This window comes from Dysidea avara, chromosome 5 (assembly GCF_963678975.1).
Source record: "Dysidea avara chromosome 5, odDysAvar1.4, whole genome shotgun sequence".
Taxonomy (NCBI): Eukaryota; Metazoa; Porifera; class Demospongiae; order Dictyoceratida; family Dysideidae; genus Dysidea; species Dysidea avara.
In genome coordinates this window covers 7,582,547-7,641,785 of record NC_089276.1, presented here as the reverse complement: position 1 = coordinate 7,641,785, position 59,239 = coordinate 7,582,547, and the positions used below count along the sequence as shown (strand labels likewise).

Below are 59,239 nucleotides of genomic sequence, written 5' to 3'. Positions count from 1 at the left end.
GATACTCTACAGTACAGAGATATGAAAGTTAGCTATATTAGCTTTTGCAATGTTTTGTTACAACAGTTAGTAGCAATGCAGAGGTGAGATACAGTATAGTTGTTAACTAGAGCATTAGTTGCACACCTGCTATGAACGTTTTTACATTAATTAGTAAGTTATACATGTAATTATTAAAATGTAATCCAGATGTATTGCTATAAAAGCAAACGCTGCAATCAGGTAACTGTGGTAGCTGAAACATACTCCTTCCATGCATAATCACATCCACTCTTGACTGAATTCTACATGAAGAACTGTTATAGGCATACTGTACAACATTTACATGGTGTATGACCACACTAAATGTATGAGGTACGTACTGCATTGTATCATTTACTATACAATAGGTTCATTGGATGATTATTTTTTCTGTGATACATTTTCATATTATTAGCTACAACTGTCATTAATGTTTCACCTACTGTATATACACATTGAAATGATATTCACAGAAAGTGATTGAAGAAAATACAATGTGGGACATTTGAAATGGCCCAGAAATGCTTGGAGTGATACCCAATATGAAGAGCAGCTAACATGGATATTGTGAAGACCAAAAGAGAACAATTACTTGAATATAACACATCATTGGCTTTTAAAATTCACTTAACGAACCATGGATATCTTGGTGACAACACAATTATGTGATACACTCAAAAGAGCATTCTTTACATTGCTATTGTTCTATTTACACCCCCTATACCTAGCATATACAAAAAAAGACATGTGTCTATATAATAAGCTTTGGCTATACTAAATCTGGTTTGAAGTTTGAAAGAATTTCCATGAGAAAATGAAAGTCCTACTGAAGAAAATTTCCCATAGATTAAGATAGTCAGATCAACAGTATAATTATGCAAAGTTGTTCTTGGCATTGACATCACAGTGAACCACCTATCATGCATACTTACTGTCAAGACATTGAGAATATGTGTGGACTTGTAATCTAGACCCAGCTAGAATAGGTGATTACATGACCAATTAATGTCCTATACTGGATTATGACTTAGTAGTACCTGATACTGAAATCAGACAACTGGTGAGAATAATGTACTAACTTACGCCAAGCGTTTATTTGAAACAAATGCTATACAGTACTACTCATTTCACACTAACATACATTGGTATTATGGCATGTGGAGAAAAGAGGATGGGTCTATTGGTGGAAAGATTAAATTCTTGCTGCCATCACTAGGATACTTACTTCAAAGCTACAACAATTATTTAGTTAGTGCTGCTAACTTCTAGACTGCAGCACAGTAGAGCTCCTACTTGTTATTGGTTCCTATAAATGAACTTACCATTGTTTTTTGTTATTCCTTGCTCTAGTAAATACCTCCTGTTCAGTTAATTATTTTACACCTATTTATTATGTCGTGCCTGAATACAGGCATCCCAGCAACCTTAAAATCAGCAAAATTTATGTCCCTGAACAATGTGTATATACGTATTCAGTATTACTTTTATAAGCTTCACATAACAACGTTGTATGTGCATTACGTACGTCTTTACAGAGAATTAACAATTTTCAGTCAAGCAATGGGATCCACATATGTTACATCAACATTCCACTTCATACAAGAATCAGACACACAGCAGCATTATCATATGCATGACAATCCAATTCTTCACCACACTGAAAATATTGTCCCATTTCTCAGCCAATGCAACCCCAATAATCATTCTTTTGATCCTGATACTGATTTAAAGACACCGTTGGTCCGGGTAGTTATATGGGTTTTACTGTGTGGACCAAAACTAAGCACTTTATCTTCACTTTTATTGTGATTTGGGTTAGTTTATACTCTATGATAGCCCACACCAACCTTTTTTAAACTTCAATTTAATTGTGATACAATAAATGACATTTTCAAGTAAATGAATTGTCTACCCTGGTTCACTGTTTGTTTACCGATTATGACATACTAAAAGGTTGCCTTGGTGACCAGCTACAATCATCTTACTACTCAACACAACAATTATGATTGCTTTTAAACATGGCAAACAATAATGTGATGTGTGCATGTATAATGTTTACTGTGCGCATTGTATTTCTCATTACTCATATGTCTCACACTTCATCACTTGGTCCATCCTCCTGCAATAGTACATATATATATAAATACATACTTGCCATATCATTAAAAGTAATAAAATGTCATCACACCAAACCCAGCTCTTGTTTGTTTACATAACAGATCTACAGTACAGAGCATTGACAGCTGTACATGTTATCTTGTTTAATCAATGATGGAATTTGATGCCTAAGAGAACAGAAATGATACTCCACCACTTCCTTTAGTACAGTACTAAAGAATGAGTAGTTACTATGTGCTGCAAGATAAATTTTAAACAGAGCAAATTTGTAATCTGTTTTAATTTTTTAAAATGTCCAAATGTTATAAGCCTTATTGGGTGCTCATTGTCATCAATACAACATTGTCATTCACCAAATTATTGGGTGTAAATCTACTAAATTTGATCATAGTTAAACTGTCAATGGTCTTCAACAAAAATTTTGTCTTATGTATATCTAGTGTGATTGATGCCTCCAAACAAATACTAACTAATTCTGATTTGCTTCAAAAATTGTATGTTGGTATTCCCTATTCCCCAATCACCACAAATACAGCTTAGAACTGAAACAATCATGGATTTGTAGTATTCAAGTATTCTCCATGTGATCTTACTATTGCAGCTTCTTATGAGAAAACGGTAGTTATACCCACCCAGATTACTGCATTACACAATATCTATCACCTTTTCCCCTGGTGGAGGGGATTCAGCATTATCATTGTAGCTCTTTGATGTAACAGGATTCATCATCACATTATCAGTTCCTCTGTGACTAACTCCTCCTGGACTGTACTTCTGACTATGTGTACTATGTATACAGAAATAATGGATAACATGCTTTCAACTAAGGTTAAGTCTACTGTGCTTTTTCATTACCCATTATTCTGGTTGACACTGTCAGAACAATTAGTGTTTTCTAATTCCTACAACTTTTAGTTAAAACACTGTACACAAGTTGGAAATGTTTAATTAAATGTCAGTAATAATTTGTAGCTGACATTGTAAACTACTCAAACTTAACACACAATTTCTTACTATTTTGAATCCCCCACATGATTTAGAATATTCAATATTTAAATACGTTCATTTTGCATGTTATATAGTGAAGAGTCTGCTTATCATGTATGAAATACTGCTGACAATGTTGCTAGCATTATACTAAATAATATATACTTCTGCAGATGGTATCCCTGTTGTCAGCTGGAATAATAGACTCAAGCCCATTTTTCTGTATAGTAGGGATCTGTCATATCATGGTCACCCACCAAAATACTGCTGCTGAAACTGTAGAAACATTCTCCATGATGAAAAGTACTTTTACAGAAGAGTGTTTGTGCATATATCTAACATCAAAATTTAATCTAGTATTTAAAAAAGAAAAGTCTTTTGAAAGGATGAATGTTGAATTGTTAATAAGCTTTTCCATAACCAGATTTTTAGTTTGTCTTACTGTCTACCAGTTTGACCACGGTTGCAAGGTTAGAGTTCAAGTGTTGTGTTACTATCTACTTTACCAGTCGAAGGTGAACACAGAAGGCAGAGCCTGTATGAGGTATTAGAGACTGAACTATGTAGCATTATGTGACTACCATTTCACACACAAGAACAATAAACTTACCTGTGGCATGTGTCTCTTTGCATTCAGATGAGTGTACACTTTACCTTTATGTCCTTTTCTACACTGTACCAGTTGCCATCTTCTTCATGCAAGGTAACCATAATTATTGAGGCATTAATTTTCTGTATTGACACTTTTCTTAGAGGAGAGCTGCAGGAATGTATTTAGGCTGCACATATTTATTTGAAGCTCTTACACATAGTAAATTATAATGATCGGTCCTAAAGGAAAACAGAGTACGGTGACCATGCCTTTTAATTATCTACGTAATTGCACTTATAGTGATTTGTTAAGGTGATCAAACCCATTAATGATCCAGCTGCACTTATTACCATTAGTTTTGCTACATAAAACAAGGCACTATAACCATTGGATGGCTTTCAAGCTATCACAGCTCACCCAAGATTAGCAACGATATCAGCAGGGGCATATCCAGGATTTTTACAAGGTAGTTTACAGATTTGGTATTGAGTTACAGGTACAGGGGGTGCAGCCCCAGCCGCTGCAAAGATTTGAACACTGAAATGCCTTAAAATCTACTTTTTACTGGATTCATAATTTCATTCATAAGTAACCTAATACATGCTTGGTTCCCTTAAAGTTTGCTATAAGTCCTAAATGTCACTTATGGTTTAGCTATATATGGCTGGTCAGATATTGTAGTGATCCAAACTACCCAATTAAAATTAATAAATTTAAATTTAAATCTTCAAGATAATCTTAGCTACCCTGTACACAGTTTAAATACCCATTTTAAAATAGTTTCATTATGAAGAGTGGTTTTGACTGCTCTATTTAAAATACATCTGACTGCTCTATTAGAGAATCTCAATTTTAATACATACGTGTCTCCGTTTATCCACTTTTGAGGAATCAACGTGAGTTTCCCATTACAATGAATTGCTATACTTCCCAGCTCATTTAATATATCTATTCAAACTGGTGTTCCTGCTGCAAGCCTAGAAGTCAAAAGTTCAGAGAGGGCTCCTGGAACCCCAGGAAACCACCCTAAATATGCTCCTGATCAAGATACTCTAACAATCAGTCAACAGCCATGTACAATATTGGAATAGAATAGAGCAGTTAGTCACACATGCATATGATAACTATGCTATAGCAAAAAGTGAACAAACAATTGTATACAGTGAAACAAGATGGTATTACAACATACAAATCCCTGCTTGACATTGAAGTAAATTGAAACAACATGCCAAAGTAGAGATTTTCCAACATAATACCACCATTTATATATAAATAGTTATTATCTTATTTCACTGCTTTTTATTGATCCCAACATTATTATTTTTAAAATTCATAATAACAATTGTAGTTTATTATAATTCAGCGACACTTACCGGAGGTACCATATTAATGCGACTACTCCAACTATTATTACTACTATCACTACAATGACAGCAATAGTGACTCCAACTGCTACACCAGTATCATCATCATCATCCTCTGAAGATGATGTCCTCGCCCTTGCAATGTACTCACTATCCACTATCAGTGGACCATCCTCCTGTAATATGTACACACATTACTGTAGTATCCAGGTGCTAATATAGTTATACAAATCAATTTAAAAATCATTTGACATGTACATATTAATTTGATGTGTAGTCACAGGACACCGTGGATTATATTTATGATTGATACAGAGTAGGTACATATATATTACATTCTTATTGTGGGTTCAAAGTATTGAGTGAACACACATTATAGCTGTAGTTGCTCTTACCACACGTCCAGTATCAGACTGCAGTCTGGCATAATAAAACACTCCATATCTGGTACTCTCAGATAATCTTCTGTTGACATAATCTGTACCATCAGGTCCTGCAGTAGACTCTCCACCACCAACAACAAATGTTAATGGTACATCTTCTATATTGCTCCACGCTGCTGCAGTATAGACACCATTATTCCCAGGATAAGGAGGTGGTAGCTGATCACTATTTCCACTAATAATTTCCCTTGGAGTGTTGTTGATCTCATCTCCAGAAACTACAATAACTCCATACACACTGGAAATATGGAAATATACACTGTTACTATTATTACAGTATGTAGCTAGCTAATTTGACTAGTACGTTAACAAGTTAAATTTACAGCATCTACATATAAACATATGTAAATACTGAAGCTCAGAGTATGCAAAAAACACTAATGAAAACGGCAATCATTTGCTAGAGATTTTCTAGTCCACTTGTATAAGAACAATACAGTTGTAAAACAGACTGAGTTTAAAAGTTCTGTACATAATTTCTAGAACTCAAACGATATAGAATTTTCAGTATTCTTTCTAGTCAGCACTCACTACTTGTAGCAATACCTATCAGGGTTGTAAGTGGGGTAGTACTGCTGACCTGGTTGACACACTGACCCAAATGTAATCTGGATTTGACCCAGATGTGAATCTGTTTAATAATTATAATGCATCAAGATCTAGATTTATAAGTCCACAAATTCACTGTGTAACCCTACATTTATAGCATACATTATGACATTATAGGAAGGATCATCTGCAAAATGTGAAGAATATTTGTGACTGGGTTTTGGAAAAACGATCCAAATCGCACATTAGGAAGTTTCGAGATAAACGGTTTTAAAGAATTCAAGCCAGCATAACTCTCCAAGGATAGCAAGCATGCGTATGAAATTTACACTAAAGATGCATCAATCTGTTACCTTTCAGACCACTTCCAGTACTTGCAGCTGCTTGTAGAGTTTCCTGCCAAATAAGATAGAAAATCTGAGCTGTTGGACGAGCGAAGTAGTATCACGAGTGCTCACAAAGGGGTGGAGGGTGGGGGGTGGTGGGGTGGGAAAAGGTTAGACCTCAAAATGGAGGCAGACCACAATTGGAGTCCTGAGACGAGATTACAGGGCTGTGCTGGCTCCTTAGTGGCTGATATGTAGCAAAATCCACAGAAAAGACGTCTGGCCAACATTGTCAGGCTGTCCACCAGTAAATCACTGATTCTTGCCAAGCCAGGTCCTTCAAAAGGCCTAAAACCGCCATTTGAGCTCTACACACCCCTCAGAAAAGACGTCTGTTGAAACCAGCCTCGAGTAGTTTGAGTGGTACTGAGTGTCAAAACTACTAGTACGATAGTGTAGCTATCCACTGGTGGTGTTAGTTTGATTTTTCCTGATGTGCGATTTGGATTGGTTTTGTAAAATCTGGTCACATTTTAATACATAAAATCAATGATTGATAAGTGAGTGTGGCTCCAGATAAGCCTACAGGCAGCTACAGCACTATAAGTGGGTTTGCTTGATGCTAGACTAGTTACCTACAAGCAAAAACTCACAATCATGATATATGGGTGTGGCTCCACATATCCATAAGAACAACCAACACATTTCCAAATGATGGGTGTGGTTCCACTCAAGTTTCTTGAGTATGTACAACTGCATTTCCATCAGTGTAATCAAGCTTGTTAATTTATGTTCTCATGCAGGTCAAGCTCGGATAAAAGTGGATTAGACCCTGCGATCCAAATGACCCAGAAAATCAAGATGATGTAATATCTATGTGATGTGTTATAATGGTTACCATAAGCAGTTCTCAAGTATAGTACATTGTAGCAATGACACAATGATAAACAAAGCCCTTTCAATTCTGCTATTCTAACTTCACAGTTTTCATGTTCTTGATGATAAATGCATCACTTGAGCTGATAAATAATGGGTCTCATGGTCTTAATACATAGTCAAGTATTAATTTTATACTATATGAATACCAAAATCCTTATCCACAAGTATTGCAGTATTTATTTCTATCCTTCAATTTCACATAAATATGGTCTAATAGCTACTGTATACGGTAATTTTGTGCACTTTACTCTAATAGCTACCTTGTTCACCTAGATAACAGGTTCGTTTTGCTGTTTCAATTAATGTTAGACACCTGGTGTAATGTCATGTACAGTATAGTGTATAACATGGCACTTAACACATTTGACTCACTACAACTCTCCAGTTTGAATTTGATGAGGTGGTGGTAGTACTACAGTGATAGTGGTAGCGGTAGGTGCACGAGGTGGAGACAATGTAGGAGGAGGTGTTAGAGTAACTGGAGGCACTACAAGAGAAAAAAATACACAGTAACACATGAAATAAGATTGGCTGCCATTTATTGCAATGGGCAATGTAAAAGCTACAGACATACACCATACACACTGCATGTATACTACAAACACACTAGATGTAGACAAATACCACCAAGTACAATATATATGTATATTCAAGTACAGTAGAAGTAAAATTAAGAATTTAAAGTTGGATTAGTGATCAAAAAGGAGCGAAACAAGGGATTAGCTACTGTATAAAAATAGTGAAACAAGAGTGGTTGCCTATACCTGCAGATATACTAGTGGACATTATGTCCTCTCTTGTTTCACTACTTTTTATAGCTATTCTCTTGTTTCACTTTGATCCTTAATCTAACTTCATATTTCCTTCTACTTGTTTGTTTTCCTTATAATAACACAGTTATGGCTGGTAAACCTGCACATACCACATCAAAAAGGAGAATGATACCTGACATACCATACAATTAATTTTGCATCTGAATTTTGCCTCAACCATCTATTATTATCAAAAAGTGAAGTGCCATTATGATTTGTTGTCAGCCATGTTCAGCCCGTTATGCAGTGTTACAGATGAAAAAGAGTACGAGAAGCACCTCTATGGAAAACACAGATGGCTTTCGTTACAAACACAATAGTCTTAGGGGTAGGTAAAGAGCCAAAATTGTCTACAGTATGAAATTTCAAAGATGAATGCCCATATTTCATCTTTCAGAAATATGACTGCCCATATTTCATTTTTCAAAACAAATTTCAGTTCAAAAATCTACATAATATTTAGTAATTGTAAAATTAGTAAATCTGTAAATTTTAGACTTCGTAAAATTCCGTAAATTTTCATTACATCTTTTTGATTGTCAAATTTCATCTTTCAAACTGCACAAATTTCCGGCAATGTTTCATCTTTCAGAATTAATTTCAAAGGTGATCTACGTAATTTCAAGTTGTTACCTACCCCTGGCAATAGTCAGCAGTGAGGAAGCCATATGTGACCGGATCTGCAAAAACCCGACACAATAGCACAATTTTTCGAATTCCTGTTTATTAAATATTTATAATCTACTTAGCCAAGTGTATTCTCTAGCAAAGTTTCAGCCTCATATGCCAATAACTTTCGGAGTTACAGCCCTACAAAGTAGCAACAACAGAAAAATCGATTTGTACAGCAAGTATTGGGAAAATAAATTACAGGCGCTTATTAAAATGGTTGTAACTCACGAAAGGATGGACATACTGGGCTGCAATTTTCATCATCATGTCCACCATGGATAGGGGAATCATTTGTTGGGTAAGATTGTCCTTTTATTGCCTTTCTTCACTGGATACAAAGGCAAAGTTTGTGAAGAAAAATCGACTGCATATGACCGCTTCGATCTGATGTAAACAAACACTCATAACTTGCGTATCCTTGGTCTACTGCAATGAAACAAAGAGTTTCCTCCTTCTGTTGAGTAGGCGAATAAGATGATATCTAGGTTTTTATTGTTAGTCCCTTCTTTCACTGCGAAAAAGGCATTCAAAAAAATTTACAGAATTTTTTTCAATAATATGCAAATATTTCACCAATGCTTAATACTGGAAATTTAGGCTTGCGCTATTGTGTCGGGTTTTCGCAGATCTGGTCACAATTATGTGTTACCACAAATCAACACCTTGCACTGTCAGTGAAAAGAAATAGGGGAAAAAGGGGGACAAAGCTAGGTCCATGATCCATGCATTGTACATACCGCGGTACCTCAAAAGGCACCAGTCAGGCTGAAGCAATATCTAACAATAAAGAAATCAAGCCTGTAGCCTTAATAGTTGTCAAGTTATGCTTGTCTGTCTGTCTGTCTGTCAGTTAGTCAGTCAGTAGAAAATTCTGTTAAAATAAAAAAAATCCGATAGCAACTTATCTGCAGTAATTTTGGCCATTCTGAAGATACTTTTGGGCTTGCTTATACAGGGGTGTACCTCACCAATACTGCCAAGACATGGCATTGTGAGGCTGGTTTTGGGGCGATTATTTTTGCCAGAAAAGCTCAAACCTCCATGATCCCTAATATACAGTTACTATGATACGTATATATGTGACCAAATTTTGGAAAATCACCCATATGGGTTTGTTGCTGTTTGCCATAATTATATGATGTGACTTCACTAATTCCGTGAAATCCTTACACAAGCAGTAAAGAAGTCTCTAATAACAAGCACCTTAATCAAACAAACAATTATTTATATTCCAGTCATATCCCTCGTATGCATGTTATAACTACTGTATTTACTTGGTTAAACACTGCACCTTCAATATTAGCAGCACTCAAGTGGTGCAATGATCGGTTTTGAAAAAAAGGGCTTCAACATTGTTTTTGAGCATCAAGTGGTGGTCAAATTCGAATAGTCACTGCATCAATTTTTGAAATAAAGTAATAAACAGTGTGGCAAGTAAATGTGGTATATAATATAAGTATGATTGGAATAAAAAGTAATGAAACAAGGGAAGTCACCCATACCTGCAGAGGCTTACTAAAGTTTTGTTATAAACAATATCATAATTCATATCTTGGTAACACATTCTTGAAAATTGCATTTATAAGGCAACTAACCACCATTAGTTCTGGAGGATATTTCTATTTCTATAGGAGCATCATTGACATTTTCTCCTCTCACTGACATGTGAATGGCATAATTGGTAAAGGTGTCCAATCCAGACAGATTTAGGCTGAGCATGTTCACAGGCACTTCAACAACCGTAAAACCATCATTTAAAATGTTAGGTGACATTTGGATTATGGGTGGGTTTCTTCTATGATAGACAATATACCGTGTTAATTGACTGTTGGGATACTCGGGATGATTCCAGCTGATGTAAATTGATTCTGTGGAAGATGCCATGGCTTGAAGGTCACGAACAGCTGTAGGTGCTGTGGAATAAATAATGCTGTAGTCATAAGACACTATTTTACATACTGTATACATATGTATGTACATCAAACTCTGCATAGTTAGCAACTACAGTATATAACTGAAACTCCACAAGTATGTACACTACAGTTGCAGTGTGGGAAATTCTGATGGGAATTTCTTCAACATTGGATACATTGAAAGGTAAGCAATATTTGCATATTTGATGGCTATAGCTATAGCTTAAAGCCGATCAAATATATCATATGTATCGTGGGTTTACTAACTGTAACAAGTGCATGGACTTTTATGCCACATACTGTCACGTATAAAAAGAGCACTGGTGCATTTAATAATACTATACTGTTAATTGATAAAGTAATAGTAACTACTATTGTTACCAACAGCATGGTTGATATCAAGGCAGGAACCAAAAGTGGATAACTATAGTAGGATGCAATTCTACATCATAGAAATGTATGTTATCTTAGCATAACTGTATAAGTGTAAATTAATTGCTGCTTTAAGTCTCAAAATATTGTTTGTCATTTCTTGGAGCTAAGTACTATTGAACTTAATGACAAGTATTAAATAACAAACACATACATAACAATACAGTACGTACCTGCACAAGCAGTTTGCTCCATATATTCAACAGGTCCATTACTGATATTGTACTTCATATTAACAGTTGTGATAGTAATGGCATAATCAGTACAATAAAGAGCATTAGGAACATTGTAACTTCCTTGTCCTTGGTCCAGCCTGATACTAGATGAGCCATTATATAATGGTCCTATAGTATACGCTGAAGAGAATGAGTAATACAAAATTTGGTAATATGATCCATTATCTGATGATGGAGGTGTCCAAGTGATAGCATAAGTCCCACTAGTGTTATTGAATGGAGTGAACTCTGTCTGCAAATCTACAACAGGACTAGGGGCTGAAAAGGAACACAAATTTAGTTGTGCAGGTATGTAAATATACAATAAAATAACAATTTACAACATTACCCACTTGCAGTGGTTGCCTTTTCCAAATACTAAAAGCATGTTATTGCATATCTACTCCACCCCTGTCCCCAACCCTTGCCCAGCTTTAGGCATTGTACTAAACAAACCAATAGCACTGTTATAACTGTCTTGTGAAATACATGAGCAGATCAAAGGCATCCATTTGTAGGAGTTATATAATTGTATATTAGAAAGAGAACTCTTGTAGCTATGACATTACAGCTCACATGAAGTATTTGCTAGAGGGGGTCAACAACAGGCATGAAATCTTGGAAGCTGTTTTACTGAAATCTACAGTGATGCTTCAGGTAATCTATGGAAAACAATACTGAGATCTCGAAATATTTGTGAGATCTTAAATTTCTTGGGGGTGGTTTTGTTCTGTTGTGGACCCCTTGTATTTACTTGCCCAATAATTATTGTATCTGATGTGAGTAAGTGTGTTTTGTGTATGTTGTGTGTGTGTGTGTGTGTGTGTGTGTGTGTGTTGTGTATGTTGTGTGTGTGTGTGTGTGTGTTGTGTGTGTTGTGTGTGTGTGTGTGCGTGCGTGCATTGATACCAATCTGGTCATGATAGTTTGGTAAAATGTTACACGGATTTACATCTACAGATTAAGATTCCTGAAGTGATGCCCATAGATGTGAAATGAGTGTCTTTATATACTATAGCAATTTTATTTTAGATGAAAATACTAAGCCACAACCATTTGTAAAATGTTTCAGTGAATACATTGGTACCTAGCTTTGCATGTACAACCACATAATAACACTGAGTTTATGCCAGTTATTTTTCTGTTTCCCATTCAGACAAGTACAGCAGTTTGCTGAGTAGTATAGTCTTCTGTATGATGGCAATTTTACTAGCTGGTGCTATACTGTGTTACAGCCAGTTGATCTGCCCATTCACCACACTACAAACTTGTTGGTAGCATGGACATACCCTTAAATCTTCCCATACTATACAGAAATGCAATAACATCCATAATAATTCTGTTGAGTTCTTACGTATTTACAGTGAATTAACTAAATTTACCATCTTCATCTGTAGCTCTTATACCAGTTACAGGATCTCCTAGACCTGCTCCAGTCCTTCCTCTCACCTCAACAGTGTAGTTAGTATTAATATATAAGTCAGTAATAGTGTACCACAGTGTATCAGGACCAGCGATGTTCACTCTCATTCCATTACTAACACAATCACCCACTGAGGTTGGGACATAACACAGTTCGTAACCAGAGAGGACACCTCGATTACATAATGATCTATCCCAAGTGACCACCAGGGTAGTTGAGTTACGAGGCATCCCAGGATAGTTTACTGTGAGGTTATTGGGTGCCAGTGGAGCTGGGGAATACAGGTAGTAAAAGTCACTGTACAAACATAGTTATGTATATATCATACACTTTAAACAATTTATGACCATGGGCTCACACATAGTATAATATGGTTATAACTGCAATGTACTAGTCATTCAAACAATAGCATACAATGTATATACTCACTGTCTTCTCTTGTGAGGAAAGTGCCATTCACTAGTGGGCCTTCACCAATTGAATTGGCAGCAAACACTGAATATGTGTATTCTCGGTAGCCAACTGCAATAAAAACACCAGTATTGAGTGCAACCACATCATTTTCTCTTCAATACAATTATTATTATTATTATTATTAAAATATATTAACTGTTATATACCAGTACTCTGTTATACTTTACAGGTATCACAGGCCAGGAATCAATTATTATATTCTCAATGAAAAAAACATGTTTGCCTACTGATATATGGAATTTTGTATACAGTGGACCCTTGGTTATCCGAATACCGATTAATGTGTCTCAAGAATTGGTAAAGGTGTTCAGATAAGTAAATTGTCGAATAACCGAAGCCCATACATTTTATACCGAGCATTGAAATACTCTAATAGAACATACATTGTACTCAAAATACTCTAATAGAACAGTCATTTCCAATTTTGGATAAACAAAGGTACAGAAAAATGAGGGTCTACTGGTACTATCTACAACTTTGTCTTGAGCATTTCAACAGGTAGATGTGAGCCTTACAGACATTTGCATAAGTATATAAACATGTACCTACAAAGCCATGTATACATTATGTATAAATATGTGGTACTATTCAAAGGTCTGGCACTATTTTACATATCCAACAAATCTACAAACAATATTTAATAGGATCATTATGTCTTGGAGTTGCAGTGCAAAAAATACAGATAATTCCTGTTTTATGAAGACAGCATAAGGAGCCATTGACATGCAACCTGAATACCAACACCTTTGTGCTATATATAACCAAAAAGGAATGGAACACAAAGTAGGAAAACCTAAATTCACAATGCGTGCATTCTACCTACTGCAATATGCCAAAAGGCTTGTGATGGGGTGAAGCAACATCTATCAGTGAACATGTTAAGCCCATCGCACTTGCCAATATTGAGTGGCGTTTGTCTTAAACCATCAGTGAGTGAGTGAGTGAGTGGGTGGATGGGTGAATGGGTGAGTGAGTGAGTGAGTGAGTGAGTGAGTGAGTGAGTGAGTGAGTAAATAAGTCAGGTCATTCAGCTAGCCAGTAAATGCACTAAATAAAAGAACTTAGTACAGTATTATTTAGAATAAACCGACAAGGTTTCTACACTATTTAGATACCCAAGGACAATGTGGGTATCTAAGCCCACATCATCTGAGGGGCTCTAAATAGCATAAAAACCAATGCTACCTAAGTATGTACTTTCTTAGATGAGTTAAGCAAAAAATATTGAAAGAAAGTGGCAAATTGTGACTATAATTCACCTGGCCCTTTGAGTTGATGGTGTTTGCATGCACCACACCATGACATTGGTGTATCAAGCAACCATGCCTAGATAAATTCCAAACTATCTTGTCTAGAACGTAAGCTAACAAATGGCAAACTATGGGTTCTAGCATTGAGTGTTACCCTTCAAGTTTATTGTGTCAGCACCACACTGTGACATTGGTGTATCAAGGTCTACATCAACACTAATAACGCCTGTCTAGTCCAGAAAGTAAGCTGATGGTAAGGGCATTTCATTTTGGCTATGCTGATTTTTGTTTGATGAACGTAGTAAACAACCACAGGCTAGACAATAGGTTAGTAACTATTTAGTAACTCCATCACAAGTTTCTATTGGATTTAGTAACCTCAGACATCTAAGGAAATATTTCTAAAATATCACAGTAACTTGTCAGGGGTGTTTTGTGTAGTACTGAAGGTAGGTTTGGGCTTGACTACAGTTACTCTGTATTGCCAAGTCATTGTGAAGGGAAAGTAATGCTAGTTGTCAGTAATTCTTTTTGAAGGGAAAATGCCAATCCATATATATATATATATGATCCCTGCTATAAATGACTACAATACTAACTACATCTATTTGATAGTGCAAACAAAATCTTTTGTACCTAATTACAGGTTTTTGCAATTGAATTCGGCGACTTTGCAATTGAATTCGTCCCGTTTGCAATTGAGTTCGTCACTTTTGCAATTGAATTCGTCCCGTTTGCAATTGAATTCGTTGGTTTTGCAACTGAATTTGTCCCATTTGAATTTGTCGGTTTTGCAATAGAATTCATCGCTTTTGCAGTTAAATTCGTCCATAACAAGAATGGCACCTGGAGAAAACACGAAAACATGATGTAGCAGCTGCTACAAGAACTTGTTCAAGTACAACAGTAGTAAACAACTCTTTATAAGGCAATAATTCTTCCTCTACAGCCTATCAGCAATATTCCAAAACTCTACTACGCCATTCGCGATGGGTGTGGTCACTCGTGAGCAAGCTAATTAACTTGTCAGATAGCTATCAGCTTTGCGTACTACCAGCTTCAATTACCTTCTAGTGTCTCAAGTGTAACTCTCCATGGCGTAAATAATTCGTCTCTTAATGAACGGTTGGTTTCTTGGAGCCATTTTGTTTATGATGAATTGTAATGCAAACGCGATGAATTCTATTTCAAAACTGACGAATCCAACTGCAAAACCAACGAATTCAATTGCAAAACCGACGAATTCAATTGCAAACGGGACGAATTCAATTGCAAAACCAACAAATTCAATTACAAATGGGACGAATTCAATCGCAAAGGCGACGAATTCAATTGCAAAAACCTGTAAACAGTACCACACTGTGAAGGTGACAATGGAGTAAGTATGTATCTACTCACCCAGTCCAGTTAATGTAACCATAGTAGAGGCTTCACTGATTCCACTAAAATTAGCAAAGTTATACATCACTTCAGAATCTGATAGATCATCCCCACAACCACCATCAAGTATCAGTTGAAACTCAACACGATAGTAACGAATAAATCCATTAGGATCCGATGGAGGGTCCCAGGATATCATCACAGCAACAGTATCATCAGTGACATTTGTGACTACTACATTCTGTACTGGATCACTGGGAACTGTAACAATATTAATAATAGGGGTAAACAATTGAATTTATAAATCACTATAATACGGTACTTCCCAAGCACAACGTCGTACTTGCTCACACACGCAACTTTGCTCGAGATTTTAAAAATTGTTAATTAAGGGGCGTGGCAACTGTTTGCTTGCGATTCTCGTGAACGAAACAGCTGCCACGTTGTCTTGCAAGTGAAACAGTTGCCATGCCCCTTAATTTATGATTTTGAAAATCTCGAGCAAAGTTGCTTGTGCGAACGAGTGCGAAGTTGCGCTTGGGCAGTACCATAGTGTACATTCATTTGATTAAAGAAGCTGGTCAATTAGAGCACATACTTTGTCAATTCTATGTCTATTAGGGCTGTGCAATAATAAAATTTCTGGTATCTTGATAATGGTATATACTCATTATCTCGATTATCATGATAGTTGCATAAACCACAAATGTCAGCCAGTCTGGGAAAACTGGTCTTATCACCTATTTAAAAAGTATCAAGAAATGTCAGTTTCAAGTATTCAGTGTGTTGTAGCTCACCAATGGTTGAAGCAACATGTACCAAATTTTCAGACGTTTTACACCAATTCCTTACCTTCCAGAGCATCCACTGTACAAGTAGCCAAAAGCTAAGTTTACTGCCATTTTAGATAGCTTTTAAACCAAGGTTAACTGTATCAGGCGAGCTCCAAAGGGGTGGGAGGGGGGCCCAGATGAGGGTCAGAGGCTGTTTAAAATCTTAAAGAAAAAGGAATAGGGATGAATTAGGCCACGTTATGGGCCATTCAGGTGTCAAAACTGGCTAAAATAAAAGGAATTTACAGCACAGGTCTTTATTCAACACCACAGCACTGTACAGCCACATACAGGCATCCCCAGACTGGCCAGAGCTCCATTAGGGCCCCAGACCACTCATACGGATTGTCATTGTGCTTGGAAAAGCAGGAAGCAAAAGCAGACCACTCAAATCTAGCTAATTTTGATCATGAAATTTGATAGTTTATTCATGTAGCTTCGTGGTCTTGGTGAAAAATCAAATCTGTTGTCATGGGCAATAAGACTGGTTTTCTCAGACCCAGTCACAAATAGCATTACAAATGCTTTACTCTTTAAAAATATAAAAAATTACAGGTCCAGGACTAATGACAATGACAAAAGCTGCATCAGGAAAATTGTTACAAGAAAAGAGTGATAAATGATTGCTGTTTATACATTGTAGATTGATTTACTGTAGTATGCAGAAGTTTACTATTATCACAATAATGAAAACTTCCATGATAATGATAATTGTACTCTGCAGAGGTGGATCTAGGATTTCAGAAGGGGGGGTGCTAACATGAATGGTTGGTTGGTTGGCTAAGAAAAGCGACAACTGGTTAATAGAAATAGCTATAGTATGCAAAGCACACTCAACATGTGGAGCATGTTCTATCTAGGGGGTCTGGCCAGGGGGCATACCCCCACAGAAGCAAATTTAGCCTATTCAGTATTAAATTTGGTAACATTTTTGACTGAAAAATGATGCTACTTTGTTTAAGTGATTCACAATGCTTGTAAAGCATTGTGAATCACCTAAATGTAATAATGATGAAATGACACCATTATTCCAGAATAGTTGTAATAATAGCTGTCATATAAGGGCACAACCAGTAACTAAAAATCTATTCTTCACATAAAGAACAGGAAGGGGAAGGATATGAATATCGACCAGCTATACATGATCCATTAATTTTGTGTTTGAAATACTTTAATTTAGTGGTACACTAAATTTAGCAATTTAATGGTTTTTTGCTAATTGATAACATCAATTCACGAATTAATAAAATTTTTATTGTAAATTCATCAAAATACAAGATCACCAAATTTAGTGTATTGCTTGGCTTAAGGTATAGCTAGTGTGCTTTACAGTCTCATGGTTCAAACTATAACGTCCAAACAGTAACAATGAAGAGAGGGCTTGAGAAGGAAAGTACTGTACACACTCACCATCAGAGTACACATATGTAGAAATTTCCAACTAGGGGCCAGGGTCTGGAGTGATGCTTCCTCTGGAAATTTTTGGAACATAGCTATCACAAGATTGAATCTGGAAGCTATTTTTAACCTAATACTCTATTGTACTGAAAGATTGTTGGTACAAGATCGATGAGTGCAGTTGCAAGCAATTTTAGAAAAACAGAACAAGCTAGCTACACTTTTAAATGCTACTGGATTATAAGGCAATACATAATAGTAGATTGTCAAAGACAGTATAAACAGGTTGATTGGATCTAAAGGTCATTGTAGAGATTTAAAATGCACACAAAAATAACTTCAACTTTGTAATATAGCCACAGACCATTCTGTTGCTATTTCTTTCTGACTTTTTACAACTACGGCCCCATGCATCACCATATTAATTTTTTACAACATGAGTCCAAAGTCACTTACATATACAACTAGTTTTTGGCCACAACTACCCCCTTATAGCGTAACAGCGTAAATGAGCGCAAATGCTGCAGTATCATTTGAGCTTATAAAGTTGAGCTTCAAGAGGTTTGGGAGTGCAAACCATGTATGACATTAAATTTTATATTAGCTTCAATTGATGCTAGATTCAGATAAATGCAGCATGGAACTTTGGTACTGATAAAGCAAAAACAAACAGTTCTCAGATACTACAGCCTTGTAACTGTATACATGCTAAGAAATTAACTGCTTTACTTAAGCATGTCAACCCAAGAATCAAGTTTGTAGCAACATCTGAAAATACCCACTATAATATTAAACCATTTGACAGAAGTTGTTCTCAGAAAGTGATTAGTAAATGGCAGGATTTTGGAGCAATGGTAAGATAGCAGTGCACAGGTCATGAAAACACACTGGCAACTTCTTGAAAAAAAACATTATTATGGATGTTCTTTTAGAGTAGTTGACTGTTCTATTAGAGTATTTCGATTTTTAGCAGCTTTTAGGTTGTCTCACACCAAAAGTATAATTTGAACCCCTCTTAGAAAGATTATCCATTCTCCCTTCTTTTTCCATCTTTTCATTTCCCATGCATACGTATAAGATGCAATTGCATCTGTATTGCAACTTCTAGAAGCTTCCTAGTTTGGCACATAGTAAAATTTTGGAGGGGGGGTGCTTCAGCACCCCAAGCATCCCCCCTAAATCCGCCCTTGCTCTGATAACTATCTTGATAGTGTTATTATCTTTATGTCTATATATTTGAATGGATTATGATTTATATTATTAGATAGCCAACTGGTTTGTGAAAACAAAGGCACACAACCGCAGAGCCTAAATGGTCTGAGGATATAAACAAGTTGATAGTAGAGTCCAATCCTATAGTAAAAGGCTATAAAAGGCAATTTATCTACAAAATACCATCCAAACATTTCATCTTGGATATAGGAACATGTACTTAGGAAGTCCCTGTTATTACTACCAGCTAGCTTACAGGTTTACACACAAAAACAAAGACATTAAGTTACTCTTACGTGATTCATTGGTCATAATCATGGTAGTAGCATTGACATCACTTTCTCCAACTTGGTTATTTGTTGTTACTGTAAATATGTACAGCTCAAACTCATCCAGATCAGTGATGTTACGTTGCTGTATACAAAGAGAACAACACTGCAATGTGTGGTGTGTAGACCATCAGCATACAATTAATTGTAAAACCGTATAGTTACATTTCAATCAAATAAATTTACAAAGTGTAGCACTGCATAGACATTGTATGTGCATACATACTTACCATCTCTGTCACATTAACAATCATTGTGTAGTCACTAGACATGCTATCATTCTGTTGATAGTAGATGTTGTATGATAATATGATCCCATTTTGTTCTCTAGCCATGACTGGACCCCAACTGAGTTCCACTGTAGTAGGATTGATGTGCCTTGCATTTAGATCCATTACCGAACCACTGGGAACTGTTTGAAACAAAAACAGTTTAGATTGTACAATATCGGAGTGAATAGATATTTAAATGTGAAGTTGAACCATGTAACTTGCATTCCCAAAATCCCACTATGGATTACACCTTACTGTATGAGTATAGTAAATATGTGACCGAATCTGCGAAAATCCAACATAATGGTGCAAGCCTAAATTTTCAGTGTAGGCTATTGATTGCAATGCGTAACATATTTGCATAAATGAAAAAAATATCGTAAAATTTTGTTCTTTATGAAGAAAGGGTGCAATGATAAAAACATGTATTATACCATCGTATTCGCGTACTCACGAGCAGTTCAAAAATCTTAGTTTTGTAGCAGTAACCTAAAAGGATACACGAGTTATGGGCATTTGTTTACATCATGTTGAAGCGGTTATACGCGATCAATTTTTCTTCACTGATTTTGTCTCTGTATGTAGTGAAGACAGGGGTGGGGGTAGGAGAAAATCCTCACCATGTAATGGACTCCCCTATTCATGGCGAACATGATGGTACATGTTGCAACTCCGTACTACATTGCATTTATATGTTACAGTCGTTTTTGTAAGCACCTGTAATTTATTTTCCCAATACTTGCAGTACAAATCGATCTTACTGTTGCTGCTACTTGTTGGGCTGTAACTCCAAAAGTTGTTGGCATACAAGGCTGAAACTTAGCCAGAGCATGCACCCGGTTAAGTAGGTTGTACATATTCAATAATAAAAAAAATGAAAAATGTGCAAATATGTCGGGTTTTCGCAGATCCGGTCAAATATATCTGCAATAATTTTTTTTAACTCTAAGTATACTGTGTGCATGGATGTATTACTACACACGCAGACTGTCATTAAGAGCACCATCCTCCATCCTGTCTGACCCATGATGTCTGACTTTTTCACTTTAAAAAACTATATAGTATGTTTACAATAGTATATTAAAAATTATAAATTTAAAAATGAAATAGAGATCCAAGCAATAAGTAGTGAAACAAGAGATGAATGATGGGTAGCTATTACAGCATAGCTCAGTGGGAAATCCCTACTTTAGCATTGAGTACAAAATAATTGTTATACCATGCCAAAGTAGGGATTTCCTACCGAGCTATGCTGTAATAGCTACCATCATTTATCTCTCGTTTCACTACTTTTACCGCTTAGATCCTACTTCATTTAAAAAAATATAATTTTAACATACTAGTTTGTTTAGTTTTTGTTATTTAGGCATACAGCTTTTGTTAAAGCATACAGCTAGCTATAAACATGTGACTGTTCTATTAGGGTGACTGCTGTATTAGAGTATCTCGAGTCAGCCTACAAAGGCGTGTGGTCACTATTCCCTTAAACTTGCCCTAAAAGGGGTGTAGTCATCATGGTCTTGATTGATGAATCGATAATGGACGAATGGGCGTGATCTTGTTACCTATCGTGAAGATACAGGTATATATCTAGTACCTCCGTACAGTAGCATAGTCTAAGTGTCTTAAATATTTTTGTGGTGTATATTATGCTGCCCAAAGAAAGTGTTGATATGGAAAATTAATGCCTCAATACAGTTTCGCTGCATGAAGAAGACGGAGGAACAGTTTGACTGAAGATAAAAGGAAAGACAAGGTACAGAGGGCACACACTCGTTGGAACCCCAAAAGGCACATCCCACTGGTGAGTATGCTATCGTGGCATAAAACTGTGGTCGTGCGCTGCCTCTAGGCTTGCGACTGTGGTCAGTGAATGAGTGAGGCAGATGAAACTTTGAGTTTTTACTGTTTAAAAAATTCTATATCTGGCCGTCTGTAAGTGCTTTCTTGTTTTTAATGTTACATTTGATGTTGGATGGTCTAATATTATTCCATAAATGTGATTTTTGTTATGCAAGATGCTTCTAGGCTGGTTTTTAAATAGCAGCATTTTTGGCAATGCGTGTCATTTCAGGCGATCCCTACTTAAACAGTACTACCATACTGTTTGATATCAAACAAAGTGGGTTAACAAATTGTTCCTAAATAAATGAGCATGGCTAATGTACTGTAGGGATTAAATTTGCAATTCAGGTGAGACTTATAATACTCAGCAATCATTACGAAATGTGTATCAATCTATTTACAGCTGTAAATTTTGGAATACTTGGATCACATATCAACAGTTTGGCCTAGTTTTCCATATTTACAGCAATTTTGTAAAACAATAAAGATTAATGAGTAGTGATATCACTCCTCAGTACTATACTTTATGATGTGCATTTGCCTTGCAGTATTGTCACTGCCAGTGCTATTGCTTTCACAATGAATTAATTATGATGATTAACTCCTTGAAAGACCTAATGAGGCAAGATTTATAGCAATTTACCAGAACATCAACATCAACGTCATCTATCCAGTTATGCCTAATGATGAGTATAGGAGTAGAGTCTAACACACAATTCAAACAGAGTATAGCTATGCCATGAGGTAGAGTCAATGTCTCAGAGAAACTCAGCAAGTTGTATTAATACTGACGTGCAGAGCACCACAGACCCTCCGTTCTGGGAGAAACACTCCACAGCAATTCTCTGACGTGACAACTGGTCCATAGTAATATCAGAGTAGAACACAGATGAAATCAAGGGGTTTTCCAGTAAAAAATGCTTGAGAGGAAGCTCCCATCTCCAGATAGAACTGGCATTTCTTGATACTTTTAAATAGGCAAAAGACCAATTTTCTCAGACTGGGTCACATATATTGTTGATTGTCTTTGAGGCCCTCCTTGGCAGATGTTTCTACTGTTCACTGCTTTGGGTGTTGTTATTTATTATTATTATTATTACTAGGCCCAGGGCAAATACAACCAAGTACAATCACCAACGGGACAACCTACTAATGGGGCATGTTGTTAGAAGTATTGTGCTTCTGTGACAAAGTGATCTCACTCCTGGCACTGAAAGGCTTCAGGTTGAGAGTTATGCATTTTCACACACAAACTTATTAGCTGAAAACTGTGCTGGCGTTAACGTTCTCCACACAATGGCTTGCCAGGCTCAATACAAAACTACTGGTAGCTGAGTGCCGGTAAATTAATGGTGTGGCAATGGCATAATGATGTGTAACACAATACTGTACAACATACAGGAGATGCAGATTGTACCATAGAACTGTATGCAGCAATGTATTATTGCCATTGAACACTGGAGATGGAAATAATTCAGCTAGCAAGCCAGAATAGAAGTATACAAAATAATACAAATACACAACAAACAATCATGTTAACATACCCTTAATCTTGTTCATCACCTGAAATATGTCCACTGGCACCTGGCCTCGCAGCTGGCATGGCAGTTTGGAACTCAATGTGCTACCTGAACATACTTGTAATCTTGTTGTTTACGCGTAAGGTACTTTCCTACAATCACCTGCACCTGTTCGCTAATCTTCTCCTTTGCGCAATCTGAAATTAAAGCATGGGTGTGGTACTGGACGTTATATAGAATTATACATACGTTAAGGTCATCAGCACGAACAGGCGCAACGATTATATGGTTTTACCTTCGTTCATAGGCGAATCAATCCCCGGTTAGTTTATGTCTCTAGGCCTCGTAGTTTTCTCAAACATTAATTATTAATTCATTATTTATTTATTTATTTATGATGTAATTTTAATCGCATTTCGTATTATTCTTAGTACTTGGTGGTATAATTAGCGCTTTACAGTGACCAGCACTGAAGGTCTGACAGCAACATGTGCTGCAGCCTTAGGATTACCTAACCTAATTTCAAGTACTTAGACCTAGTGACTTGACTTACTGACTGATAAGGTGTAACAGAAAAGGGGCCAAAGTAAGGAAAACAAATCCCTCCAACACCAGGATTCGAACTGCAGGTCACCCAATGTCTAGTTGGGGCCACACTCAGTCTTCCTCCAGGAGGGATGGGTTTTCTTCCTTAAACCTAAAGTATTTATTATTAGCGCTTTACAGCGACCAGCACTGAAGGTCTGACAGCAACATGTGCTGCAGCCTTAGGATTACCTAACCTAATTTCAAGGACTTAGTCTACTTTTGTTGTCTCACAGAGACACTGGGAGGCGATTCAACACCAGGGAGCTGCATATACGTACAGTCACCCAAGCTCCATTAAGGATCCAGACTACTTGTAAAGCTTTCCACTGGCTTGGGAAAAGCAGCCAGCAAAAGTAGACCACTCAAGCCTGAAGGGAAATTTGGTAGTGTATTTACATAGTTTAGTGTTTGTGGTAAAAAATCAAACCAGCTGTCATGGGTAATAAGACCGGTTGAACCAGTCATATTTAGTTTTCACTACATACAACTATGAGTTGGTGATTGGTTAATTACCTGAGGAGTTATAAATGATTAACTTGAAATTTGGAAAAGTTATAATTATAAGACTGGTTATTGCAACACACAGCTACTTTAAATACTTTATGTCGGTACAGATATTTGACTACACAAGTTCACTTACTGTCTGGTAATGTTTCTACATTTATAGGTGAACTATAAGGACCAGCTCCTGCTGCAGTATGGGCCCTCACTTCTATAGTGTAGTTACCAAACTCCTCTAAGTCTTCTATTAACAAACTGGTATCATCTCCCATTGTAGTGTTGAGTGTTAGTGATCTATCTTCATTAAAGTCTGAAGTGTTGTAGCGTACTTCATAATGTGTGATGACCCCATGATGATCTTGACAAGCTAACTCATTCCATGTTACATTAATAGTTGTAGTAGTTGGGACTGGAGTAGCCACCATTGGAGCAATAGCAGGAGCTGGAAAAATAAATTAATATACTAATGGCTGGAAATAAAATACATTTTTGAATTATATGTACTATACAGAAACTGTTTGCACACTAGCTACTGTACTATAGTACCTTCCTCCATTGTTCTAACACTAACTGGTATATCGGGTACACTGGGACAAATATTATTGATGGCAATCACAATAAAATTATAATTCTCCCCAGGATGAAGGTCAGTGATTTCAGCCTGTAAGTCCATACTAGTCACTGTCACATCTTGCTGTTGATTATTAGGTGCCATTACCAGACAATCAGGATTCTGGTAGGTGATATTGTAGCCAGTAATTGGAGCATTATTGTCATGAGGTTCAGTCCAGTTAATGAAGAGACCACGTGAAGTAACATCAAACAATTCAACATTAATGGGTTCATCAGGACAATCTGTAACAGAACATGTCAATTAATTGCTAAGAAGATTCTGTTCTTAATATGGCTTCTTTAAGGAGTTTTAATAGTATGTACAGGGATACAACAACAACAGCAATAACAACAATAAAAAGAAATAATTAATACAGTACAAATGATTAATGGGAAATATCAGAAAAGAAAAGAGAGAAAAAATTAATACAACCCAAATACAAAGTGACAAACCAAATGATTAATAGCTACAAAATAGGTCCGGTCAATTTCCTGAACGTGCTGTAGTGCTTGCTTTTTAAATACATAATAATTATTTGTTTGCTTAATGCATGATGGAAGTTATTCTGCCAATAGGTCCTCTTTGATCAAGAGAACTTCTGGGTAGATGATGATCTGAATTCATATAATGGAACAGCAAAATGAGAAGCAGTTCTGGTATTATACCTGGATTGCCTCAAAGTGAATTTAATACAATAGAGTTTTCTACAACACTATGGTAATGGCAACAAAACGTTAACACACAATGTTGATGGATTAAAGCCCAGACAGATAGTCAACCAATCTTCCTCTGCAAAGTGCTAACATTATCAAATTTCCTTAATCTATACACTATATGAACAACATAATTAAGCATCTTCTCTAATCTGGACAGTGAATTGTGACTTAAGGATGGCGCCCAGACAGATACAGCATAACAATCTGACAGTACAAGAAACTGTTTTAAAAGACAGCTGAAAACAATTATGGTCGATAATTGTGATCATTATTACAATTGCATGCAAGATACACATGAACACTTATACATAATGTACTAAGCACAAGCAGACACAGTTTACCTATACCTTGTACAATAACTGTAGCATTCTCTGTGTCAGTAACTACTACATTAGTAGCCACACACTGGTATAGTCCTGTATCACTAGTAGTAGCATTAGTGACAGTGATAACACTACTATTAGATCGTAGTTCATCTGCTGGTGTAATTGTGATCACTGATGGGTCTCTGATGGTATAGGATGTGCCATTCTGTCTCCACTCTATGGTAGGAACTGGATAACCTGTAGCATTACAAGCGAGTGTAAATGACTGTCCAGCTGTGACATTCTGTGTTTGTGGACTATCCACTATCACTGCAGCCACTATGGAAAGAAAATGCAACCATCAATTATTATATTATGTTCTCAGCAACCATAACATTACTTAGTTAGCCATCAAGAAAACAGTTGTGTTATAAAATAGATGTACTTTCAAACAACAGCGGAACCTCAGTTTTCCAAACCCCTTGGATCCAGATGTGGTCCATAAGTTTGAAAAGTTCATAACTATATAAATAACCTCAAAATTGCATAAGAATATTGGTAAATATTCGTATTATTCAACTACCCTAATAGAACAGTCACTACTCTAAAAGAGCAGTCATTTCCGTATTTGAATTAACTGAGAATCCGGATAAATGGGGTCTGGATAACTGAGGTTCCACTGCACTGAAGGTGGAGGAAATTTCCATACCAAAAATTGTTTTGTGTCATAAATATTGCATGGAGCTACATACCATATAACAACAAAATTTGGCGGTAATCTAAATTTGGCGAATTGGCGATTTGCTACCAAACCATTAAATTTAAAATCCATCAATATTATTTTCATACCTTTGTGTCCAAGCTTTTGATAGCAGTTTGTTGAGGCAGTGGCTATCGTGGACACTACTTAAACACACCTTACTGGTAAATTAGTGTGGTTCCACACATGCAAATGTGTGTGGCTTAAGACAGAAGCTGTCTGCTGCAAGAGTAGACTAGAACTCATACTCGATTACTGGGCGTGGCTCTACATATAAGCTTGCAGACAGCAACAGACATGGATTCATGCGCAGTCATTGATAACGCTCTATGTATGCCTACAGACAGAAACCAATGATCCTGATAAGTGGGCATGGTCCATGAAAGTAACAAGACCCAGATATCTTTTAAAGTGGGTCATGTAGTATACATATTTATAATTATACTTATAGGAATAGTTATATGAGCATGTTCTCAATCTTGTAAAACCAGTTTGACTGGATGTATGGTTTTAACTATAATAATCTTTGGATTGAGAATGAGTCTTTGCTCTTTGTTGCTTGTTTGGTTGTCACACTCATTTGCATCATGCGCTACTGTAGTTAATTGTAGCTATCCAAGACACCATATAATTTGGCGACGAGGATGGCAGCACTGCTTGGGAAGATAGATAACTTCAATCCAGAATTAGAAGGATGGAGTGAATACAACATTTGGAACAGTTCTTCGAGGCTAATGGGATTGTTGGAGACAAAAATAAGGCAAAGAGGCTGTCGACTTTTCTTGTCTGTAGTGGGACCTGGCCCGTGCAAACTGTTAAGGAGTATTTTAACACCCGTGAAGCCTAGTGATCAGTTGTTTGAGCAGTGCTATGAAGCATTATAACCCCCACTGTCGGAAGTAATGCAGCGCTTCCATTTTAATTGTAGAACCCACAAGCCTGGTGAATTGGTAGCTACTTATGTTGCAGAGCTGAGGATATTGGCAGAATACTGCAATTTCGGAGACACACCACTAGTGAAAATGCTCCGTGACAGATTAGCTGCTGGAATTAATGATGATGGTATACAAAAGAAACTATTGACAGAGCTTACACTGACATTTAAATGCATGTTAGATATCACTCAAAGCTGTGAGGAAGCAGAAAAGTACTTGAGGGAAATGAGAGGCTCATGACATGAGCGTGACTTGAGTAGTTCAAGTGTTGCTACTGGAAGTAAACAAGATGGAGTTCGCAAGGTTATGAGTGCAAGACCCCAAGCTGTTATTGTTGCAGATTTTCTGGACATAAAGTTTCAGATTGCAAGTTTCGTGATCATTCATGCCATAAATGTGGGAAGAAAGGACATTTGGCCATGGTGTGTAAAAGCTCTGGAACCCCACAGCAAGGGAAACACAAGCAACACAAATAACTTCCTCCTGAAAAGCAGCGTAAGCCAATCTGGCAGGTAGATGATGACCCTGGTGGAGATTCAGATGATTTTTTGGCTTCAGTGGATGCAGTAAAGCAGATTGGAGGGAAGGTACCAACGATTGAAGGTACTTTTACAAATAGATGAATGAGACATATCCATGGAAATAGATATGGGCACCTCTGTCTCTATAATGTCTGAGGATGCACATGAGAGGCTTTGGCCCACAAAAGAGTTTGATGCATTATATGTGAAATTGCAAACATAGTATTTGCCAGTAGTGGGTGCAAGGAATGTTCATGTATCGTATGAGTGCCAGACATCTAACTCACCATTACATCTGCCCCATACTATCCTGCATCTAATGGGCTTGCAGAGCACACTGTACAAATCATGAAGCAAGGGTTAAAGAGAGTGACAAAAGGAAACATTCGTACTCTTTTGACTACGTTTCTCAAGACATATTGATTGACTCCAAATACGTACTACTACTGAGGTGTTTCCAGCCGAACTATTGTTGGGTCATCCAGATTAGATCTACTCAACCCTACGACGGCTGATAGAGTTGAGGCTAACCAGCTTAAACAGAAGAAGCAACTTAAAACATGGAAAAAACTAAAATTCGTGGAAATTCTGAGCCCACATTTCACAATACATCAGAGTTCTAACCACTGTGCTACCACTGCTAGCTGCCAGCTTTCTGACTATTTTAAATGGAAGACAATATAAAACAGTGATCTAGCCTACATTAAAGAAGACAAGTACACAAAAAAACAAACAAAAAAAATGGAATTTTCAACTAGAGTAGGGACCATAGCACATCGATAAAAAGTACTGAAACAAGCTGGAGTAGTGCATGATATTAAATCACAATAAAACAATAAGAAGTGTTATATCCCTACTGTGCTCTAAATAACATAGCGGAAATGTACAGTATAGGGACCTAACACTTCTTATTGTTTTACTGTGATTTAATATCATGCACTTCTCCAGCTTGTTTCAGTACATTTTATCATTGTGCTATGGTCCCTACTCTAGTTGAAAATTCCAAAGATTTTTGTGTACTTGTTTGTTAACTTTTTTGTAAATAATATTTTCATTATAACTGGTAAACCCATGCATAACGCAACGAAAGAAATGGTGCCACGTGCCCCAGCTATATCAATTATCGTCTGAAGAGTGAAGTATCCATTACATTTCATTGTCAGCTATATTAGACCCATTACACAGCAATACAAATCAAGAGCTGTTTGAAAAGCACCCCTGCAATCCACGCATACCGCATCAAAAGAAAGAAATGGACATGCCCCAGTAATATCAATTATCATCTGAAAAGTGAAGTATCCATTACGCTTCGTTGTCAGCTATGTTCAACCCATTACACAGCAGTACGAATCAAGAACTGTTCGAAAAGCACCTCTGCAATCAAAGTAGCCACTATGAAAATGCAGACAATTTCTGTTACAAAGGGAAGCCATCATGTGCTACCGCCAAATCGACATTTTTGCTGTCGGCAAGATGAGTGGGACACAAAGGAGGACACTGGTAAGTGCATGAAGAATGCATTGTACGTACTGCAGCATGCCAAAAGGCACCTCTTGGGCCGAAGCAACGTAGAATAGTGAAAAAATCAAGCCCATAGCCTCAGCCGTTATCGAGTTACGCTTGTCTGAAGGCATCAGTCAGTTACTCAGTCAGTCAGTAGAAAATTCTGTTAATTAATTTTTTTAAAATTTCGTAGCAACTTGTTGAAAGCATTTCGGGTCGATCTGAAGACTTTCTTGGGCTTAGTTTTACCAACCAATACTTCCTCATTATTATCAGTGAAAAAGTGAGGCTAGTTTTTGGGTGATGTTTTTCATGGGCCACACCCACTCCTTTGTGGTCCCTACTATACAGTACAGTACTGTATGATAAAGCTGAACCTAAACCCTAACTGGGATTAGTAGATAAAACTGAACCTAAACCCTAACCCTAACTTTGGACTACTAGAATCATGAGAATCAGTCCATAGATAGTAGTGGGCACTATTACACTTTGTCCTTCTATCAGCTTACAGCACCACTTGCATGCACTGCCAATTTTGCAGTGAGAGCATTTCGCCAAATTAAAGTTTTGCCAACTGCATTTCACCAAATATTAGTTTCGCCAATGTTTGTTGTTATATGGTATTATTGCCTGTTAATAATACTCTGATGTGGCATACAGGTTTCTTGGGGCATACGACACACTGCTGTGTGTCTTAATGCATATTGATTTATGATATGTGCTTTTAACGTTTTACCACACAAAATCCACTACAATATATCCTCACCATTAAGAGTAGTCATGACAGTAGTAATACCAACATTGTTAGTGATGGTACACTGATAGTCACCACCATCTAATGGATCTGTATTGTCCAGTATCAGTTCCTGTATAGAAGACACTACTGAATTGTCCCTTAGTCGTAACCACTCATAGGTATTTCCAGGACCACCATCAGCATAACATGTGTATGTGGCCATATTGATGACTACTACTTCAGTAATTGTAGCATTGAATGGAGCAACTACACAGAGAATAAAACATACACATCATTACAATGCTAATATAAGTGTCCACACAATTAATACTGCAAGTATTATCTAAACCAAAACAGCCAAGCTATAAAAAAAAAGAGTGCGGCCCCCAAAAAGGTCAAGGTGAAAAAAGATGTGAAATCCAAGGTGGCGGCCAACAAATGCCTGTGATGGTAGGTTAATGGCAAAAATTTTAATTACGACAATTTAGGTAAATTTGTGTTGCCTCTTCCACTAGGATTCGGCACCAAATTCACCTGAATTGTTGTAATTAAAATTTTTGCTATTAACCTACCATCACAGGTATTTGTTGGCTGCCACCTTGGATTTCACATCTTTTTTCACCTTGACCTTTTTGGGGGCTGCACTCTTCTTTTTTACAGTTTGGCTGTTTTGGTTTAGATATCACTTCTTTTTGTATTGCAAGCCACAAAGCTGGCCATATGGCTTTGATGCTTCCTTTTAACTTTTTTTTTCTTTATTGCAGGAATTATGGAACAAAAGAAGTAATTGTGTGTATAGCTTTTGTCTGATTAAATATTTGTAGCTACAAACAATGAGTGTTTCAGCTACAGTTTAGTTATGTAAGAAGTCACCTTATTAACTACAGTATGTGATAATCATCATTCAATGTTAAATGTAGCTGAACTCTTTTCAGGGTGATTTGTTTCTAGCTGAACTCTCTACAGGATGATTTGCTTTTAGCTGAATTATCTACAGGGTGATTTGTTTGCAGCTGAACTCTCTACATGGTGGTTTCTTTGTAGCTGAACTCTCTACAAGGTGACTTGTTCTAGCTGAACTCTCTACAGGGTGGCTGAACTCTCTACAGGGTGATTTGTTTGCAACTGATCTCTCTACAAGATGATTTGTTTCTACCTGATCTCTCTATAGTGTAACTTGATTGTAGCTGAACTCTCTACAGGATGGTTTCTTTGTAGCTTATCTCTCTACAGGGTGACTTGTTTCTAGCTGATCTCTGGATAATTTGTTTCTAGCGGATCTCCCTACAGATGATTTGTTTGCAGCTGAACTCTCTACATGGTGGTTTCTTTGTAGCTGAACTCTACAAGGTGATTTCTTCTAGATGATCTCTCTACAGGGTGATCTGTTCGTAGCTGAACTCTCTACAGGGTGATTTGTTTGCAGCTGAACTTTTTATATAATGGTTTCGTTGTAGCTGAACTCTCTACAAGGTGATCCTACTAGCTGATCTCTCTACAGGATGACTTTTTCTAGCTGAACTCTCTACAGGGTGATCTGTTCATAGCTGAACTCTCTACAGGGTGATTTGTTTGTAGCTGAACTCTCTACATGGTGGTTTCTTTGTAACTGAACTCTCTATAAGGTGATGTTTTGTAGCTGATCTCTCTACTGGATGACTTGTTTCTAGCTGATCTCTCTATAGAGTTATAACTTTCTCTATAGAGTTATAACATGTTTGTATAGCTGAACTCTTTACAGAGTGGTTTTTTGATTGGTTGCTGAACTCTCCAGCTACACGGTGACTTGTTTGTACTACAGAGTGACTTGTTTGTAGCTGAACCCTCTACAGAGTGACTTGCTTGTAGCTGAACATTGTATAAAGTAACTTGTTTGTAGCTGATCTAGATGATCTCTCTACTGAGTAGCTTTTTTTGTAGCTGAACCCTCTACGCAGTGAGTTGTTTGTAGCTAAATTTTCTTCAGAGTGACTTGTTGTAGCTGAACTCCCTACAAGGTGACTTGTTTATAGCTGAATTCTCTTCGGTGTGACTTGTAATGTTCTGAATCTCTAGGTAACAGCAACGTATTTGTATAGCTGAACTCTCTACAGGGTGACTTGCTTGTAGCTGAATTGTCTATAAGATTAACTGTTTATAGCTGAACTCCCTACAGAATCACTTGCAATGTAATATAATTCTATAATGGAGTAAGTTATAAACATAGCTGAATGCTGACTGTTCTATTAGAGTATCTCGATCTCACATATGCTACATGTAGTTGGGTTTGGAATTTCTTGGGCTGCACGACACGCTACTGTGTGTCTTGATCATGACACTCTATGCTGAAGTGTCACACTATTACTTTTGAGTGGCTTACATTTGGATGGGTGCATAGGTCAGGGTCATGGTTGTCTAAATGATGCATACTGAATGCAAGGATTCCTATTTCATTTCAATATTAGCACCAGTACATCAGATTAAGCACACTTGAGTTATGTGAGTGGTGTAAAAAGAATGAATAATATGAAACCATTTGAAGATGTACATGCCAAGGTAATTCCCACAGTAAGAATGGTCAGTCATGAATACACAAAAATTGCACTTTTGGCTCCCATAATTACACATACTTTTGTGCACATATTGTAGTCTTGTCCCCAGCCACCCATGTTTTCAATCACATGACCTTTACGGGATCGAGTGCGTGCATGATGAGACTGTGTGTTGCACATTCACAAATTCTTCCCTTAACCACACAACAGACTACAAAATGTCTTGATACTCACTTTGTACAATAATTGTAGCATTTTGTATGTCAGTAACTACTACATTAGTAGCTACACACTGGTATAGTCCTGTATCACTAGTAGTAGCATTAGTGACAGTGATAACACTACTATTAGATCGTATTTCATCTGTTGGTGTAATTGTGATCACTGATGGGTCTCTAATGGTATAGGATGTGCCATTCTGTCTCCACTCTATGGTAGGAACTGGATAACCTGTAGCATTACATGTTAGCATGAATGACTGTCCAGCTGTGACATTCTGTGTCTGTGGACTTTCTACTATCACTGCAGCCACTATGGGGAGAAAACACAACCACCATCAATAAAACAGTACAAGACCAAAATCACCAGTTACAGATAAACATATCCTCACCATTAAGAGTAGTCATGACAGTAGTATTACCAGCATCATTAGTGATAGTACACTGATAGTCACCACCATCTAATGGATCTGTATTATCCAGTAACAATTCCTGTATAGAAGACACTACTGAATTGTCCCGTTGTCGTAACCACTCATAGGTATTGCCAGGACCACCATCAGCATAACATGTGTAGGTGACCATATCGATGACTGCTACTTCAGTAATTGTAGCATTGAATGGAGCAACTACACAGAGAATAGAACATACACATTATTACAATGCTAATATAAGTGTCCACACAATTAATACTACAAGTATTATCATGACACTCTATGCCGAAGTGTCACATTATTGGCTTACATTTGGATAGGTGCATAGGTCAGGGTCATGGTGACTAAATGATGCATTGTATAGCCTCATTATACTGAATGCAAGGATTCCTATTTCATGTCAATATTTCAATCAGGCTGCTTGTCTTCTTCTTCATCCAATGAAACCATATCGAGGCATTAATTTTCTGTATCGACACGTTCTTTCAGCAGCATATTTATTTAGATGCCACAGAATTAATTCAGAGCTGGATTTCAGAAGCGCTTCAGTCCTGGCACTACTGTAAGAGATATACTAGCTAGTAAGATACTGTACAAATATTTCGAGGGGGAAAATTTTTGCTGATTTAATGGTTTTGGGGGTTACCAGTGAAAATTTTATCCTTGAAATATTTTGTCCTCTATATAGTCTAATACATTTTGGGAGTGTTTGCAAACCCACAAAAAAAATTTTTTTAGCAACAATGCTCAACCTCGAAAAATTTGCTCCTCAAAATATTTAGCTATACGGTATCTCAACTTTGCAATTGGGGTCCCATTCGTGATAAGTTCACAACCACACCCAGCAAATAATAAAGATCTAGGTGGACTAATAGTGATGGAGTACAGAGACCATGTACACCTCTTAACAATCTAGCTATTTGCTTAACTGTAAACAAGAAGACCTCACCCCTCATTGGTCTAGCTAGCTGCACACCCTTTGGCTGACTCACTAAATACAACAGTCACTCTAATACAACAGTCATGTGTGATATTCTAATAGAACAGTCACAAGTTACACTGTAGCTAGCTGTGCTACAACAAATTAAAAAACTAAACAAACTAGAATTTTAAACATTGTTAATTTAAATAGGGATCTATACAATAAAAAGTAGTGAAACAAGAGATGAATGATGGTTAGCTCGGTGGAAACTCTCTACTTTGGCACATTAGCTATAACAATTATTTTATTCAATGCCAAAGTAGGGACATCCCACTGAGCTAACCATCATTCATCTCTTGTTTCACTACTTTTTATTGCATAGATCCCTGCTTCGTTTTTAAATTAACAACTTTTAAAATACTAGAAGAATTATGTGTAATATAGCAGTAAAGGATTTAGTTTCTCATAATTATAAATACCTCAAGCTACACAGCAGCATAAAGTAGTTTTAATACCTATCCTTGAAGCCTGAGTGTGCCATTCCTGTGGAAATAAGCAGGTCTGAATGGTCAACGAAGGCAAGCCCTCCTACTTATCTTCCCAATCTCTCTCTAGCCTCCTCTGGATTTTAGAATGTCATTCAGAACAATACAGACTAGGAACTTACATTTCATAGAAGCATAGGAAACTAATCTATAATTACAGTAGAAGATAAATGTTTTATAAGTACACTGAACATAAAGCAATTAGACAATATTTTGTTGAGATACTCTAATAGAACATGGAGTTGCGACTGCTCTAATAGAGCAGTCACAACTTATAGTATTGTTAATTCTAACAAGTAGTTTCTTTGGTGGGAATCAAGAACGGAACTCCATGACACACCAGCTATTCTATCTCATAATTGAAGTTGATATAGCTCGGAGAATGAAACACACTTACAATCTAGAGTAGTCTAGTTGCCTGCAAGTAATTAAATCCGAATTGTGATGCTTTAAAAGAGCAATCATAATTCTGTGTTATGACTACTCTGCCATTCTATAACTCCTCCCCTCCCCCATTTCCCCTCATGGTATATATTTCATCTATGCCTGTGACAAAATTGTTCATAAGTACACTGAACATAAAGCAATTAGACAATATTTTGTTGAGACACTCTAATAGAACATGGAGTTGCGACTGCTCTAATAGAGCAGTCACAACTTATAGTATTGTTAATTCTAACAAGTAGTTTCTTTGGCGGGAATCAAGAATGGAACACCATGACACACCAGCTATTCTATCTCATAATTTAAGTTGATATAGCTCGGAGAATGAAACACACTTACAATCTAGAGTAGTCTAGTTGCCTGCAAGTAATTAAATCCGAATTGTGATGCTTTAAAAGAGCAATCACAATTCTGTGTTATGACTACTCTGCCATTCTATAACTCCTCCCCTCCCCCATTTCCCCTCATGGTATATATTTCATCTATGCTTGTGACAAAATTGTTCACACCATTCTTCAACAGTTTGCCACTTCAGTAGTTTGAACTGATTTAAATGAATTACATCACAATACGAATACAAGAATTTCAAACCAAGTGTATGTATACACAAAGGTTTAAATATTGCTCAACAACTGTTAGATATGCTAACCTTGCACAACAATTGTAGCATTCTCTATGTCAGTAACTAGTACATTAGTAGCTACACACTGGTATAGTCCTGTATCACTAGTAGTAGCATTAGTGACAGTGATAACACTACTATTAGATCGTAGTTCATCTGCTGGTGCAATTGTGATCACTGATGGGTCTCTGATGGTATAGGATGCGCCATTCTGTCTCCACTCTATGGTAGGAACTGGATAACCAGTAGCATTACATGTTAGCATGAATGACTGTCCAGCTGTGATATTCTGTGTCTGTGGACTAACCACTATCACTGCAGCCACTATAGGAAGAGAAATGCAATAATCAGTAAGAGAGTATGTATAAGCAAAAATTATAAATAGGCTTGAATAAACACTAGATCCACAGCTTAAGTGTAGAAATATTACCAGCTAAATCTATTACTACAAGTCTAGGCTTGTGCCAACTATGCCAGCATGATTTTTTAGTATAATAGACTAGCAAAAGCATATACTAGGGCAAGATTTTAAATTAAAATAAGCAATGTGTGTGCCAACAATACACCAAAAATATGAACATGTTACACATTATTACTGTATTTTGTATCAAGAAAACATGTGTAATGTTATTATTTTTACTGTTTCTTATTCACACTTCATGGAAACAAGATTGAGATACTCTAATAGAGCACAGTTTAATACTCTAATGCAGAAAAAGTTAGGAAAATTAATGTGGATATAGCTCTCAGCATAATCTTGATTTCAAAAGCATATTTATTTTGAGCATAATAGGCTCAATTTTTGAACACAGCACTAAAGTTTATAGGCTATTTCAAAGTATAATTAGTACTATGGTGTATATATGTCCCAATTTGCAAAAGGTTTCCTTTTCACACATGCACAATATCATATAATAGGGCCCAAATGTTTCAAATGAAATGACCTCTCACCTAAATGCTGCCATTAATAATCTTCATGGAATATTTGCGTGATGAAACATACTATGCCTTTATGAGTATATCTAATGTCAAATTTAGCGAGTCTATTAACACAGGCAGGCAATAGGCAGTAGAAAATTCAGTAGTAGAAAGTGGCAGGCAGTAGAAAATTTATAGAATCATTTTTTTTTAATTCTGTAGCATCAGAATGAATATGATTTTTAAAGTGCTGAACCAATTTTAGTTTGCCTACTAGCCTGCCTACATACTTTGCTAATAATCAAATCTATTGTAAATAGCTTCAGGAAGCTTAACTTGTACTCAAAGGTTTGTGTCCTAGATGATTTTTACTGTCATGATTACTATACACGGGTGGGTCATCATGATGCAATCTGTCTATCTATCAAGGTACTAGGTATTCTGCAGTACACAGTTGACTATTTTGTTAATATTTTAAATATTCTAATAGAGTGCACATTTTTAGGACTTCTAAAACACTCTAGATTTTTCATCGGTGACATGCAGTACAATAGTACTGTATAGTAGGGACGGCGAAGTTGTGGGTGTGACCCGTGATATAATATAACCCAAAAACCTGCCTTGATTTTTCCTCACAACACCATGACAGTATTGGTTGGGTAAAATTAAGCCCAAAAGTGTCTTCAGATCAACCCGAACATTTTTGTCGAGATGCTACAGAATTTAAAAAAAAATGATTCTATAAATTTTCTACTGCCTGCCACTTTCTACTACTGAATTTTCTACTACTGCCTACTGCCTGCCTGTGTTAATAGACTCCAGTAGGGCTTCCATCTACAGGTGCACATTGCATCAAACTTTCGAATACACGTGGCATTGCACCAAACTATTTGAACACATGTGGCTCAGTGGTTTTTGAGGTTGGTAGTTGATACTGTATAGTAAAAACTTTGGCGATAAAAAAGTTTGGTGAAAACCCACTGTTGTAAAATTAGCAAAAAAACTTTGGCGATTGGTGTTTCACCTGAAATTTTTATAATCTATGACAAAACGTAGCTTCCACGTACTGCATATATGCAAGTGCAAGTGAGAAAACAACTTGCCAATTAAGGAGCAAGTCTTTATCCCTCACGATGATGACTCACAATGGACATGGTTGCCACACCCCTTAATTGACAAGTCTTAAACGTTTGCACTTAGTGATGTTGCATTCAAGTGGTAGCTATCGTACAACTGGAAAAGTTGCTTGTGTTTCTAAACACCAAGCTAAACGCATTTCTTTGTTGTGACCAACACTATTGCTTGCATATTACGTGTATATACATTTTTATAATTTGACACTGTGTTTAGTTACGTGAATCCAACTTACTACAGTTTAGCAATGTGGTGTACATGTGTTATTCTAGTTGATTGCTTGCATAATATATAATGCTGTGATTAACTCTATAATAATATTGTGATGGTTTCCAGGGTAGTTATATAGTAGTCATGAGCTTGCAAAAAAAGTTCACAAACAAGTACAAGAAAATTAGGAATTTTAAATTAGAGTAGGGACAGTGTACAGTACTGCAATAAAAAGTACTGGATCGGAGTAGTACATAATGTCCAAATAAAACAATAAGAAGTGAATATCTTTATTGTGCATGTTAAAATTCCTAATTTTCCTTTTATTTGTGTACTAGATCTATAAACTTGTAAACTCCTACTGAGTAGAACTTTTTTATAATCTATATAGAAACTAAGTAAACTAAACAGTTTTTCAAAAACTTTGCGCACACTTTATCCATGCAAAAACAGCCAAGCTGTATAGAAAGGGTGTGGCCTTCAAAATTGGTGAAATAAGTTGTGAAATCAAAGCTAGTTAATGGTAACCCCTACGTGAAGGAAAAAATGAAGAATTAAGTCGAACTTTCAGGTCTTGTATTTCACAATTCATTTGGCAACCTTGGCCAAATTTGGTATGTGCAGTGATGGTGATGAGATGATGAAGGTGGAGGGTGTTTGCAGTACAAAAGTGATTCCAATTAGAGAAGAAAGCACGGAGCTACATATGCATGACAATCACGTTTTCTTTAATATACTCACAGTGTGGCATGTGGGCTTTCTTGGCCAACCGTGTATTTTGATTCTCAGTGACTGTTTTACTAATTTTGGCCCTAAAATTTACATCAAGTTAGTTTTCTAGTCTCACCAAAGCAATTTCTTTAAACCACAAAATGTTTGAGTTATGACGGTTAACCAATATATAGGCCAATTTTATTCCCATAAATGGTTTACCTTGTAGACATGACAAAATATCAGTTTTATACAAATAATCATCCAAAACTCCATGATTGTTGCAGACTCTCAATGTACTGTACGTCAAATTTCAAGGCAATAGACTTATGTGTTTTATAATGTTTTGGTTAAACTGTGCAAAAAAGGGAGAATTTATGCCACCACATTCAGAACTAATTTGTGAGCTCATATTTGTGACCCAGTCTGGGAAAACCAGACTTATTGCCTATTTTAAAGCATTGAAAAAATGCCGGTTTTAAGTACTCGGTTGTTGTAGTTTGTCACTGGATGAAGCTACATGTACCAAATTTTCAAACATTTTATACCAATTCCTTACCTTCCAGAGCATCCACTGTACAAGTAGCCAACAGCTAAGCTTCCTGCCATTTATAAACTGGGGTTGATTGTATCAGACGAGCTCCAAAAGGGGTGGGAGGTGGGGTTTGGGGATGGCAAGGGACTGTTTAAAGACTTAAAGAGGAAGATGTAGAGATGTATTAGGCCAAGCTATAGGCCAATTAGGTCTCAAAACTGGCTAAAATGAAAGGACATTTACAGCATAGGAGTTTCTCTTCAACACCACAGAGCTGTACAGCCGCATACACCCATCCCCAGGCTTTCCAGAACTCCATTATGACTCCCACACCACTTGTATGGATCGCCACTGTGCTTGGGAAAGTAGCAAACAAAAGCAGACCACTCAAGTATTGATAATGAAATTTGTTACTTCATTTGTGTTCTTGGTGAAAAATCAAATCTTGGTGATAAGACTGGTTTTCCCAGATCCTGTCACACTTTATGAATGCATCAGGTGATCTTCCTCAAAATAGGAATGTGGTATGCTGAAGGTGGGAGGCATTATCAGTATAAATGTCATCCCATTCGGAGAAGGGAACTCAGTGCTATGTATGTGTGAAGGTTTTCTTTCTTCCTGTGAATAATACCAATAGTGTGGTGCACCAGTTTTTCTAGCTGCATGACACACTATTGTGTGTGAGATGAGGACAAGCTAGAGAACTGAGGTATGTATGATTAATTGTAACGTGAGTCCTACATGCAAAGTAGTCATATTGGTTTGCACACTTTACCACATGACGCATGGTTTTTAGCCACACCTCTCACCAGATTGAAGTTTAATATATATATATATATAATCCTTACCATTGAGGGAAGTTGTCACATCAGTATTACCAGCATCATTAGTGATAGTACACTGATAGTCACCACCATCTAATGGATCTGTATTGTCCAGTATCAGTTCCTGTATAGAAGACACTACTGAATTGTCCCTTAGTCGTAACCACTCATAGGTATTGCCAGGACCACCATCAGCATAACATGTGTAGGTGACCATATTGATGACTACTATTTCAGTAACTGTAGCATTGAATGGAGCAACTACACAGAGAATAGAACATGTTATATACCAGTATACCTTAATATCCTACTGACATTATTATGTTCATTAAAAAAATAGCTATAATAGACTATGCAGTATCACTACACAGTTAACACTACATTTATAGGACATTACTTGCAATCCAAGCCCTCTAATATTGTTTACATAAAGAAGTAATTTATTCCAGCTTAGGTGATCAATATCACTAAAGCAGCATTGCTGCATTGCATATCAAATGCAACAAAGGATTATCTGAATTCAGAGTTGTGATAATGGTCTGATGTAATCCAGAAAAAGAAAAAGAACCTTGTAATGTTACTTAGTAGAGATACTGCATACAAATGCAGCTGGATTTGTGAAAAGAGTCTTCTGCATGTACCAAATTTTAGTGTATGATAGCAACTTTGGTTCAGAAATAAAATTTGTTTCTTGGATTTTCTTTATTGCTACAGTTTACTTCCCTGGCTCAAACCTGGCAAACTTATTTAGATGCTTTTCGTACCTGTTTTTCACTTGTCCTATTAGAGAGTATATTGGCCCTGTGATTTCATGCTGGTTTGATTTTTGCCTTGTAACTCTGTAGGTATTACTCCAAATTGCTTTATATACCAAAAGGCAATGCCATGATGGTATATAAATCTATGTACAGATTAACTGTTAAGTTATATCCATGAGATGTTTACCCTGTAGCCGACTAGCCATACATAGATAACACATTCTGTTTCATCAGATTTGCTGCAAACTTTAGAATTATGTTTGTAAAGCACAAATTTTTTCAAGAAAATGATATTACAAAAATGAAGAATCTAGATAGAAAAAAACAAAGAACAAAAATGAATTTAAAAAGGAAAACTTTAGCTGCATTATAACTCTGAACTAAATTTGGAGTATGGACTGCCCTACCTGATGCACAGCTCCACTGCAAACTATGATGCTACTGTATTTGGAGAAGGGACGTCATACAGTATGCACTTTTCATTTTAATTTACTCGAGGGGTTGGCATATCAGATTTCTTAACTACTTAACACGCTACTGGAAGTCTTCACATTTTCTATTTGTACAATGAATGTACATTGATAAGCCCCCACAGGCACTATGAATGTAAATAGTCAATGCGTTTTATCTAACAGTACGAGTAGTATTGTTTAAGCTAGGATCACCGACACACGCCACCTAAAATGCCGCCTTTAAAAATCATCCTAGAAACGTCTTACTAAACAAAATCACCTTTACAGAATAATATTAATCCATCTAACATTAAATAAAGCATTAAAAACCAGAAAACACTTACAGGTAGCTGGATATAGAATTTTAAAAAAATTGCCTAAACTCAATTTTTGTCTGCCTGCCTGCCAGCTTGTCAGCCTACCTGACCACAGTTGCAAGGCTTGAGGCCAACCGAAGCAGTATACAGCCACTATTTTATGCCACAATAACAAACTAACTAGTGGAATGTGCCTTTTGGGGTGCTGATGAGTATGCAGCCTCTGTGCCTTTTATTTCATTTTATATGTTGTTTACTCTGTAAATCAAGACACACGGTAGTGTGTTGTACGGCCCAAGAAGCCGGCGCACAATACCCGTGAGTATATTGACAGGAAGAAAGAAAACGCAATTTTCGCACCTCCGTAGCTGTGTGCTGCCTTGATGAAACAAGATTTTTGCTGTGGACACGCCCGCCAACTTCAGCACTCCACATTCCAAATTTGAGTGAAATCGATTCAAGCGTTCCCGAGATATGCGACTTCATAAATTGGCTTAGTTTCTTAGTTTTTTTTTTCTTCTCATGTTTCTTCCTCTTGTCGCACACTTACAAAAACTGCTATAAAACGCGAACGTCATATCTGATTGCCTTGAAATTTGGCATACGGAAGGGGGGTTTAAAGGCACATCTCGGTACCAACTTTGGCTGGAATACGATAAACAGGCAAAGAGTTATGAGCAATTATTCACGAAAAATAACACTAATATGTTGTCACGCCTACAGGGTAAACCGCGTATGGGAAGAAGCTGAAAATCGGTGGGTGAATAGGTTAACTATTGAACCACAAACCTTTTGTGGTTTGAAAGAAATCGAGCTAAACACCAGGAAGATACAATGAAAAACCCAACAGTATGTAACAATTATGCAATCGAGATTACCTAATAAAAACAAACGACTGCTTGACACGCCTACCAGATAAACCGCTTGGGGTAATGCTTTGAAAATCGTTGTACAGATGGAGTAATCATCTTAGAAAGGCTCATCAATGGTGTAGAAGAATCAGACTTAAAGCCACGGAGTTATAACACAAAATCCAACTTGGTGTAGAAAGTGCGAGATCGAGATACTTTAATAGAGCAGTCACCCTGAAAAGAATTCAAGAGATCAGCTAGAAACAAGTAACCTGTATAGAGATCAACAACAAACAAGTCACCCTGTAGAGAGATCAGCTACAATCCACCCTGTAGAAAGATTAGCTAGAAGTAAGTTACCTTGTAGGGAGTTCAACTACGGAGATAGTTCAGCTAGAAGAAATCACCTTGTAGAGTTCAGCTACAAAGAAACCACCATGTAGAGAGTTCAGCTACAAACAAATCACCCTGTAGAGAGATCAGCTAGAAGAAACTACCTTGTAGAGAGCTCAGCCACAAAGAAACCATCATGTAGAGAGTTCAGCTACAAATAAATCGCCCTGTAGAGAGATCAGCTAGAAGAAGTTACCTTGTAGAGAGTTCAGCTACAAAGAAACTATCATGTAGAGAGTTCAGCTGCAAACAAACCACAATGTAGAGAATTCAGCTACAAACTAGTGACCTTGTAGAGACATCAGCTATTAGAAGTTACCTTGTACAGAGTTCAGCTACAAACAAATCACCCTGTAGAGAGATCAGCTAGAAGAAGTTACCTTGTAGATAGTTCAGCTACAAACAAATCACCCTGTAGAGAGATCAGCTAGAAGAAATTACCTTGTAGATAGTTCAGCTACAAACAAATCACCCTGTAGAAAGATCAGCTAGAAGAAGTCACCTTGTAGAGAGTTCAGCTACAAACAAATCACCCTGTAGAAAGATCAACTAGAAGAAGTTACCTTGTAGATAGTTCAGCTACAAACAAAACACCCTGTAGAAAAATCAGCTAGAAGAAGTTACCTTGTAGAGAGTTCAGCTACAAAGAAACCGCCATGTAGAGAGTTCAGCTGCAAACAAATCACCCTGTAAAAAATTCAGCTACAAACTAATCACCCTGTAGAAAGATCAGCTAGAAGAAGTCACTTTGTAGAGAATTCAGCTACAAAGAAACCACCATGTAGAGAGTCCAGCTACAAACAAATCGCCCTGTAGAGAGATCAGCTAGAAGAAGTTACCATGTAGAGAGTTCAGCTACAAAGAAACCACCATGTAGAGAGTTCAGCTGCAAACAAATCACCCTGTAGAAAATTCAGCCACAAACAAATTGCCCTGTAGAAAGATCAGTTAGAAGAAGTTACCTTGTAGAGAGATCAGCTACAAAGAAACCATTCTGTAAAGAGCTCAGCTGCAAACAAATCACCTATACAGAATTCAGCTACAAACAAATCACCCTGTAGAGAGATCAGCTAGAAGAAGTTACCTTGTAGAGAGTTCAGCTACAAACAAATCACCCTGTAGAGAGATCAGCTAGAATAAGTCACCTTGTAGAGAGTTCAGTTACAAAGAAACCACCATGTATAGAGTTCAGCTGCAAACAAACCACCCTGTAGAGAGTTAAGCTAGAAACAATTTACCCTGTAGAGAGATCAGCTAGAAACAGTGATCCTGTAGAGAGATCAGCTAAAAGAAGTTACTTCGTAGAGAGTTCAGCTGCAAACAAATTACCCTGTAGAGAGATCAGCTAGAAGAAGTTACCTTGTAGATCATTCAGCTACAAACAATTCACCATATAGAGAGAGCAGCTAGAAGAAGTCACCTTGTAGAGTGTTCAGTTACAAAGAAATCACCATGTAAAGTTCTGTAATAAATATATGTATTATATATATAATTTGTACATTTATTGATAAAATCAGAAATATTTAAAGTATTCATCTGCTTCATCTTTTCTTCTTCCAGTGGAAAAGAGAAAAAGGTAGGTTTAAAAAGCCCCAAGCTGGCCATAGGCTGGCTTTGTTTGGGGTATACAAATACAAAAAGAAGTGAAATCTAATCCAAAACAGCCAAGCTGTAAAAAAAGTGTGCGGCCCTCAAAAAGGCTATGGTGAAAAAAGATGTGAAATCCAAGGTGGCGGCCAAGAAATGGCTGTGATGGTAGGTTAATGGTAAAATTTTAATAACGACAGTTCAGCTGAATTTTGTGCCAAGACCAAGTGGCACAATAATTCACCTGAATTGTCGTTATTAAAATTTTTACCATTAACCTACCATCACAGCCATTTCTTGGCTACCACCTTGGATTTCACATCTTTTTTCACTATAGCCTTTTTGAGGGCCGCACACTTTTTTTACAACTTGGCTGTTTTGGATTAGATAAAAGTTAACATCATTGACTGTTACGGGAGATAAAGGGGGGGACAATGAGTCACATGCACCATGCAGCGTTACTATTTACAGCTATGCATAGCGCACTCAACTCAAGGCACAGACGAAAGTATTGGAGTCGCAGATTCTGTCCAGCTCTATCAGTTGAATAGCAGCCCATCATGCCGAAAACTGTATGTGTATTAATTGATATGCTCATTGTGTGCGTAACGCTTGTCATGCTCAATGTATGTGTACTACTCGACATGCTCATTATGTGTGTGATGCTGGATTTAGCTTATTACATGTGGGGATCCTAACCCATCTGCGTGTGCAATGTGGTTATTGTGTGTGCATAACCTTGAGTTTGGGGAAATTGGGCACAGTGAAGCTGCTTGACCAGAATGATGCTCACTACTTAATAGCTATGGTGATGAGATCACGTCATTAATGCAGAATGCTGTGCACTAACTTGGTCAGGCATTTCACTCAGCCACGTTCTGGGCTGCCCAATATTTTCCCAAATTAGGCCAATCATGCACCTGAGCTTGGGTAAGCTTGGCTAATACAATAAGATGTTAAATGTTGTTTACTCTGTAAATAAAAGTTAACATCATTGACCGTTACGGGAGGTAAAGGGGGGACAATGGGTCACGTGCACCATGCAGCGTTACTATTTATAGCTATACATGTGCACACTCAACTCAAGGCACAGACGAAAGTATTGAAGTCGCAGATTCTGTCCAGCCCTATCAGTTGAATAGCAGCCCATCATGCCGAAAACACCCACCCACCCATGTGGACATACATGCATACACTCGTTAACTCAGGACTAACAGGGCGCAGTGAAGCTGCTTGACCAGAATGATGCTCGCTACTTAATAGCTATGGTGATGAGATCACGTCATTAATGCAGAATGCTGTACACTAACTTGGTCAGGCACTTCACTCAGCCACGTTCTGGGCTGCCCAATATTTTTCCAAATAATGCCAATCATGTACCTGAGCTTGGGTAAGCTTGGCTAGTACAATAAGATGTTAACTTTAATCAGGGTGATCACCGTCTTCTTCATGCAACGAAACCATATCCAGGTGCTAATTTTCCATTTTAAAACTTTCCTTGAGTAGCATATTTATTGTTTAGATGCCACAAAATTGTTTAAGCACTTACATTACTGTAAAGATACTGGACACCTGGTAGATGCCTGTAACTTCACAATAGGTTGGACACCACTCCCACTAATGATCTTAACAACCAACGCAGAGATCACACTTCTTAACAATCTATTTACTTGAACATGATGTCCGAACCCCTTATTAGTTTAGCTGAATTTTAATAATAATACAGTGAAAATATGGAATAGTGATGATGCCTCAGTTTTGGTAGAGCCTAGCGGCTGACTTAATATAGAAGTCACCCTAATAGAACAGTTATACTTGTAAAGCTATATGCTATAACAAAAAAAATTGAAACATTTAAATAGGGATTCAAGTGATCAAAAGTAGTGAAACAAGAGATGAATCATGGTAGTAAAGCATTGCTCAGTGGGAAAATCCCTACTTTTTCATTCAATAAATAATTGTTATAACATGCCAATGTAGGGATTTTCCTACTGAGTTATGCTGTAATACCATCATTCATCTCGTTTTATTGTTTGGATCCTTACTTCATTAAATGATTTTTAAATACACTAGCAGAATTATGCAAGTTTGTTCTTTACGCATTGTTACACAGCAATGCAATGGCATGAAAATACAGTACCGCTCAAAGGTAACGTTATCTCACGAGAGTGTAAGCAATTAAAAAACTCCCTAATTAAAGGGGTGTGGCACCTGTTTCATCCGCGAGTATTTATCCCAAATGAGACGGGATTAATACTTGCAAAAGACATGGGTGCCATGCCCTTTAATTAGCAAGTATTGTAATCACTTGCACACCCGCAAGATAACATTACCTTTGAGCGGTACTGTAAGTCAGGAACCATGCATGGTAGCTTTACTAGTGTGATATTCTGTGCAGATGAGAAGTAAACAGAATTATAATTCTACAAAAGCATCATTATCAGTTTCATATACATATGCGTACCATTCACTGTAGTAGCAGCAGTGTCACTTCCAGCAGCATTACTAACTATACACTGATACACTCCACCATCAGAACCAGTCACATTTGTAATTGATAACACAGGATTATTAGAGATGACCATTCCTTGTCTCCTCCACTCAAACATATTGTTGGGACCTCCTTGAGCAGAACAAGTTATAGTTACTGGTGAGTTTACACTGGTTTGGATATTTCCAAATGGTGATAATAAAACACTTCCTGAAGGTGACACTAGAGGATTGAGTGTGATATACTTAATACAGGTGTGTCTTAAAGTTCATAGTGTTGTACATAGTTAGAATGTGACCATAAACTAATACAGGTGATGTTTACAAAAGACACATTTAACATGTTCCATCGGTTATTTCACCATTACATTCCTGTTGGGATAAAAGAACTGAAGTGATGATGCAATTTTGTAGTTGCTTCATTTACTGTGGGAACAAGAAGTTAAATATTGACTTGTAAGTCATGCTTTACTAAAATCACTGTACCCTCAAGTTCAGTATAAAAGGTGTTCTTCTAACCTAAGCATTGTGCATCGAACACTTGTTGCCCTAGTTTGACACTTGTCCATTTTGGAAATGTTGAGTAAGTTTACAATGCTACACAGCACAGATACACAATTAACCACACTGAATGTTAATTACCATGATATCAATTGTAGCCACATGTTCATGCTACACAATCATGCACCTGATTTTGCTATACAACAAACTTTCACAAGTATTAATGAATTACATACAACACATAAATTACCAGTTAATACTGCTGTATCAGATATAGCCATTGCACCATTAGAACTGGCAGTACAAGTGTAGTTACCAAAACTATTATATGATGCTGTGAACATAATACTACTGGTCATAAGATTGGTGGAGGTACTTGGAGTAGACCAGTTGTAGGATGGAGAAGGAAAAGCTACTGCAAGGCAATTGAAGGTAATGGACTGTCCAACCTGTGTTAACTGTGACATCGGATGAGTGATGATGAATGGATTAACTAAGAAAAATTTAATACATAAATTTATAGCTACGTACTAAAATACAATATAATATTATGAAAATATTTAGCTACTCCATTGCTTTATTAACAATACAGGTATATACCTCAGGCACATAAATTTGTAAATTAACATGATCACAGACTATGCTCCTTCATAGGTAATATGTAACAACTTTAAACAGGCTGTAGGACCAGATGTTCTACAGACCTTCAGTACTTGTGCTGTAAAGCCATAATATGTAAATAAATAATATGCTCTCTCCTCATGCACACATCACTCAAAACACCCTACACAGCATCTTATGTGGTGCGCCATAGGTAGTCCACTGACATATCTACATAGAGCATATTGCAAGCTGAACTTTACTTTGGCCTTTCTTTTCCTGGCGACTTTCCTCACTGTATCCTTCTCAGTGTCCTCTATTCTCTTTTATCAGTGGGATTATTGCCACTGTCATATGCTTTGATAGATGCTTAACCATTCAGTCAATTGATTTCGGCCAGCAATTTGTTACTGACCTTCCTACAACCATACTTGGCTGCTATAAAGCTTCTGGTGGATTGTCTAAGGAAGAGGTATGGTATAAATCTTGGCCAATTTGTCCCATGAGACAGCTGCCAAGCTTTTGTTTGAACAAAACTGCATCTCATTCCCCGTTTTACAAATTTTACCCTCCTTTCTTCCTCTATCTTCTGGACAACTCATCTAGCTGAGTTTTCTTGATCTTTAGTCAAATCTCACTGGAAGTTAGCTAACTTTAGTAAGCCTAACAAGCAGTTCTTCGACAGATGGGATGCCATCGTAATAAGCCAAGTGCACACTAAAGTAACAGAACATCAGTGTCACCTATTGGCTAGAGTGAAATACGTTTCACATCACCTAACCTTATATCCTCATGCTCATGTGAGGCATGTGAGCACACCAGACGCATTCTGTTGGGAGCTGAATTTCTGCATAATTCATAGTACTCAACTGGCAGAAAACGCAGGTGTATATTAGGGATCATGGAGATTTGAGTTTTTCTGGCCAAAAATATCACCCAAAAACCAGCTTCAGAATATCATCCTGGTGCCTTGCCAGTATTGGTCAAGCCCAAAAGTACCTTCAGTACAATCCTAATTTCCTTCATTAGATTGTCATGAAATTAAAAATATATATATATTAAAAGTTTCTACTGACTAACTGCCTGCCTGCCAAGCATAACTCGGTAACGGCTAAGTGCAGGCTGAATTTTTTCACTGTTCAATGTCGCTTTGTCTGGATACGTGCCTTTTGGCATACTGCAGTACATACAGGGCACGCGTCATGGACTTACCTTTGTCCTCCTTTGTGTCCCATTTCTTTTTGCTGAGAGCTCAAGGTGTCGATTCGCGGTAGCACAATGCATGGCTTCCATACATTTGTAAACGGGAATTGTCCATATTTTCCATGGTGACTGGATTGATTGCAGAGGTGCTTCTACTACAGTTATTCGTTTTGCAACACTGTGTAACGGGCGGAAAATAGGTGAAAGCAAACCGCATTGACCACTTTACTTGCGGGAAAGTAATTGATAGTTGGGGCACGCGAATCGTCTGTATTATTTGTGGTGACTGGATTGATTGCAGAGACGCTTCTCCTACTGTTCTTCATTTGTAGCGCTGTATAATGGGCTGAATATAGCTAAAAACAAAGTGTAATGGACACTCCACTTTCGAGTCAGTAATTGATAACCGCGGCACACATTCAGACGAAAACTTTACCTTTGGCACCATCCTTTCTTTTGATGCAGAATGTGCAGGTTCATATCAGTCATAAAAATGTTAAATAAAAGTAAACAAACAAGTATAAGGAAAATTATGAATGTTAGGTTTGATTAGAGATCATAGAAAAAAAACTTGGGAAACAAGGGAGGTCGCCTGCACCTGCAGATATACTAGTGAACATTTAATCCCTAATTCAGTAATGGGTCACAATTTCCAATTTTCTTCAATAGTCTCAGTGTTATCTATAGTGTCCAAGAAATAGGTTACCAAAGTTTCAGCTTATCATGGTGAGTAATTTTGAATTTATATAAGAAGAACAAAGAAATCAATTTATGCACAAACTGTAGATTTATACAGTGACTATACTTAAAAACTACAGATGCTTAAATTTGCAGCTACAAATTGTTTACCCTGTCTACAGAGCTGGGATTTGGCTTAAAATGCTAACCATGAATTGGCAAATCCACCTAGGTATAGCTATGTAGTTGTTTGCACATACAAATACGTATAAAGATAAATGATGATAATCTTTCATATCTACTGCATTGTAAACAAGTTGATGTTGTGCTACTTCTAAAAACCTGGCACCATGCAGCTAGCTAACTCATCTGAAATTAAGTTATTAACCAACTATATGTATTGCATAGATTTTTGGTTGTGCAATAATACATAATTAATTTAGTGTTATTCTCGTATTTCGTAATTCATGAAATTTTTGTAATTCTTCAATTACTTTGCTATACGCTGCTAAGGAAGCTCTTGTTAAACAAACTGCTTTTATCAACACATTACACACAGAAGTATCTTCTAAACTGTTTTACAGTTTGACTATCGTGTTTTTTTTCCACAAATTCTCTCGACAAAGCCTCAAAGCTGCTCTTCATTTTCGTTCACGTACATAGGGGATACGCCCCCCTTCCAACTCGAAGGGATAGGCTATACCTGGTAGTCTATGAGGCCTGCACAGTTGTTTTTCAGTTGTTAAACACCTTTAAAACCTGAAGGGAAGGCAATTCACTAAGTCAGAGGAGAGTCGCCACACCCGTATTTCAGACCGCCAAAAAGAAACCACCTCAGAGCAAAGTTTACCTGTGCGGAAGTTTAATACAGATTTTATTTAGTTTTTACTTCTTACATAAAAGCTGCTTTTCCATTTAACGATTTTGCTCATGTGGGTGCATACGGACAAACATAGGTAGATAGCAAGAGTTCATAATATATATACTGAGGAGTATTGCTGAAACAATTATTCGGTTATTTGACTATTTGGCAGACATGACACTATTCAATTTGTTAACACACTATTCGAATGAACGTTAGCACTTTGTACACTGTATTCAGATGGAAAACCCAGCCTTGAAACTTAAGATTGTGAATGAAGTGATGTATCTATGTTGTAACAAGTTGATGTTGTGCTACTTCTAAAAACCAGGCGCCATGCAGCTAGCTAACTCAACTATAGACAGTATATGTTACTATGAATTAACCAACTATGTATTACTATTAATATTTTTACAATAGGGCTAGTTTTGGGTTGTGCAATAATATTATTAGCTAATTCTCATATTTCATAATTCATGAAATATTGGTAATTCGTTCAATTACGTTGCTATGCACTGCTAAGGAAGCGTTTGGTAAAGAAACCGCTTTTACCACCATATTACGCACAGAAGTATCTTCTAAACTGTTTTATAGTGTGACCAACGTGTTTTCCCACAAATTCTCTCGACAAAGCCTCAAAGAAAGCTGCTCTTCATTTTCGTTCGTGTACGTAAGGGATACGCCCCCTTTCAACTCGAAGTGATAGGCTATTCCTGGTAGTGTACAAGGCCTGCATCGTTGTTTTTCAGTTGCTAAACGCCTGAAAACCTCAAGGGGAAGGTAGTCTGAGGAAAGTCGCCACACCCGTATTTCAGTCCGCAAATAAGAAACCACCTCAGAGCAAAGTTCACCTGTGCAGAAGTTTAATATAGACTTCATTTCACTTTTACTTCTTACGTAAAAGCTGCTTTTACCATTATTTAACGATTTTGCTCACGTGGGTGCGTACGGACAAACATAGATAGGTAGATAGGTACACACACACACTTTTACGAAAACAATTTCAGTAAATCAGGCGCGCCCACAGCCAGCCTATGGCCGGCTGTGGGCGCACGCCTGGTTTAACAACACTTGTGTCCCAAGCTCTCTAGGCTACAGTAACAAAACAAAGATGTTTAAATTTTCTATATATGAGCAGATAAATAAAATTGATTTGATATTAATTTTGCTTTTCTAAGTAATGACAAACTTGTATTATTTTTCTTTATAGCATAATTATTAAATATACTATGTGGGTTTTTACTGAGATGGTTACATAAATTGTATATACAAATAAATAATTTATTTATTGTTATTTAACATTTTTATGATTCATTACTTATATTGCAGTGCACTGCTAATGTATATAACTTGACACACATAATAGACTGTACACACTTACTAAATAAAGTTGCTTCATTGGAAGTGATAGTATTGTTAACATTATCAGTCACCTCACATGTATATGTACCCCCATCATTAACAGTCACATTAGCTATCACCAGAGTGGTAGTGTTAAAATCTGATGTCAGCGATATACGTCCAAGATCAGCCACCACTTCACTACCATTAAAAAGCCATCTAGAATTAATTGGAGTAAAATTTCCAAAAACTTCACAGGTAAAAGTAGCATTGTCACCAATATCAACAGCCTGGTCCATTGGCTGGGTAGAGATTGCTAAAAGATATGTAAAAATTTTTGACTCAACACTATCCTAAAACCACAAATGACATAATTTATATATGCTGCTAAAGTCTTCGTTCAAAGCACCTGAATCCCCTTGAGCAAAGACTGTACGCTTACTCTGGTGGATGTCTTTAATAATATTCACAAAACAGTAACGAATATATAAAATTAATATTGCATAAACACTAATCACATGATGAAGTTTTGTGGTCAAATATATCACTTTGTTTGCAATGACCTCAAAACCACGACTTCCACCTAATCACCATCTAAAAGGTAAGCGTTTACATAGATCTATGACAGTGATATTAAGTCATTATTAATTTTATGCTTTTCATAGTGGTTAGTGGGGTGACCCAAAAGGATGGACTGGTGGACAACCTTTCAGCTTAATTTACATAATTTCATAGGACAAGGTACACATGCATAGGCAGTGATATACAAGTGATGCAATGAATATAATAATGTAGCTGTAAGTAGGATGTTTTGTACTAGAAGTTAGTTTATTTGGCCTGATACTTCTCACTGTATTATTCCAAGCTTTATTCTTACATTTTACGAGATAGTTTCAATTAAAACTAATCTAGACATTCAGTATATACTATACAACAAGATACTTTGACAAACTGTATACATCATAATGAATGCATGTGTGTATACTATAAAACATAAATAAATAATATGTATTGCATAATTTAAAGAATGGTAGCCAATACATGTTGATGCAAAAGTTCATCTGCAAATGTGATTTATTGATGCCTGAATGTACCCAACAGCTATTCTGTACATATTTAGAGGAAAGACTAACAAATGATACCCGCTCAATAATATAACAAAGTTGTTAATTGTGTGCAACTTAAAAAAAAACGAGCAAGCAAAAAGTAGGCATACAGTGAATTCTACAATCTGTGTAGCTATATCTAGTAGATGCAGGCAGCACCAACCCTCAAAAGCCTGTACGTAAAAGCTGAAGCTGAGTAGTAAATTCAAATTTCAATAGGGTTGAGTCTAGCAATCCACACCATTCTAGTCAGTGACTATACATACAACGGTGATAATTACGACAAAACCCACTCACTTCATGTTAAACTTGTGTGTTCATGTGAACAACTTTGAGTCAAGATAAAAGTGAAAAGCGGTGCTATATTCATCACACAGAATAGTTTGCATGACCATAGTAAAAAAATGAGGGGCTTTCCTTTATACCTTATATAAGGAGCACAAAGATGCACGCTATTGCCAAAATTCTGCTACTTTATGCACAAATCAACTTCCTCATTTCGCTTTTCATGCACCTCTTTCATGTAGGAGCTAAAAATACAGTACACTAACAAAAATATCCTTGATATTAACTTCACAGTACAGTTCTACAAGTGCAAGATACTTGTTTATGGGTTTAACACTGGCACATTTCTTGCAGAAGCATAAAATCTACTGATGGGCAAGCAAGGCTTGTAGCTACTCCCTCTATGCTAAAGATATTGAAACCCTCTATACTAAAGATATCAAAATCGTTTTATGGTCATTGACAGCTAATGAACATAAGTGTATTATAAATTTGAAAAAAAATTGGGCATTGTTTTGTGGTAGCAAAACATAGTTTCATTCAAACATTGCATTTATCAGAGCAATCAAGCATCCCATGATTGCTACTATTAACTGCAGCTAATCCTAAGATAGTTACTGCTTTAGCTGAGCTTTTGGATTTCCATGAAGTGAGTGGCAGCTGTTCGATAATCGTAGTACCCGATAATTGATAGATCACTGGTCTTGGGACACTGAGAGGTCGGGTAGCCTCGGCAAGCCATATACTCCAACCGACGATGGATGCTTGTAGAATATCCGCGCAAATGTCATTGGGAATAACCTTGTTACTAATTTCTTTCAACAGGGTAGGTGCATGGCAAAGTGTATGGGGTGTTACACATACAGTAGCTATTAATACGCATCAAAATACAGCTAGCTACCTGGCAGTACAACGGCTTACCAGAATACCCGTGGCACACTAGCCAACCATATATCAGGACAGCGCCAAAAACTTCTTTCAAAATCATGCTGTCGTCTTCCGAGTCACGAAGGGCTTCAACTTGGATTTCAGAAAGGGGCGTAACAAAAGATAAAGGTTAATTAGACCATTACGAAGCACATTTACATCGCGAAAATAAAATACTAAGTCACGTGCGAGGGTGGCGTGTAGCCTGTACAATGCGAGGTGATTGATTGTTGCATAGATATACTAACCCCAGGTGGGGTTAGTATATCTATGATTGTTGCAAGGGGGTGTCACATAGGTACGCGCTGTAGGTAGATCTGCGACCGCGGTCAAAATCTTGACCGGCCGAAATTTCGCTTTGGGTTGGAAGCTTTTACCCTTGACCGTTGAATTGGCACGATTTTGGTGGCCTTGACCTTTGACCTAGACTTTGACCGCGGTCGCAGATCTACCTACAGTGAGTGCCTGTGTGTCACCCCCTTGTGTTGTGTTGCAAAGCATGGTCTTGCTCTACACAAGGGATACCTTGTGTGTGTGTGTTTTTCATAATATAACAAGTATTTATAAATGAAAAAACAAGTTGATGTGCTACTTCTAAAAACCAGGCGCCATGCAGCTAGCTAACTCATCTGGAATAACTATAGACAGTACATACTACTATGAATTAACCAACTATGTATTACTACTTTACAATAGGGTAGTTTGGGTTGTGCAATAATATAATTAGCTATTTCTCGTATTTCGTAATTCATGAAATATTCGTAATTCGTTCAATTATTATTATTGATGTTGTGCCGGCAGACCTCAAAAGAGTATGGTGCACAAAAAAGGGTACAATTGCTACAGTCAATTACAAAAGAAAAACAAACTTATATAATTATACAATATTTACTATACACAAAATTACGTTGCTATGCACTGCTAAGGAAGCGTTTGTTAAATAAACCGCTTTTACCAACATATTACGCACAAAACTATCTTCTAAACTGTTTTATAGTGTGACTAACGTGTTTTTTTCCACAAATTCTCTCGACAAAGCCTCAAAGCTGCTCTTCATTTTCGTTCGCGTACGTAAGGGATACGCCCCCTTTCAACTCGAAGCGATAGGCTATTTCTGGCAGTGTACGAGGCCTGCACCGTTGTTTTTCAGTTGCTAAATGTCTGAAAACCTCAAGGGGAAGGTAGTCTGAGGAAAGTAACCACACCCGTATTTCAGTCCGCCGAAAAGAAACCACCTCAGAGCAAAGTTCACCTGTGCAGAAGTTTAATACAGACTTCATTTCATTTTTACTTCTTACGTAAAAGCTGCTTTTACCGTTATTAAATGATTTGCTCACGTGGGTGCGTACGGACAAACATAGGTAGATAGGTAGATAGATAGGTACACACACACACTGTTACGAAAACAATTTCAGTAAACCAGGCGCACGCCCACAGCCGGCGAAACAACATGTACAATTCAAAGTACATTAATAGTACCAAGAGTTTATAATGTGTTAGGGCTACACATTATAAACTCTTGATAGTACTTAGTATTAATTTCAGGGAAAAAGCACAGCCTGTGAATCCTGCTCAATTACATGCGTACAAATCAATCATTATAAAAATAATGATAATCAGTCCAATGTTTATCTAAGAGATTCTACATGTGATGGAAGCACCTGACCCTCAGATATTGCAAGGTCAAGTGCTACAATAGCCATTGGGCTGCCACGATGAGACCTGGCTCCACGCAAGCAGGTTACAGCTGACCTCAGTAAAGAAAAACTGGTAGACCACCTAATCCAGGACACTGCACTACTATAACTCTGGTCTCTCTTAACAGCAAGCAGAGATGCCAACCTCTTCTAATCAGTAGTGGCGGCACCTCCCATTCCCCCAAAAGTAGAGAATACCAAAGGGGTGAAAGAGCCCATTTCAACATCCCTTACACGCTGTTCATACTTATGCTGTTTGTCATGCTCAAACCTTTTATATAGAGAAGAAACTGCTGTGATTTTGATAACTAGGAGTAGTGGGATTAAAAACTCTTACATCAAGAAAGCCTTTTGATGATGGTTTCTCCAAAATCCTTGTACAATGACATCCAGGCATGCCTCATCCTCCACATTAGCTGTGGCATAGTGAAAAGATTCACCAGATAGGGGTTGCAACACTGTCTCAATTGCCACACCATGACAAACTTCAGACAAAGCAGCTACAGTGAAATCCCTAAGTTCATTATGACGTAGAGTATGGAAACCACCAGATGCACAGTTCATTGCATGATCAATAGTGAAGCCATGACTTCACACACACTTAGCAGGTAAGCCACTGGGCAACCATCCATAATGCAAACACAACGGATACCTAACAGATATCCATCCATAATGGATACCTTGTGCTTACGTTATGGTTAGATTCCTACTGGTTCTGCCCACTCTGGTGGCTCCCATGGGTGGCTTTACAGTGTCGATTAATTTTGTCAATTAATTAGCTACTCCACAGGGGATTTCCCACTTTTCAACACAATGAGTTAACACACAGCTGCTGTCCATTTTTGTACACAACAAGTCAGTTTTATCAATCACTGTTCTGACTGTGTGTGTGAGTGTGTGTGTGTGTGTTCTGTGCAACGATGAGAGATTTTAAAATTTACTGATTATCCAATATTGAAATTCCCATAATGGTAACCAATCTAATTTCGCATGTATTTTATAAAATACTCATTGAAAAAATTTTATATTCTTATGATAACAGTGACATCAAGGTCATCATACAGTATAAGCTTATAATTGGCTAATTGATACTGAATCAGATTTTGCTGAAATCTGAATCTCCGATTATAATTATTTACTGATTAATTGGTGCATCACTATAATTGTGATACACAGGCATCCTGACTTATTATGAATGTGAGAAACAGCGGCTCTTATACCCACCCCTCTTGCGTTTTCAATTTTGGTAGTATGGGTCATGCTGATGTTGTGTTCTATAAAAGACTTGCATTCCTTGTCACTCTCCAAAAGGGGTGGCATAGTTTTGTGATATTCTTTTCCTTTCTTTGTCCCATTTTCTGTTTCACCTGATTAGCTAGTTTAAAGTTGTCTTAAAGTCTCCAATATCTGTTTATTAGGTTTAGGTAATTCAAAGGCTTGCTGTACACCTTCATGCAGTGCTGGTTACTGTACATGTAAAGCTCTAATAACAATATCGTGGTTGTGTTACAGGATTAGTTTTTCTTTGCTATTTAGGAGCTTGATCATCTCAGGGTTGTACATTTCATTGTATGACTTATTGCTAGCTGAGGGTCACTGAAGTAGCTCCTGCATGCTCTTTGATTTACATACAATATCTCGGGGGTGTCAAGGGGTACTAAAAGAAACAATGAGATCACCACTGGCCTAGCGAAACCTAAGTGAAAATCATTGCATTAAATATCCCAAAGTAAAATGGGGCAATTGTTACGTTAAGTATGAGACATTTCACCCGCAAGGAAAATAATGGAGATGAGTATAGCCACAAATTAAGAATTTAGCCTGGAACTGTGTTTCCAGTTTGCGGTTTTCAGGTTGGCCTCCTTTAGTTTACAAGTAGTATCCTGATTATCAAGATAATGTGATAGTGAATTTGTCACAATGATGTAATTAATGATGTAATCACAATTATCATACAGTCCTAATCCAGTGTGCTAGATGTGCGTCCGTCTGTGTAGATTCCTCGATGATGTTCTTTCCATCTCAATGGCCATGCAATGATCTTATGCCATAGAATCCTTACCGATTTTTAGAGTTCCACTTGCAAAGTACCTCTGAACCTTGTAAAACATGGCACTTCACATCTTAAACAAGAAAACACCACAAAAATATTTACATGACAGTTAAAACTTTATTCTGGTGCTTAGGTATCATACACATAAACCAATAGTAAAGAGGATGGTTTGATGTTCAAAAAATATACACATATACATGTATCTACAGAGGACAAAGCAATATCTATATGATTGCAGGTTAAACAATTTGATACAAGTTATGGGTACTTATGATGCCTAATGGAATGCCTTGATTTTAGGCATGGCAAATGCTATAATATTCTTAGAAAACAGGAGGTTGTGTAGCAGTGGTCTCTGTACTCTTCATGCTTTCCTGCTTATCCAATAATGTATTCTATGCATCATCATCAGACAGCGTATGTACACCAAGTTCTTTACAGTAGAGTACATGTTTGTAAATGGTGATGTGTAGTGTAGAAAAGAAAAGTCTAGCAAAATCCTTAGCCATGTTGTAAAGTAAATGAGGTGACCAGATCAGCTAAAGCCATTCAGAAGCAATAAACAGAAGAAATGAGTAAACAGGAGGTCACCA

At 37.1% G+C, this 59,239-nt stretch overlaps 1 protein-coding gene across 1 annotated transcript; it reads right to left on the bottom strand.

Moving 5' to 3' along the window:
* Positions 1-2,000: 2,000 nt before the first annotated feature.
* Positions 2,001-55,020, bottom strand: LOC136255607 (cell adhesion molecule DSCAML1-like). Its single transcript, XM_066048410.1, has 24 exons — positions 54,891-55,020; positions 52,619-52,894; positions 48,145-48,387; positions 47,368-47,616; positions 40,570-40,806; positions 36,241-36,537; positions 33,639-33,875; positions 33,263-33,559; positions 30,528-30,764; positions 26,085-26,381; positions 24,955-25,263; positions 24,548-24,850; positions 19,913-20,094; positions 19,650-19,767; positions 15,929-16,171; positions 13,236-13,328; positions 12,766-13,077; positions 11,342-11,662; positions 10,419-10,736; positions 7,712-7,826; positions 5,478-5,763; positions 5,092-5,258; positions 2,803-2,926; positions 2,001-2,140 (listed from the first exon to the last, which is right to left on the bottom strand). The coding sequence occupies exons 1-24, from the start codon at positions 54,955-54,957 to the stop codon at positions 2,114-2,116; spliced, it is 5,355 nt and encodes a 1,784-aa protein (XP_065904482.1). The 5' UTR covers positions 54,958-55,020; the 3' UTR covers positions 2,001-2,113.
* Positions 55,021-59,239: the final 4,219 nt, after the last annotated feature.

Coding starts and splice junctions, on each gene's coding strand:
- LOC136255607 (XM_066048410.1), bottom strand. CDS start 54,957: ATGATTTTGAAAGAAGTTTTTGGCGCTGTCCTGATATATGGTTGGCTA. Junction 36,538..40,569: donor TGTGACAACTTCCCTCAATG/GTAAGGATTATA, acceptor CTCTTCCTATAG/TGGCTGCAGTGATAGTGGTT. Junction 7,827..10,418: donor ATCCTCCAGAACTAATGGTG/GTTAGTTGCCTT, acceptor TTTCTCTTGTAG/TGCCTCCAGTTACTCTAACA.